This window comes from Uranotaenia lowii, chromosome 2 (genome assembly GCF_029784155.1).
Source record: "Uranotaenia lowii strain MFRU-FL chromosome 2, ASM2978415v1, whole genome shotgun sequence".
In the NCBI taxonomy this organism is placed as follows: Eukaryota; Metazoa; Arthropoda; class Insecta; order Diptera; family Culicidae; genus Uranotaenia; species Uranotaenia lowii.
Window position 1 is genome coordinate 72,303,211 of NC_073692.1, and position 72,089 is coordinate 72,375,299.

The window sequence follows — 72,089 nt, forward strand, 5'->3', positions numbered from 1 at the left end:
CACGGCTTCAATGATTGAATAACCATGACGCAATTTTAACAATTAAATATCTTTATATGAACGGACATTTACCTCCACAAAATTCTGTTACCAATCCAAAGAAGGGACTGAATACTTGTCCATTATAAGGAAAATACACTAATTTTGCGCTTGACGTAACAGATATAACTAATGTAATTTAGATCATATTCTTCTATGATTTCAAATCGGTTAATATTAACAGATAGCCAAAAGCAATGGGACCGTAAGCGATGCGTTTGCGATTAACATTTGAACACTTGGGAAGAGATTTTATTGAACGGAGTTACTAGGAGAGCAAAGAGATTAGATAAATGAAAAATCATATTCCAAATTGGTAAAACGAGAAAATATGGAAGAATACAGCTTGTGCAAATGCATTTACTACATATGCACTATTGGCATACCCTTCTCGAGAGAAAATACGTACAAAGGTTGATAGGAGAAAGATAAACTTTGATCTCTCGCCTAAAATTCTGTGGCAAAACGTGAAGAATATGGGATTGACTAAGAGTTCCAAGCACTCTGTGTCTTGCAATCATGATCCCGACGAAATCAACTCCTACTTCTGTTCTAACTTCACCCCGATTGACTCGGAACCTGTTCACTCTACGTTCAAAAATTCAGGGTTTTCATTCAAAACTATACACGCTTATGAAATAATCGAATCAGTGTTTTCTCTAAAATCAAATGCTATTGGACTTGACGATATTCCTATCAAGTTTATTAAAATTATTCTTCCTGAAATCCTTCCAATCGTGCAGCATCTCTTCAACAAAATTATTCTCACTTCTACATTTCCCACTCTTTGGAAAACTGCTAAAATAATACCCATACCTAAAAAAAGAAACAGTAGTGATTTGTCAAACTTGCGGCCAATAAGTTTGTTATGTTCACTTTCGAAGGTTTTCGAAAAATTGTTGAAACAACAAATTTCAAGTTTTGTTAACGAATATGACCTACTTCATAAATTCCAGTCTGGTTTTCGCGCACACCACAGTACAGAAACAGCATTAATTAAAGTTCACGACGATATTGCTAGATGCATCGATAAGAAAGGAGTGGCAACCATGTTACTTATAGATTTTTCGAAAGCGTTCGATCGAGTGTCTCACTCAAAACTGTACCTTAAATTATTATCTTACTATGACTTCAGTTCATCTGCCGCAAATCTTATAAAATCCTATCTTAATGAACGTAAACAAGCTGTTTTTCATGCTGATACATTATCGAAATTTTCAACAATCACATCTGGTGTTCCGCAAGGATCGGTTTTGGGACCCCTTTTATTTTCAATGTTTATCAACGATCTTCCACTGGTCTTAGATTTTTGTCAAGTCCACATGTTTGCTGATGATGTACAAATATATTTTTGCAATACTGGTGAATATGATCGTTTTTTGGTAGCTGACAAAGTGAACAATGATCTATCGAAACTTTCTGAGTGGTCCGCTAACAATCTTTTACCGATAAATTCATCAAAAACTAATGCCATCTTCTTTTCCAAAAGTAAGTTAGGTTTGAGGCCTCCCGTTCTATTCGTAAATAGTGAAGAAATTAAATTCACTGATAAAGTCAACAATCTAGGAGTCATATTCGAAAAAACTCTCTGTTGGAATTCACAGATTAAACAGCAAACTTCAAAAATCTATTCTACTTTAAAAAGACTGAACATAAGCACTAGACACTTAGATTCCACCACGAAACTCAAACTGTTCAAAACTTTCCTTCTACCTCACTTTACTTATAACTGTTTTACATTCTCCAACTCGGATGTATATCATTTGAATCGCATCAAAATAGCGTTAAACGCTTGTGTAAGATATGTCTACGGTCTCAATCGTTTTTCTAGTGTAACTTTTCTTCAAAAGCATCTCCTTGGTTGTAGTTATGCAAATTTTTACCACTTTCGCAATTGTATGATGATTTTTAAAATTATCAATAGTAAAAAACCTCCTTATTTGTATTCATTGCTAACACCCTTACGTAGTTCACGCTCTTCCAATTTTCTCATCCCACATCATTCATCATTGTACTATGGTAATTCTTTCATAATTAGGAGTATAAAAAATTGGAACCAGCTCCCGACGCGTATAAAGGTCAATTTTTCAAAAAAAGGATTCAAAGAGAATTTACTGGCTTTACTAAACGAAAGTGCATAAAACCTAGAATAGTATTGTTTCATGCTACATAACTTCAGGAATAGTTAAATCAGTTTGAATACGGTTGATCTTATAAAAACAAAATTGTAACGATTAAAAAGATCTTTGATCTTATGTTACATGGAAATAATAATAAATAAATAAATAAATAAATAAAGGTTAAAAAATACTAGCAAGAATTTAAAACTGATTCAAATTCAAAACATTTTCTTCCAATGTCTTGAACTTGAAAAACTTTTGAACTCTGCATGCAATAATTGACCTTGACCTATTTTCTCCCCCGCCCAGATACAGCCTCATAGATTTCCAATAGACAGAAATATGAGATAAACGTATCTGGGAAGTACTGGATAAGTCGCCTCGTACGACATGGACCAGTATCCCAGTGGCAGTATTCTTTAGGCCGCTGCCACACAGCCTACATTTAGACGATTCCAATTTGTCATGGTAATCGATTCTGAAGTTTCGATTCTATTAACAAAACAGTTAAGAGGGTCCCTATGACCTTAACCTGCTAATTTTGTAAAGTTTTTTTCAGGAACCTTTTGAAAATTTCTTGCTTTTCAGAAAAATATTTTGATAATGTTGATTTTAACCCAGTAGGAAAGTTGAAGACATCGCTTGTTTATTGGTCTTGTCTTAACAGTTAAAACTTGATCAATTATTCCATTAGTTTACAATAAGATTTTTAAGCCTTCCATCACCACCCGGAGGCAACATCTTTTTACTCCATTCGCTTCCAATCAGTTTCTCTCATTAATCATAATCGATGGTCAATTTCACGGTTCTCCCCAATTTCAGCGATTTGGACGGGTGGACTATACTGAAATTATGCTTTCTTCCGACTAACTACACTCATTCCCCACCATCCAATATGTTTTACATACATATGAATGTAGGTTCCTAATGCATGCAAACGCGAGAATTTGTAATCTTACTCTTCATGCTCTCTCTCAATCGAGCAGCCTGCGCGCGCCGCGGTTGGATTCATAAACCAGGAATGATTCAATTCGTCAATTGAGCAATGCTGATTGTAGGAAGGATCAAACCGGTGCTGCTTTTGACGAATGGCTGGGAGAATTATATGTATTTTTTGTAGGAACAGTGCGTGAAAACCTGCGAGCTAAAGAGAGAGGGAGATCAGGAAAAACAAACCCACGACGACGATGACGAGAGAATCTCGATCGTTTGAATGGTTAGCGCATATTATATGAACCTTCATATCCAACCTACAGTTGCAAGTAAATTATTCAAAGAAATGTTTCGCATTTAAATTTTTAATGATGATTAACCTCAACCTTTTAGTGGGATTTACAAAGATCGGTATAAAACCAAAGCCAATCATTATTTTTACCTTACTTTTTGCGCAAAATGTTTCATAATATGTTAGCCTAATAAAAACTGTTTGACAAGCAGTTGACAAAAGCTAAAGCTAAGAGAAACTTAAGAAATAAAAAAAAAAAAAAACTAGAGGTACTTTTTATATAAATCAAAATTTTTGTTTTGAAAAGTTTATATTTTTAGAATATTCATACATGTGCCATCTTGTTACTAGCATCTTCTCAAAAATATTTTTCCAATGTCATTTCCCTGTTTATTTTTTCCACGGATGTTAAAGCAAATATTCCGCGTCGTACTGTAGCGGGGCGCACTCGCGTTATGCGCGATCAACTAACCCTACTAACTTGATACAAACAACAGAACCGATTTGATTTGTTGTCTGGCGGTGGCGGCGCGAAGACGACGAAAAGTTCACAGCACATCAGCATCATCGAGGCCCGCATGAATAATGGAAACATAACGAGTCAGTCTCTGTGTCAGTCAGTAGACAATCGGACAGCCATCGGTAAATAACTATCAGTTAGGTCAGGCAGGAGTAGGAGACCCGAATATTCGATCGAAGTTTCCCCATTGAGTCGTTCGCGCGCGTAAGGATCAGGTCTGGCGTTGTGCGCGCGCCTCGCGGAAGATTTATTGCGACCCTCTTGGAGAGGCGTGGTGCGGTGCTTCCGATTCGATATCGTCGTGGTCATGTGAAGTGCAAGTTCGTGGAAGGACGAGAGTTGTTTGGGTTGTGGGTTGATGGATTGGATTGACGATTGGGTCACCTGTTGATGCTACTGTTTACGGCGCTCTATGGAAGTACATTCTGGTGGATGAAGGAAGATATCAAATCGTCAAGCTTGACGTAATGAACTTGTTATTGGTGCAGAGTGCCGACGGCAGTTGACCGTTTGGTTTAGCGTCGAATACAATCAAGTGGATTGTGATGTTTGATAGCTTAACAAGGATAATCAGTTGTGAAAGGAATATAAGGAAAATAAGGAATATATCTAGGCTGTCTTCAAAAAGAGGTAACGTTAATTTTAGTACGTATGTGATCTTGCGGTTTTATCTATTTTTTGAATCGATGTTCTTGGGAATTTGTGAAAGCAAGTACCGTCGGAAAAGGCATATTTACATCTGATGTATTCAAAACCCTGGAAAAGTGCTCTAATTCAACCTGTCGATAATTACCTGCAAAATAGGAGCATAATCGGGCTACGGAAAGTTATCATGCAACGATCCTTAAATTTGTATGAGATTCTGAAATATTTTATTCGGAGGAGCTGAAATACTCATAACATTATTTACTAACGGGTAATTTAACAAAAAATAAACTTGAATTTGCTGAATTACCTGTATGAAATAATAACATATTCATAACAAAATTATATATGACCCGAACTTTACTTTCTCGAAGCGATATCTCAGGAGCGGTACAAGAAATTTTCTGAATTTTCCTAAAATTAAGAGCTCTACAATTTCTCAGTTGGATTTTTTAATAGGGTCACCCGATCCACCCAACAAATAAACGGAAAATTATCCGGTTAGGGTCATATAAATCCGGATTGGTGTTTTGGTTATAAAATCAAAACTACTGAACCGATTTACATAAACTAGTACAAATGTCTACTATCGAATGCTTGAAAAATTTGGATTTTAATTTTCATGATCTCCTGAAAATCGATCTTAAAGCCATAATTCAATAAAAAAACAGGTGATTTGCATCAAAGGTAATTTGTTTTGTTGAAGCTGTATTGAAAAACCTTTGAATGATATGAATTCAGATAGATTGGGAGCTCATATTGAAATAATAAAAAAAAGTGCTTGATTTTACTGACCACAGCTGGTTATTTGAAATGTTCATAATTTATTTTTTCAAAAATGTTATAACTATATTTATATGAGGATCAATGAATTTTGTTAAAAAAAATTAACGAGTAATTGAACACATTCAATTCCAACCGATAGAGATGAATTAATAATGAAGAGACTGATAGGGTGACCAACTTCAGTATTTAGTCATACAATTTCAACATATTGAGAACCGAATCGGAGGTTTATCGGTTTGAGCTTTTTGTAACTCTGAACACAACAACTCTGAAATGTTAAATTTAATTTTGAAATAATACCTGTAATAAGAAATTAAATACGATACTCCGATTACCTCAAGAGTTTGAAATTTACACATTTAATCCATTTCATGATTTCATACGGCTCAGTGAATTTCTGAAATCTCTCGTTGTATATTTGTTGGGGTTCCTAATGTGATAAAAATATCACAAAAAAATTTAAATAGTTTCCATTGATTTTCATGTTTTTAAAGATTTAATAATTTATCAGCCCAGTTTTATAAATATAAGCTAACTATTCTGTGAAAAAAGCAATGGTTTCCAAGAAGAAAATCAATTATTTTTCATTTTTTCTTATATTTCAATTCTTGACATATGACATCGGAAACCAAAACTTAGCTGACCAAAGTTTAGCTGACATAATAAAATTTCATTATTTCAAACGGGATCGTCATGGTATTTCTACAAAAAACGCCTACTTTTTTTGACCAACTTTTCTTTCCGCTCAATTTTCAAACACCAACAAAATTATAAATTTTTTTCGTGAATAGATGCTGAATATGTAGATGGTATAAATGGTATAATTTATGAAAATCTGTTCAATAGTTTCCAAAATACAACCAGAATGTTACCCGGGTCTATTTGACCCATCCCGGCAAACTATCCTTTATTCTAAATCGTTAAGGAAGGTTCAACATAAAATTTAAAACTTATAAATTTTCATAAGCAATTTGATATTTTGAGTTTCTTATTTTTAGGTGAGGCATTTGATTCTTAAATTATTAAAATACAACATTGAAATGAACTCCATAAAAAACAATATCAGCAAGTTTTAATTATGTATGGAAAATTATACGAATAATCTTCCAGAAATTTCAGATAAACTTGATATAAAATTTCACTTTAATTTTTTATTTCGTCTATTCTTAACCATCCATTTTTATAAATATGAGTAGAAGCCGAGTATTTCTTGAAATATATTAACTTTTATGAACTTTTCATTTACCGTAGTTGAATTAAAAGGAATCTTTCGATTGCTTTGATTCAGTTGAATCATTCAACCAAGTAGGCTCACAACACAATAGAGTTCCTGAAGTAATTAAAAACCGATTCTGAATAAAAATTCTGAATCCTTTGCGAGGTTCTACACAGAAAAATTTTTTGACTATTACGTGTCACTGAAAACTGCAACCTTTAAAATAAATCATCTGTATTTAACAAAACCTGTTATTTTAAATTGTTTTCCTTGAAAGTTAACGAATATTCATTTATTATTACAGCAAATGTCCTGTAAAAAAGTTGTACACTAAAAATTAAATGTCACGTAACTATGTTTTCGACCTGTAAAATTACGAGAAATGTCCTGCTCCTTTTTGTTACAGGACATTTGCGTAATTTTACAGGAAATAATTTTTGCTGTGTAAGACTAAGCATAGAAGAAAATCGACATATTATTTTAATAACCGGTCTGTTTTAAAAGAAAGCTGTACTTCAAAATCTAGTATTAAACGCGTCGTTTTTTTTTACATCTTAGGGGCCGTTCAAATATTACGTAACGCAATTTTCGATTATTTTCAACCCCCTCTCTCCCCTACGAATGTGTTCGTTTCAGATTTTCTATCCAGAATCCACTGACCGTTACAAACTGCTTTACCCCCTCCCCTCCCCTAAACGCGTTACGTCATATTTCAATGGTCCGGAATGGTTAGTGATACTGAAAAACATCTTGAGAGCATAGCGGCTATTACAGTTTTTTAAATTTCCAATCTATATATATATATATATATATATATATATATATATATAAATGAATTTCGGTCTGCCTGTCTGTTCCCTATAGACTCAGAAACTACTGAACCGATTTGCGGAAAACTTGGCTGGTGGGGGTATTGTAGCACGGGGAAGGTTCCTCTTATGGTTCGAGACCCCTCCCTTTAATAGGAAGGGAAGAGGGGGGCTTCCAAACAAAAGAGAAATGTTTGCATAACTCGAGAACCGATCAAGCAAATGGTACCAAATTTGACGTTGGAGAGTATTTGGGTACGAGAAATATTTCTATGATTATTTGACTCCCGTCTCTCCTTACATCAGAGAGAAAGCAAGGTAGGAAGGGGCCTCTTTTACAATTCTTTACATAACTCAAAAACTAATCAAGCGAATGGAATCCAATTGGCATGGGAGGGTGTTCGGATACAAGAAATGTTTTTATGATTATTTGAAACCTTCCATTCTAAAGATAAAGGAAGGCAGCCCGATCAGGAGGGAAAAACTTTTTTATATCAAGATGAGATATTTTGATACTCAATTTTTTCCTATCTTAATGAGTTATTATTCAGTACTCGTAGGATGTTAAAATATCTCAAATTATATCAAAAAATCTATTCGATCATAGCTCATTTATATCAATTTTAGATATGCTCCTTTAAAGATTATATCTCATTCAGATAGCAAAGTTTGATATTGGGTAGAACGAAATCCATCAAAATTATAACTTATCAAGATATGAGTGCTATGAGAAAATTTTCTAATGGAAGGTCAATAAACCACATTATTTGCTAAAACCATGCCCCATTTTTGATTTCCCAAAAATTTGATTCAATTTTATGAATCTGTTGAGCAAAACTCGTTAATGCACGGTTTGGGCCGTTGACTTCGATGTCCGTGTTTCATAAAAAGTTGCTCGTATATCAAAATAATCATTTTATTTAAGGACAATCCGAAAAAATTCTTTATCATTGAAAATGAGCTCAGCCCCATTCAAGTCTGTCAATCAGAATAAGATATAATTCAGATTGGAGAAACTTGAAATCGAAAATTTGGAGTACTTAATCATAACTGAATCAGATATAAATATCTTGGTGAGATACGTTTGAGTTATTATTTTGATATGCTCTCCTGATCGGGAGGAGGGAGGCTCCTATACAATTTTTTGGACAGTTCAAAAACTTATCTTAGAAATGAAACCAAATTTCACATGGTAAGGTATTAGGCCGATTAGGGCACGAAAAATGATTCTGTTATTATTTGAGACGCCACTTTTCTCCAAATTGGTACACAGGAAAGGGCGAGGGGCTTTTATACAGTTTTGTTGGCATAACTTGAGAATTAATCAAGAATGTGACGTTATTCGAAAGCCCTTCTCACTTTGAAAGAGAAAGAGCGCGGAAAATCCATACCACTTAAATCCATACATTTTGGTATAATTAAGAAACTTATTAAGCTTAAAAAAACACTGTAAAAATTTCACATCCTGAAAAATCAAATTTCAAGATTCAGTTTCACTAAATAAAATGAAATCATCTTTATATTGCAATTTGAAATTGATAGAAAAATTATACCTACAGATTTTTTTAATATGGTTACAAATTTCATTTATATTAAGGAGGTGCAGCACACTGGGCAGCTAGTTTTACATAAAACAACAATTTACATCAGTTTTTCATTATTTGTAAGTTTAAATATACTCCATGTACAAACAACACAGTGCAGAAAATCTACGTAAATAGATTCACATGATACAGCATGGGTAGAAGGGAATGGTGTTAAAAGCAGTATCAATACTGTTCGCTATATGTAAATCTCTTATCATATTCATGCTCATTGTTTACAATAGATTTACATTTGAAATCTTGTCCCATGAATATTCGTACGCAATGAGTGTTGAAAAACCATATTAAAAACACCGGTTTATTTTAATGTAGAACATTTATTGACCTCTTTCACTAATTTAACACTTCGTTATTAACACTATTCAAACATTCACTCATTGCTGCTGATAGTTTGGCTTAGGAAACTTTGGAATAACTTAGTTAGTCGCCTAGCCAGCGCGTTTGGAATGATCATTAATTTTCAGATAAAATGTTAACATGAAAATGTTGCAGTAGACTGTTGGAAGAATTTAAGGGGGGGGGGGGGGGGAGTGGTGTCTAACGGGTAAAAAAATACACCATTTTCACGTTTTTTATTTCTAGAGCTATCGTTCAAACAAATGTATTCAATTTTTTTTGCATTATACAAAGCATTGTTAAAAGAACATTTAGTATTTTTTTCGTAGAAAAATATTTATTTATTATAATTGAATTCATCGAACATAAATGTTTTAATGAAAAGGTTTTGTTACAATCAAATTAGTAAAACAATTTGGACTAACGAATTCGACGAATAAATCGGCTGGATGATTCTTCGAACTGATGCAGGTGCTCAGCATCCTGAAACATACGCATCATTGCACTGAGTGGTTCATTGTAGCCATACGATGTTCGATGGATTTGATGTGACAGCAACGAATTATATCGCAGAGTTCTCGATGGGGCACTGAGGTTTATCATTCTTAGAAGATTTGGCGATTGAACTTCTCTATTTATAATCTTAACAACGAAAGAAGCCTGTTGAGTCTTTCGGCGACATTCGAGGGTTTCGAGACCCAAAAGCTGACACCGATCTGAATATGCTGGAAGATCTTCGGGATGACGCCAAGGCAGATGTCGCAAGGCGAATCTGACAAACCGCTTCTGTACACGTTCAATCCTCAAGATCCAACTTAGTTGATATGGAGCCCGAACTACAGCAGCATGCTCAGTTATAGATCTGACGAGGGTGCATTTCAAGCACAAAGGATCTTTGAATTCACGTGACACTTTGGTGATGAAGCCGAGCTGACGATTCGCTTTGTTGATAACTGAAGAGCGTTGACTGTTGAAAGTAAGCTGCGCATCGAGGATCACGCCAAGATCATTCACTTCAAAGACCCTTTTCAAAAATTGGCTGCCGATACTATATTGAAAAATGAACCGGTGACGAAGCACTTTAGAGGATGCCTTTTAGAAAACAGGATTTGCGGTGGACACTGTATCTCAGCACAGAATCATCTGAAATCAAAAAATCAGAGCAAATATTTTTAATAGATGTTTTTCTGGACCCCAACGTTTTTATTTAACTTAAAAAAAATTTTATGAAATTTTTGTGGCTGTTTGAAGTAAAAACTACGATTTTTCACGAAAAAATCCGCCATTTTTTATCTGTAAAATCTCCCCAAAGTAAAAAAAAAGAAAAATGTTGGGGTCTGGTATTTTATATGTCGTGACGATGTCCACGAACTTTAAAAATGTGCTTTCGAGAAAAACGCGTTTGAAGTTTCTGCTCTTGCTTTCTTGCAGTGTTAGATAGGAGGAGACAAAGGCCTATAATTTCTACAGTTTTGCTTCAATTGACTTGAAAATTTGACACAACATTCTTGAAATGTTTTACAATAAGAAAATAAAAAAACAAAAAAAAAACGATTTTTTGAAAGTGTTAGACCCTACCCCCCTTTTAATGTCTATGAATATAAAACGAATGAGATTTATCACTGAAACCAAAAAATAGAGAAAAAAAATTCAGGTACTATTGAATTAAGATTTTGATATCACTAGGGCTAGGGAATAGCATTTTTGGTGCCAATGTTTTAACAACTGTTTTCTGATGATTTTGGCGTGACGAATTCGATTCATTTGACAGCTTTTGTTTTAGTGATGTGGCATGTAGAAATTTTAAAATTTGTCGATTTTGCGTAAAATTGATCATTGACAACAGATGAACAGACATACCTACATTCAAAAATCAAAACTGATTTTGAACGTAATATAGATTTAGAGATGTTAAGCTTTAAAGAATTTAAATATTAGAGTTTTTAGAAAAATAACATTACTACTAATTCTGAAGCAACTGAAAAAAGTCTTCAAGTATTTGATCCCTCTGTTGTGTTGTGAGCCTACTTGGTTGAATGATTCAACTGAATCAAAGCAATCGAAAGATTCCTTTTAATTCAACCACGGTACCGTGGTTGAATTAAAAGGAATCTTTCGATTGCTTTGATTAAGTATTTGATATTAAAGATTTTAATTCATTCAAGAGTATTGTTGTAGACTGAAAAACGAGTGAACTTTTGGTTTAAGAAATATCTCAGATTCAATTTGGGTTTGATTTTTTTTAATTCGTCGTCTTAATCTTTTATAACTTTTTTCTTAGAAATCAAAATTACTTGCGATCTTCGCAAAAGTTGATAATTGAATAAAAACCTTAAATTTTTAAATCTTTGTAATTATCTCCAGTTTTGCAAAAATATGCGCATAAAGTGATTAAAGGAATTTCTACACATTTTCTAAAATTATTTCGAAATCAAAATATGCTAGAAAAAATCTATTGCATATTTGGAATCAGCGCCCTTAAATAGTCTAAGGCTATGATCATTTAGTATCCGGGCACTTTATTTTGGTGATAGCTGCGTTAATAATGCTTGGATATGCAAAAATTTAGTAGCGTTGTGTTGGTTATGAAAAGGACTATCTTGCCTATTTTTGATAGATTTTTAAGTTTACGCGTGTATGAGATATTTACTATGCAAAAAGACATGATAAAAATAATTTTGCACAAATTTGCTCCTTTTGCGCATTTTGTGCCTCGAAAATTCTTCTTTGTTGACCCGAAAGCTCATGAACTGTTGATTTTTTCTGATTCTTTTTCGTACCAAATGGTTATTAAGTATAAGGAGCCACTCTAGGATCCACACGAAGTTCAAATCAACTATCGGAGTGCAACTCTTGATCTTAAATATGGTGAAAAGTTTATGGTTATTATTTGGGATAACTGAATGAAGACTCCCTACATAATGCAAAAAATCCATTTCCGGCAGAGGCAAAAAGTTTTGCCTGACTAGTAGACACCAAGTAAATAACTAATAATGATCAAATCCAAAGATCGCAATCTGTGCATCCGGTTTTTACGCAATATGACAGATGTGTTCTGATGGACAAAAAAATTTATGTTAAAACCGGATTTAAGAGATCAATTTCTTCGAGATACCAACTCATGAAAAGATTCCAACCAGATTCCAATTGCTTTTTCCAGGTGAGTTTGTGTAAAATATCAGTATTTTGCAAAGGTTTTGGTTCTGTGGTAAAAAAAATAAATCAAAACATGACTGAAAAAAGTGTGCAAAGATAAAAAAGAGATTTTATGAAAAAGTAAGAGTATTTCTTGAAATCATTGATAAATATTTTTTTTTTATATTTTTAGTTTTAATGTCATATTAACACCTTCATTTTCTCCATAGAAAGTTTTTCGATCAAATGAATAGTTTTTAAAATACACACGTTTGTAACTGAACGGATACTAAATGATCATAGCCTTAAATCAGTTCTTAAAATCTTTGCACCCCGGAAAAATATGATTTTTTTTCCTTGCTTTGGCGAATATTTCAAATTTAAAATTGTTCAAGTATGAGTATCAACCCAGTAAACATTGTATGAAAATTAACTGAATCTAAAGTTATCAGAATTTTAAATTGAAATGAAAAAAAGAAATGAATAAAATATAATTACCTTATTTCTTATCTTTACTAGATCCCATGCTGATGATACCCAAAAAACTGAAGCGAGCACAAAGACCCACTTTAGATAATTTTTCGGACTAAACCATACGGTCGCTTGGCGCATTCTTCAAATTTTTGTCCCCGTCACAAACTGCTCAAAACATCGAAACCAAATAATTCCAAGTTACCGTAAGCGGAAGGAATTTTTCCTTCATCACTGTCGTCTTTGTCAGTTCTTGCGTTTCTGGAAGTGGCAATTGAAAAGGAGGATCTTGATTTTTGCTGAAAAACTTGCCAAATCAGAATCAGAATCGAGGCACATTTGCTGATTTGCCGATCATAAAGATGTCACTAGACAGCAGCATCGACGAGATGGACCGGATCGGTGTGCCACATGGCCACGGACGGCAGAATCTTCATCAGAATCATAAACAGAACCTAACGACGACTACCGACGAAGAGGCGGAGGACGATGGATACGATGGGGACGTGACGTCGGAATCGCCTGCTAAAAGGATCAAACTGGAAAATAGCGCAGATTTTAGTCTTACGATGGCCGACAATAGCATCGTAAACGGAAGTCTCGGCGAGCTGCTGCGAAGTATTAAAAGTAGCTTGGACATGCGCGGCAGAAGTGAAGAGTCATCTGTGGGAAGTGGCAGTGTTGTGGGTGGAAGCTCAGTGATGGGGGGTTCTTCAAGTTCAGGTGGGATTGGGGTTGGTGGAGTCTTCGGGGTTCCTAGCAACAGTTTGAATAATAACAACAACAGTGATACCTTTAACAATAACATCAGCAACGGGTACAATAACAATAACAACGTTGGCAAATCCACTGCGGCGTCCATTTCATCAGATGAGGTGAAATATGGCGAGTTTGGCAAATTTTTGGCAGATAGCGAAAAGGATGAAAGCATGGCCACCGTACTCGAGCTGCTGCACGGTAAGTCGAAAAATTGGCAACAAATATTCACCACTACCTATTGGATGCTAATTTTAGTTGTTTTCAGTGGGATTGATTTTATTTTTGATGTGATAACCGATCGATCGAGCAATGAATTCGATCGATCGAACAATTAACGTTGCACTTGAACTACGACGGACGGTTTGGTGGAATGCTTTTTTTTCTCGTGAATTCCTTGAATCTATATTTGCTTTCCTTACCGCCACGAGGAACAATTTATATTTAACAGCTTGTTTTCTTCCTCGATACGGGCAAAATTTACTTCCGAGTCGATGAAATAACAAAAAAATATAGACCGGGGAATAAATTGAGAGGAAAAACATCCTATTCATAAATTTTTTTAACGATATTATCATATTCAAGCTAAGCGATGTTAAAATTGTCGAGTTTTGTGAAAATGTTAATTGATTCTAAGAATCACATTATTTTTTGGAATCAATGGCTAGGTAAAGGAAAGATTCTTCATTACATTTTCCGGAGATGTGAAAATAAAACAGAGCGACGTAAAAGTCAACAGAGCAGTTCTTTAAGACTGTAAATAGGAACTTTGGAATCGAATTGAAAGGCCAATGACCGCAAAAAAGGCTTAAACTTCAAAATTCATAATCGAAAATATGGCATTGAGAATTGGGAATATAGAATTGAGAATTGAAAATTGAAAATCTGGAAATGCAAATTGAGAATTGAGAATTGATAGTCTAGAATTGAAAATTAAGAATTGAAAATTGAGGATTGAGGATTGAGAAATTAAAACTGAGAATTACAATGGAGAGTTGAGAATTGACAATTAAAAGTTGGGAAATAAGAATTGAAAATAGAGACTTGAGAATTGAGAATGGAGAATTGAGAATTGAGAATTGAGAATTGAGAATTGAGAATTGAGAATTGAGAATTGAGAATTGAGAATTGAGAATTGAGAATTGAGAATTGAGAATTGAGAATTGAGAATTGAGAATTGAGATTTGAGAATTAAGATTTGAGAATTGAGAATTGAGAATTGAGAATTGAGAATTGGGAGAGAATTGAGAATTTAGAATCGAGAATTGAGCATTGAGAATTGAGAATTGAGAATTGAGAATTGAGAATTGAGAATTAAGAATTGAGAATTGAGAATTGAGAATTGAGAATTGAGAATTGAGAATTGAGAATTGAGAATTGAGAATTGAGAATTGAGAATTGAGAATTGAGAATTGAGAATTGAGAATTGAGAATTGAGAATTGAGAATTGACAATTTAGAATTGAGGATTGAGGATTGAGAATTGAGAATTGAGAATTGAGAATTGAGAATTGAGAATTGAGAAATGAGAATTGAGAATTGAGAATTGAGAATTGAGAATTGAGAATTGAGAATTGAGCATTGAGGATTGAGAATTGAGAATTGAGAATTGAGAATAAAGAATAGAGAATTGAGAACTGAGAATTGAGAATTGAGAACTGAGAATTGAGAATTGAGAATTGAGAACTGAGAATTGAGAATTGAGAATTGAGAATTGAGAATTGAGAATAAAGATTAGAGAATTGAGAACTGAGAATTGAGAATTGAGAACTGAGAATTGAGAATTGAGAATCGAAAATCGAAAATAAAGAATTGTGATGATAATTTGAGAATCGAAAAATGAGAATTGAAAATTGAGAATTAAAATTTGATAAATAAGAAGTGAGTGTCAAAGTTGAAAATTGACTATCAGGAAAAGACAAAAAATTTAAGAGCTGAAAAGTCGAAAATTTTCAGAAGCAATTTGAACATCGAAAAGTTAAAAAAGAAAATAGTTGAAGCGATAAAAGTAAAACTTATATGATAATGAGTAAAACAATCATTAAGTTGAAAACTTGAATTGTTGAAAAGTTAATTTATCTAAAAGTAATAATATCTTTCAGTTCAAAAATCCCCAAGGATTAAGAAAAATTTAAAATTCAAAAGTTGAATAAATGAAAAGTTTTAAAATTCAAAAAGAAGTATAAAAGTCGAAGAATCGACCAGTTTAAGTGTCGAAAGTATGAATAGTCGAAAAGAAGGAAAGTAAAAAAATCGAAAAGTTGGAGAGTCGAAAACATGAAAAGACAAAAAGTAGAATAGTCAAAAAGTCGAATTTAGAAAATGTAAAAATGCCGAAAAGTAGTTGAAAAGTCTAATAGTCAAACTGTAGAAAAGTCTCGATAAATCTAAAAGTTTCAAAGTAGGAAATTCGAGACGTAGGATAGTTGAATAGTCGAATAGTAAGTATAAAAGTTGAAAAGTTGAAAAGTAGGAAAATCGAAAAGTCTTAAAATTGAAAGTCGAATATTTTAAGTCGAAAAGTATGTAAAAGTATATGAAAAAGATGAAGTATGAAAATAAAAAATGATTGAAAATTTTTAGAAAACATTCATTTGCCACGAAAACACGTGTTCTTTAGTAAAATTGTCCATGGATAACATTTCAAATTTGCGATTAACTAAGGTGTGCAATTTACTCACTTTCTTGTTTAGATTGAGGTTGCCAATTTTTTTTTTCAAAACGTACCCGGCCCGGACAAATCTGGGCTTTTTTTTTTCTAAAACCTGAAAAATCCGGGCATTTGATTTCAAAATTTTGGACTGAAAATCCGGGCAATATCCAGGCAAAGATTGTCAAAACCCCAAGAAATACTCAAAACAAAATCAAGAAAAAAAACCTTGGAGAATTTTTTTCGAAAAAACTTATAAGTAGATTTTTAATTGTATTTTGGGCTACCATTAAACGTCTTATGATTATTTTCATAAATCTTGCTAGAAAAAAAATCATTTGAGACAGATAAAAAAAAATATTTACATTACGATTTTTTTCCCTTTTTGTTCGATTTGGCAAATAAGATGAATAATCCGGGCAAATTCAGGACTTTTTTCAATGAAATCCAGGCAACCGGGCCGGACCAGACTTTCCCCAAATTTTGTTCCAAATATTTGGGCAAACCCGGAAAAAATTGAGCAATCTGGCAAGCTAACTTACTGCTTGTAAATCTAGTGTTGATTTAATCTTTGGATGTAGTTTACCTATTTGAAAATTTCTTAATCTCGTCTATGAAAACCACGTATTATAACAAACAAAACAATGTATTACCTCCCGGAAAAGTAAACTACAGTAGATATTCCCTTTCACTGAAGCCAACCATATTTGATCAATGGTAGAATTGCTTTGATACACGTTTTCCTCAATTGGTGGACTTCATTTTTTTATTGCCGGGCTTCCGATGCACTGATGGTGGAAATATGTCGTCGACTGACCGCCTTATGCATAAGCTGCTTTTAACAAAATTTCTTTTTTTACGCGCTGCACATCTTTTCCAACCTCCCTTTTCTCCTCACCTCGTTCAGTTGTTAGCTTTTTCGAATTTGGTTTTCTTCATTCACAATTGCTTCCATTCTTGATGTGCGCGCGTGAGGTTATTCACAAGATTCCGTCTTCGAACTGACTCAATGCACAAAGTCCGCCACTGGCTGTTGTTCTTCTGCGAAGGGAAAGCATCAAAAGGGAACGACAGAATTATTGAACAATTGCACAAACACGCACCACTTCCCGGACTTACCTACTCGGTTTCCCCTCAAGTTTTCTCAACTTCTCTGATTCTGACTTTTGGTCGGCTTGCACATTCCATATGCTGATATTGTCCCCATCACACATCATCTTTTGCCGCCCGGAGGAATAACTTATATGCCTTTTCCTCATATACACACACATCATGAGAGTTCATTCGACTTGGGCTGATTTGCTTGAAAGTGGCAGGGAAATTGTGCCTCGTTTTATGGGTGGTAGAGAAGGGGTGGAAGGGAGAAACTTTGGTTTTAAGTGGAAACTTCATTTTTTTTATTTAATTTATATTGGTTTTTATTAAGTCTAAATGCGATTGTTGAGCTGCAGAGCTGATTTGTGTTTGCCGATGGAGACAACAACCTAGAGGGGTTTGATTTGGTTCCTTCAAGTGGGACGTGGAAAAAAGTTGGGTTGAATTGGTTTCAGAAACTTTGCGGAGATACTTACAATTGGGTAAGTTACGTTGTTGTTTAAGGAGGTTTTGTTATTTGTACGGCAGAAAATGATCATCGTGCCACGATTAATGGTGTTTATACTGCCCCAAGGGAGTTCACTTTATGTCCCTACAGTAACTGATTTTAAGCTTCCGGAAAAATAATTCTAAATGCATTTTTAAGCGTTTTTATCTATTTTTTTAAGTTTCAGCCAGTTAGAAAATCGATTTTTTAGTGTCTGAACACAAAACAATGAAGAAACTCACATATTAAAGCTGTGTGGAAGAAAATACGTAGAAAAAATTACATAACTCATAGCTTTGTTTCTTCAGATTCCAAAATTCTAACAATTTTTTAAATTTGAATCAATCACAAACATCTTCCAGCACCTAATGATAGATGTTTAGAAAAATTCGCAAAACAGTTTTGGCTTAAATCGACAATTTCAAATTTTATTTTTTAACTTTAACACATATACCTATTCGGACCGTGACCAATCAAAATGACTGGTAAAGGGAAACTCTTTATATTTTGAACTTTTTTCTTCTGATATAAATTGGTGACATAATAAGGACTGTTTTTGTAATGAAATTGTTAAAGTTTGTCACCATGGGTGCACGGAATTATCTTATTTTTAGCAAGTTGACGATTGAGTATATTTCACATACTGAAAATCTCGAAAAATAATCAAAAAAAAATGATATTACCTTTACTTTATTCAAAAATCATTACAACATTGTTGTAGTAATTTTTTATTGGTGCACGCATACACTGCTTTTCCTGACGTTGGTTTTTGTGTGCATGCTTAAGATGAAATATTTAAAAAAAATTCTCATGAATCATACTGAATGTTATTATAGCATTATTCGTATATTAAAATACTGAAACATAGGTTTTACCATGGGTGCACGGATTTGCCGCAAGTGTTTATAATATTATACTTTTTTCATATTTTAAAACGATTTACTCAATACAACGACTTCAGAAGAAAGATTTCAAATTGAATTTGGTAATTTACTACTAATTTACCGATAACTTGCACAAATTCGATCAACTATCGATTGAGGTTCGTTGGAATAGTCAACAGTTTCCCAATGAATCTTTATGAATAGTATAAGAAAATCGATTCAATGAGGTTGATTATTCATATTATGTGCACGGAATCATCGAAATTGTACCAAAGTTTGTGCAATCTAAAAATCATTCTAGATTATGTGTATTAAAGTATATGTCACCTGTGGATACGGAGATTCAGGTGCAATATGTTTAGGTTCAAACCAAGCTCATATCAACGAATAAAATTTTGTATCCAATAATTAAAATTGAAAATTGAAGCATAACATTTTGTTGCGGACGGAATAATGAAAACGCCGATTTCTGATGGCAGTTGACACAGCTCCAAACTGTAAATATATTTTACATGGTATAATCTTAAATTTAGGGGTTTATTATTCTAATTATCAGTACTTACAATATCACTGTTCTGAATTGCTTCTGCCTGAACAATTAGTTTGCCTTCGACTGAGTGCGTGTTTGGTAGACTTTTCACTAGCTCTGTTTTTGTCCAACTGCCGTCTATTAGAGACCCTTTTACAGAGAGTCTTTAGAAGTTGGAAGCCCCTTTTTCAGAGAATCGACAGTTTCAAGGTCAACAAAAAATAAAAAAAACAATTTTGAATCATACAAGTCGGTATACAGCTCATCAAGCACATAATTATTGAGCACAATTCATGCAAATATAAATTTTGCTGTGGGTGCACATTCTCCATACATTTTTTTCCCTTTTTTTACAAATAGAGGTTAATTTGTTGTTCATTCCTGTTCAATTTGAGACCCTTTGCGGCAGTTAGGGATGATTTTTGAAATTGATGGTTCAACTGCATCTTGGGGTTGGTTTTTCGTTTTTTTAAACCAGATGCAAGCTCTTCAGAAAGTCCAAATAAAAAATCCTTCCTCGATATCTTTTCACCTGTTGTTTTCTTATAGAGTATCCCAGCATTAGTTCCTGCTAAATCCAACACGTTGAAAAAAACTAGCAATGATCATCTGCGAGATCCTGATTTAACACTTTATATTTGTGCCGTTTAGTCTGTTAAATCGACCCCAAATTTTATTTTGTAAAAGTTGATGGTTGAAGGTTCGGTTTACTTTTATAAACTGTGGGAAAACTATTTTTCAACTTGTAAAAGATTGTTGAAAATGGTGTTATATTATTAATATTAATTTATTGTTAATATTATTAATAAATTGTGTACATTTATCTCACACCGTTGAAACCATTCTAAATTTATCAGTTTTTATACGCTGATTTCTCTCGTTTCTATTATCAAAGCGAATGAATCTTATAATTTCTTTGAAAGTTTATCTGCTCCTAATATTGGAAAAAGTCTGCTCTCCATTTTTGGTTTCATAAGTATGTAAGATTTATATTTTTTTGCTTCATATGCACCTCGAGCGTATAGTATAGCATTGATAGCTTTCTATTTTTTTGTGAAAGAGTCCACTTTCTCCCCAAATCTCTACAAGCTAACTCAGAGCAAATTTTTATATGATCAAAAATACGATAATCTGAAAGTAAAAAAAATTGTTTTTGAGGTCGTTCTTCATAATATTTCTTCGAGCATGTCCTGAGGGCCCAGTCACTTTTTTGAAAATATTGTGAAACGGTGCACCATGGTCTTCCAGCACCATCACCAACTTCCACCTTTTCCCAGACGGTTCCATCTGAAGAAATTTCATTTTGTTGAGTTACACTGTAATCATTTCCAAATTCCTGATCAGAATATGAGCATATTTTCTTAAATGGTTCGTATTCATTTTCGGATATTTCATCGTGACTGTCATCACTTCCCCAAAGAACATCGTCACTTCCAATTGAATCATTTATTTCATCATCTTCAACTCCAAGCATTCTCATGGAATGTCGTTGATATGATTGAATCTCATGATTGAAGATTTCAATCGTTTAAACATTTTCGATTTTTGACGTATTTCTGAAAAAAAAAACAAACTTACCACCAAATGAAACTGTTGGGCACAGGTTCCTGTTAACCTTGGTTGGTTCGATAGTGTCGGCCAGATCCGACCTTTGCCAACATCGATTCCTCAATCGTTTAATCTCCAACAAAAGCATACCACAAGTCTATCTAGCAATCAACGAGGTCCCAAGTGAAACCTATAGGTCTCAAAATATTGGGGTTTCAACCAAAGTGCCGACTTGGCAGTTAAACAACTCGTGAATTACGTTTAACAAACTTATAATTACTTTCTTCTTAAACTAGGTTTCTATCAATAAGTGCAGGCAACAAAAAACCACAAGCGTCTCGAGTGTTCCGACGATGGCTTGATGTGAGCCGGGTGCGATTTGGAATTGGACTGACGTAGTTGACCAGCTCAAGTTGATGTCGAAGTTCCACACAGAACTCATTCTCGTGCGATGAGTTTGTACCAGATTACTCCCATCTCTCGCTTGTAGTTGTTTCTCTGGTTATCAGCTATTGTGTTCTGCTGGAAAACAAACAGCAACAATGCACAAGCCGGGTTCACAAAGGGTGATTTGTGGGTGATTTGTTATCATGGGGTTTTCACAATGCCTTTGAAGCTGGTGTTTTGACTGGATCGTACAAAGTTGATCCAAACAGGTTTTCGAAGGTTCATCGACTTTATTAGCATCTAAATTCCAGTGATGCTCAACTACCAAACAGAAACTATTTACAGCGAAAAAACATACCTTGATTACAATTTGCAAATTTGAACCACCAGACCACGATACACTACCGAGCACAGTTCATTATTTTGTACTTCTTTCAGACGCAACCAATATACAACTGCAATGATTTTTTGTACTGGATTCTCATCCTCTGAGATGATTCATACCTAATAAGGCTATGATCATTTAGTATCCGGGCAGTTACAAACGAATGTATTTTAAAAACTATTCATTTAATATAAAAACTTTCTATGGAGGAAATGAAGGTGTTAATATGACATTTAATATAAAAATATAAAAAAAATTATTAATCAATGATTTTAAGAAATAATCTTACTTTTTCATAAAATCTCTTTTTTATCTTTGCACACTTTTTTCAATCATGAATTGATCTATTATTTTTACCACAGAAGCAAAACCTTTGCAAAATCATGATATTTTACACAAACTCACCTGGAAAAAGGTATTGGAATCTGGTAGGAGCCTTTTTATGAGTAGGCATCTCGAAGAATTTGATCTCTTAAATTCGGTTTTAACATAAATTTCTTCGTCCTTCAGGACACATCTGTCACATTGCGTAAAAATCGGTTGCACAGTTTGCGATCTAAGCACTTTTAGTTTTTTACTTGGTGTCTCCTAGTCAGACAACACTTTTTGACTGCCGGAAATGAATTAATTGCATTATTTAAGGGGTCTGCATTCAGTTATTTCCAATAACCATAGACTTTTTACCATATTTAAGATCAAGGGTTCCATTCCTACGCTTGATTTGAACTTCGTGTGGATTCTAGAGTGGCTCCTTATACTTCTTAACTATTCGGTTAAAAAAAGAATCAGAAAAAAATCCACAGTTTATGAGTTTTCAAGTCGACAATGAAGAATTTTCGAGGCGAAAAATGCGCAAAAGGCGCAAATTTGTGCAAAATTTTTTTTACCATGTCTTTTTGCATCGTTAATATCTCAAACACACATTAACTTAAAAATCTGGCAAAAATAGGCAAGATAGCCCTTTTCATAACCAACACAACGCTACTAAAGTTTTGCATACCCGAGCTCTAATAACGTAGCTACCACCGAAATAAAGTGCCCGGATACTAAATGATCATAGCCTTAGCACTGAATATTTGATCGCATGATAGCTTGTGTACTGCAATCAGGGTTTTTTTTTTCGAAAATCAGAGAACTGGTGAAATAAAAATCAGGCAAAATCAGGCTACGTTAAAGTAACGGAAATTTCGCTCATAATGATGACCTTTTTTTGATCATTGCTACACATTTTCACTCTAATATATGTTGTGAGCCTACTTGTTTTAATTCTACTGAATCAAAGCAATTGAAAGATTGCCTTTCATTTCTTTTAAAATAAGAATTAAAGGGAGTTTTCGATTGCTTTGATTCAGCCACATTTTCACATTTTAACTTCAGCAATATCTTCAGCAGTATCTAATCCAATTCCTTACTACCCATTTGACATCACATTCGCAAAAATCAGGCAAAATCAGACATATTTTCAACAATCAGCCAACTCGTTTCTCCTCTCATAATCTGTTCTTTCTTTTTTCTCATTAGCTTCCATAAACAGTAAGGTTATCATTACCACTAAGAAGGTGGCCGCACGCGTCTGTTTCCCAGGTAAAGGGCGGCGTGCAACAACAACCGAGCGTCTGTTCTCCAGGTCAGAGGCGGCTCAAACAGCGTCTGTCTTGCAGCGAGCGGCTGAATTTATGAAATGCGGCTCCCGCCAGCTAACTCCAAGATGGCAGCTCCATCGCGGGATAGGGACTTTAGGCTAACAACCTACTGTTCTCGACTTGAAATTGTTACGGAATTCGAAAGAAATTGCCGACCTGGAATTTTGGCGACGACTTTTAGCATGAAAACACGGACACGAATTGGAACTGAGCGAAGTCCGTTGGCCTAATACTGGAGAACACAAGACACAATCCGGGCAAGTCCTGCTTTACTCTGGCATACGAGGAGAACATGCTACTCGGGAACGAGGAGTTGGTTTCCTGTTAAGACCGCAGGCCTAACCAATAAACGAAAGAATAATCGTAGCCAGATTTAGAACACGGGTTAGAAACCTTACAATGGTCCAATGTTATGCGCCAACTGACGTTGCCGATTTGCAGGAGAAAGAGCAGTTTTACAGTCAAATGAACAGCGTGGTGGAAAGAATTCCGAAGGGTGACATTCAAATCCATTTGGGCGACTTCAACGCAAAGATTGGCTCCGACAATCAGGACCTTGAGCGCATCATGGGGCGCCATGGCCTAGGACAGATTAGCGAAAACGGAGAGCTGTTTGTAGAATTTTGTGGCAACAACAACATGGTGATCGGTGGATCGCTCTTCCCCCATCGACCAGCACATAAGGTCACTTGGGTATCTCGAGATGGCCGAACAGAAAATCAAATTGACCACATTTGCATCAGCCGAAAATGGAGAAGGAGCCTTCTTGATGTCCGCAACAAACGAAGCGCAGATATTGCATCTGACCATCACATCGTCCTTGGCGAGATACGACTAAGAGTTGCGCGTGTCCAACGGCGCGAGGAGAAAGTCGGATGTCGATACGACGTCCACCGTTTGGAGAATCCAGAGGTGAAAAGGGCATACGTTGAACAGCTAGAATCCCGAGCCTCGGAACTGCCGACAGACGGAACAGTCGAAGAACAGTGGCGTGGAATCAAGAATGCTTTTATCAAGACGAGCCATGGTACTCGCTCGGTAAAGTGTGTGGAAGAAGAAGTGAATGGATGTCGGATGAAACTTGGAGGATGGTCGATGATCGGAGGAAGGCGAAAGTCGGAATTGAGCAGGCATGTGCCGGGTCAGCCAAAGCAGCCGCCCGCTTACGATATGCGGAGCTGGAAAAAGCAGTTAAACAAGCTTGTAGACGAGACAAGAGAGCCTGGACAAACTCCCTAGCCGAAGAGAGAGAAAGAGCCGCCGCAAATGGAGATATCCGATTACTTTATGACATTTATCGCCGCCTCAGTGGTGCAAGGACTAATGCAAGAATGCCGCTGAAAGACCGAGCAGGTCAGTTATTGACCGATCGAACAGATCAGCTCAAACGATGGACTGAGCACTTCGAACAACTCTTCCGAGTCACGAATTGCGATGGCCAACATAACCCACAGCTCGAAGCTCCAACAGTAAGTCGCATAAATGGCGTCTACTCGGAAGCACCCTCGTTGGCTGAAATAGAAGCGGCAATCAAAAACCTGAAATCCAACAAAGCACCTGGGATCGATTGCATCCCTGCTGGAATGCTGAAAGCCGACCCAGGAAATCCCTCCAGTTTCATGGTAGCTGGGCAACAAGTTAAGAAAGTGGAGTGCTTCCAGTATCTTGGTAGCCAGATAACGCCTGATGGTGGTACCAGGAAAGACATCGAAACCCGGATCAGAAAGGCCCGATTTGCATTTGCGAGTCTCCGAAACATCTGGTGGTCACGCCAGATCTCTCTACGAACAAAAAGCCGAATCTTCAACTCAAACGTCAAATCCGTATTGCTGTACGGGTGCAAAACTTGGTGCACATATGCGGCAACTGGATCTCAAATGAGGAACTACATCGCCGGTGTCATCAAATAGATTGGGCACACGCTGCTGAGGAAAGATAAAAACGAGATTTGCAGAGAGGCGCTAGTTTGGAATCCAGAAGGAAGAAGAGGCAGACCCAGAAACTCGTGGCGGCGAAGTCTAGCCGCTGAAATCCGAACTGTCGACGAGAATCTTGACTGGGACCAGGTGAAGACGCTGGCTCCGGATCGTCAACAGTGGAGGTCTTTTACCACGGGATCATTAAGTCAGTAGTAAGGTTATCATTATACTTACACTAACAATACATAAGTTTGATGGACTTTTTCATCGATCAATTTACCGTGTTCTGGACAAAATTTATTTCGCTTGTTTAAAGAGATAATATAACAAAAAATACACAAACATGTTGAGCTTGAAAATTAATGAAAAATCAAGTTTTTTTTGCTCATTTTTAGGATGTAGCATGCGTAGGTTATCCGACATAAAAAGTGTCCAACCAGTCATTTTTCAATTCATTTAGTTCTTTCAAGTGTTAATGAGCCATACCCTTTATTAGACTAAAAATAACAACTTCAGTTGTGTTACTAGAATTAAATTATTTTCTTTTACTGAATCAAAAGTTGCTTACTCCTTTAAAGAAAATCCTTGCATTAAAGGGTCAATTTTTATAAAACTTCCTCATCATGTTAGATTTTTTTTCCCAAAAAATTTCGTTTTGGGTGAAGTAACCGAACACAATAGATTCCGGGTTCCTATGTTATTTCAGATCTGTCAACCTATGGCTTCGATTTGTTTTTTTTTTGGGATCAAGTATCCACAAATCCTTAATTTCTGTTTTTAGCATACTCCGCAAAAGACAAGTGCTGAAAATAGTTATTTATTCAATAAGTACCTCCACCCTACTCATTGTTTTGCAACCAGCCAGTGTCTTTTCTCCTTTCTGCTGGTTGTTTATCAGGAAGGCGGTGGCAAAGCGATGGGACACACGCAAGATTCATTCAAAGCTGACTCCTATAGTAAGTCAGTAAGCCCAAGTAAGCAAGCCGGTAAAAGTCTCAACCCGAAACCGTGTGCAGTATGGGGGGATGACTGGATTCCCGGGGAATAAAGATTGAATGGAACTAAATATATAATGTGTCATTGGAATCGCTTGGGTTTGTGATTTTGGGTGGTAAAGTTGTGTTTTTTTCTCGGCCTCTCGGAATTGGATTTGATTTGCTTGATTGTGTGTCATTGGCCGCCGGGGCCAGTTGAAACACTTGACGATGCGTCCGTGTCGTCACCCAAAACGGAGGAACTGTTGCTGCTTGGGATTTTTATGGGGACGTAATTTCGGGAACCAAATTTCTGATAGAGATAGAATATCGTGTCATCCATTCATAACCATTAACTTTAAAGTGTTTTCACTCTAATATTTGGAATAGAAAAAAGGGAGGAGGCCTTCAGCTTACACTAATTTATTTGTAAAATATGCTATGAATTTTTACAGTTTAATGAAGCCAAAAAGCAAAACATCAATTAACCACCATCTAAATCAACGTTGAGAGAAAAATAATTTATGCGGATGCCACAATCAGCGCAGATTTAGATTGACCGGGTATGACAATGTTTGATGATGGTGTGTTTTTGTGTATGTGTGCCCAGCCCATAGAGGGAAGCCGTCAATATTTTCATCCCACCACCATCATCAACCCGAGTGGACCCTTTCGCTAAACCGTTTCGGTCGTTTTTTGTGCACATTTCATTTTTGCTGATTCGGGCAATTTATTTACTTTTTGCCTGGGAAGAGAACAAAATTTTATAAGCGCGGTACCCGATAACGGGCACTGGGAAATATAACAAATTTATATTTTTTACACGCCCGCCGCTCTTTCCGGTACACCACAACCGATCGGGAGAAAGCGAGCGCAGAATGAAGCACCATCAGCCACTGACTCAATGGGTGGTTGTTTGGCCATCAAGCGGCGATTCAACGTACCCTGTGAGCTTGAGAACCCGTATTACTGTGTCCATCAATTTATTAGAATAAATTATTTTGCATGTGGCTAAGGTTTCTAGGGAGATGAATCATTCTATCATAAACAGTGATTTTGAGGAAAATTGTTCATAAAAAGTAATCACGTTGAAAGTTTTACAAATTTATCTTATATTTGTAATCTTAAATATGTATAATTTAATGTTATACGAAGCCATAAACAATACAGAATTTTGGATAAACAAGATTTTTACATTGAAAATCCTAAATGCTTCTCTTAGCAACAGTCCAATTCATGTTTCCCCAAAAAGGTTGGCATTTTGCTCCTGAAGCTAAGCCGAATATGTTTCTTTGAAGAACGGGTGTTGGACGTTGCTCAAATGTCAATATTTCTTGACTTTTTTAAAGTTTACTCTTAAAATGCCTTCATCGAACAATAGGGGCTGTGTCCATCAACTTCGCGTACTTTTCCACTTTTGCGGATTTTATTTTTCTTTCCGAGCACTCGATATTCGAACCAAGACATGAGTGGTACATTTCTCTTCATTTACCGATTATGCATTGGTTATTAATCATATTGGAAAAGGTACAGACTGAATTAAGTAAGCTCTTTTTTAGATTATGAGTCTTTATATTTGCAATATTTGCTCAAATTAACGAAAATCAATTCTCAGTTTGAAAAATAGAGACTTGGTTGGGTTACACATTTTTTTCAATAATTGTACTAGAAAAAAAACCACCCTACAAATATGATATGAAACCAAAACCAAACACATCATTTCGAAGAATCACTTTCGCCTAACTGAAGAGTAATCCTTCTAGAGATATCAGTCACTTCAAGAGATCTTCAACTGAAATGAAACTTAAGTAGTCACGAATCTTTTGGTGGTCTGGCCATTCATGGAGCGTTTTCAATCTAATGGATTCGATCGAAATGCACTTGAAGTGACCAAAATTGATTGTCGTCAAAAGTGGAGAGTGAATGTTTTGAGCCCTGATATTTTTTTTGGTGATCAAAGATCGGTTTTGATTTTGTTGCATTTGAAATTTAAAAAAATGATCTTTGAGGATATTTTAAATAAAACTTTGTGGTTGTTGACTTTGGCATCCATACCCTTTTCTTTCAAAGCTAAAATATTTCATTGAACATAATTAATCTAAGCATGTTATCCGCTCCGCAATTGATTCGAAAGTACGATTCAGCTGGCTTCGCTTTTTTGTCATGTTGCTCACATCATTACCCGAAAACCGTTTCTGTATTGTCTTGTTTTTGTCCGTGTTTTTTTTCTCGTGTTACTCCTTTTCCCCGGACGCGCTAACCCATTCAGCATAGAAGAAAAGAAATCAACCGAATACATCTAATTCAATTCAAGTCATCCTCCCAAATAAATCCGCGCGCCCGAGAAATAACGAGCCATCATTGGACTTTTTTACCGGAGGACCACTTTAGTGCGAAAGGAATCGGACGAAGGCGGGAGAGACATAGAAAAAAAAAATAGAAGAGACCAAAAGGCACATTCCCGGCTTTTTCTCACCCATTCCGACCCATTTTGCTATGCTTTCGGAGCTTTTCGACCAAAAAAATGGAAAGGAAAAAAATACAAACGAAGTATGGAGAAATGTACATTATCATCATTTATAAAAATCTGAAAAATATTAATCTCCTGATGGGCACCGATTTGTTTTGTAGATGAACGGAGAGTGATGGACCGGTGAGGACGTGTCGATGTGTAACCATTTGAATACCTATCTAAATTTTTACTTCATTAATTTTGAGCAGTAAGTGGATAAAATAAAAAAAGTCTCAAAATCCCATACACGGCATCATCTCTGATCTAGCTTGAAATTTAAATTGTAATCAATTTCGGGTTTCCAATGATCATAATTGATCAAGATGAATAGTAGGCCTGGAATGAGTTTGAAATCTCAAAAGAAAAAAAAACTGTTGTGGAAATTGTTTTGATAATTGATTGCAGTGAACCGAACCGAATGTTGTGAAAAGATTTTGTCGGTGTCAATTTTATGTCTGAACGAGATTTCGATTGTGAAAAATGATTAACAGTGTCGAAAAGCACAATTCCGCCGACATAATAAAAGTGAAACGATATTTTTGGAGAGGCGTTCCTGTAGAATCGAAGAAAAAACCAACTTCATACAGTTTCATTTCAAACGAATACCATTTCTCGCATTTGCTGAGCTGCAATGGGAAATTTGTCGAAAATTATTTTGAGGAATCGTGTGGACCAGTCTAACCAGTCAAATAATTCAGCTAAGTTTTTTTTCAATTACCTACTGTTTTTAATTACACATGCTCATTCAATGTTTTAAAGATTTCAAAATGGTAAAATTTATTTCGGTGAAAACAATTTTCTCTTACAATCAAGTTTTTCAAGAGCAAGTAATGGCGCTATTACCAATGTCCATATTGATCCATATTTTTACTATTCAACGAGATGATGACAAGATCTGGCTATGTACGTATCATAAGCATAAGCAAGAATAAGCATAAACATAATCAATTTTAGGTAGGAAAACGAACAAACATTGGTTGTCAAATTTGAATTTTGAATTTTTAGGCTTAAAGTAAGGATCGATCTTGTCTCATTAATAGGGTTATTAGAGCAAGTTCACTGGTGTTGGAAAAAAGTGGTAGAAATTCTGACACTTACGGCAATTTTCCCATGCAAAAACATTTTCAAGATCTGTGGACTTCTAGTTTTTTTACAACACGTGTTGTATTTTCGCATGCTGTGATGCAAAAATAGTAATATTTCTATCACATACGGCTGAAATTGAAACAGTGTTGTAAAAAAATACAACACCCCAAGATCTTGAAAACATTTAAGCATGGTAAAATTTTAAAAATGTCAAAATTTCTACCACTTTTTCCCAACACCAGTGAACTTGCTCTTAGGGCACCTGTACCCGTGGTCTATTCTTGAGTCTAATTTATACAAGAATTGAACCAAAAAAATTAGATCCGATCCTATGAAAAAACTGGCAACTGCACTCGTGTTCCATTAACTGTCAAACGGTTTAGAACTGCGTCAAATTGGATCCAAATCTCACCAGTTTTGGATCAATCCTTATACCAGCTCTAAAAAAAGTTGATTTGAAACTGGTATAATGGATCACCAGTGCGGTTGCTTGGGTCGTAATTTGGGTCTAAACCGGCTGTTTGGACCACGGATACAGGTGCTCTTATGCATGCAGAAAAAATCCAAAATATGAACGCTAGCAACCAAAGCAGCTTTGCCTACTAGCGACACGTCGCGACGTTGAAATTAATAACGACGCATCGCGAATTTCCTAGGAAACTTGAAACATGCGATTGATGGCTCAGGGAAAATGGTAAATAACGTAAACAATGTTCGAGTACTACGTTGAAATCGCCTACTGGACTGAAAAAAAGAATAACAAACCTGTGAATGACAGAAATCTCGCTAGTAAAAAAGCGTCGCAAGTGCTACTGTCGCTATTCGGTTTGGTGCTATATACATAATATCATATCTTGCGGAGGAACAAATGCACATTTGAAAAATTAAGGAAAAAATGCAAAAAAGTTATTTGAAACGGCTCATACCTTGAGGCTGAAATGCAAAAATTAGAATTAAATAATATTAATCGGTATAATTTAAACAAAAATTCGTCCAAAATGGTACACTAACTTAAAAATTATTAATATCACTATCTTTCTGACTACCAGAGTCTTCAATTTCGTGACAAATTTCTACTCTCGGAAATCTGAAAATTTGGCAGTCAAATTTCTGTGGATTCCCAAGAATACTTGCTAAGAATGAAGTTAGTTTTTGAAAAAAAAATCAAATTTTTATAGGTTGTCCAATTAAATACGTCTAAGCACGATTTTTATACAACTCTGCTTATTCCGGATGATGTTTAAACAGCTGATTTCCGTTGGGTGTTGTAGACTTAGTGTATCGTGAGCATCAGTTTTAATAAGTTTCTTGAAAATATATCGTGCTCAAATCGTGTAGGTACTATCCTCAACATTTCGCTGAGACAGTTGACGAAAATGGAAGAAGTAAGAATGCGATTTATTAGTATTTAGAGGAAATCAGTTTGGTGAAAAAGAAAAAATCTGGGCAGAAACCGGGTCCTGTGGACAAGACTTTAGACTGAAAAGACATGCGTTTTTACGCCAGTAAGAAGACTGCCTCAGTTCGGGATGGGGGCAAAAAAGTGGGATCTCCTCGTAGCACTGTTCATCGTGCCAAGGTAAAATTGGGTCTATAGTAAGGTTGCCAGATTGCCCGGTTTTATCCGTGTTTGCCCGGATATTTGCTACAAAATTTTAGAATAGTCCGGTCCGGCCCGGTAGCCCGGATTTTACTGAAAAATGCCCGGATTTTTTCACTTTGTTTGGCAAATAATATAAAAAAATTTTTAATTGTGTTAAATATACATGGTTTTTACAGGAATTTGGAATTCCTAGGATCGAGAACTCCCGAAATATTTAAATATTCCAAAACTCCCAGAAAGGACGCTTTATTCATGACCATCTAACGTGAGAGACGTGATAGTAATCAGCTTGATTATGTCATTCACGGTCATTCGAAATATGGAACACATAGTTAAGTTGAGATAGAAAATGAACGAATTTCAGGTTTTTTTTACTTTTGGGGGAATTGATAGATTAGATCCTAACGAGTCTAACACGCAAAATAAACCGCACGTCGTGGCTTCGTGAAAAACTTCATAATTTTTATCCAATTGATTATCACGTAGCTTGTAGGAGTAAACCATGTGAACGCACCTCAATAAGAATTTGCACGCTATAATCTTCAGCTACAATTCACGTGAATTTTAATTATGTTCAACACGATGCGATTATGAAAAATGCATGAAATAATTTTGGTTTCGAAATTAAATTTGGGTCGTTTTTCTCGTTGTTTTTTCTTTTTTGTAATAAAACACATTGAAACTAAATTGAATCAAATTTATTTTCAAAACTTTTTAACACAACACACAACCACTATCACTTATCACTATCACAATTATTAGGAAATTTATGGATGAAGTACACGAAACTGGCCTTGATTTAAAAAACGAACACACACACATACAGGATCTCAGTGAAACTTCATGTTTCTTTGAAAAGATCTAAATTATACTTAAAACTAAAGCGTGCATCATTCAAGGATATAATGGCTATCATCTTTCTAATGCTAACTCCACCAGGCAACAGAAAGAGTACTATGTATGCCGTGACCGAGACTCGATCTCATGACCTCTGACTTAGAAGACTTATACGCTATCCTCTATGCCACGGTCGGCGGCCTTTCTTTTAGTTTTGTTTCCAGTTTAGATCACAGGTGACTTGCCTGAATAATATTGAGAAATCAGATACCGAAACAGATTTCAAAAGATATTTTTAATCGAACTCATCAAAATGTAAACGCTTTTTTGAAGCTATTAAGCGGTGGTCTACCGAATATGAGATCCTTCTCGATGTGCCGGAACTTCTCAATCTGAAAAACCACCTTACGCCCTGTGGCAGAATTTATCCTTCTATTAAGCGAAACTTTGAGAACCAGAAATCACGGCTACGGTCCCAGGTATCCGGAAATACACGAAATTACCAAAAAGCAAACAAAAAACGTTCAACACGATTTTCAAAGTAGTAAATAAAAGCTGCTGACTGATGGCAGCTTCTATTCAAATTAGAATTTATTAAGAAAAAGCTCGAGAAAAAGTACTGCAAGCGATCCACTTAGACTTTACGTCAAATTCATGAGTCAGTTATGTGGAAGTAAAGTAGTTACTACCAACGCTTCCATTATACACTGTGTTTACTACAAGACACACGTAGAATTGATATTATGCAGCAAAATCTTTGTTTACGTGAAAAATCCCCTATAAATAATTTCTTTATTATTTTGGGTGTATCGATCCGAAGTTCCTAAATTTTCTGGGAATCTAAAAAAAAAATCAAACCAGAACTGATTGACAGTCTACTTTTCTGAAATGAAAAATATTTTGAGGAAATTGTTCTATATTTTTCTGAATTTATTTTATGATTTAACTTGAATAATTCCTAGACAAAGTTGTTCAGCAGGAAATTCCCTTTTAATAATTTGTAAATAAACACACAAATTTAGGTGGCTTAGTTATTTTGAAAATCTTGCAAAAACCGGACATTTGATTTAAAATTTAATCCAATAACCGGACAAATTTGTTCAATATTCAGGCGTTCTTCGAACAAAATCAATTAAAAGATGAAAAAATCATTTTAAAACTCACCGCTCTATAAAATTCGTTTATGGATCTAAAATAAAGATTCACAGATATTTTTTTTTGCATTATTTTCCAAATGAAGGGGAAATTGGAGCAATTTTTAATAAAATCCGGACTCTTATCGAATTTTCCTTGAAAATCTCGGTATAGTTTGAAAACTAATCACTTAATACAAATGGGTTTTGGTACCATGAATAGTTTTTCTGATCTCTGTTCAAAATGACTCCAAAAAAAATTAATTTTCGTGTGTGCTATAGACTTACTCTAACAATTTAAAAAAAATTGTTTTCAAACTTTGTGAACTCCCTGTGAAACATAAATATTTGAATAAGAGCAGTAAGTTACTTAAACAGGAGTTAAATTGAATTGAATTTAACGCTTGTAAGTGCGATGTCTAACAATGTCGCTAAAATGCTAATATTTTTCTTAAGGAAAACGTCTTACCATAGATGAAATCCTGTGCAGCGAATATTTTCGCATTGAACGCATGATTAACTCAAAATCGACACGCCTCCCAAAAAGGTCATCCGGGTTACATATATTTCCAGTGCACGGGCATAGAGGACACGAGACTGTGAACTTATACATGAAATTAAACGAAAAAAGCTTCAGAGGCGCGCAAAATGTAGATGAATATCATCGTGATCGGAATTGGGGAAGAGTCTTGGTTTCTGCTCTTTGCCATCATGACTTTATTTTTTCTTCAAAAAAAAACTCTTGTCTTTTCTCTGCCCCTCGGTTTAAGACCTAAGCTTCTAATCTTGTATTTCGATGGCAAAGCATAGCATTAGCATTCACAAACTTCCAGCTCCAGTCATCATCGTCTCCCGATTGAGAGCCTTCGAGGGCGCGGGGCTCAAAACTGGATTGGGTCAACCGGGGCTTTCGCAGCATCTGAATGTGAACAATGTTTTTTTTCCTATCGCCCCTAGCATGGATTCTGGGGGAGGGGAATTGATGCCCAATTTTTTTCTATCCAAACTAACCATTCGCATTCCAAATTTCGAAGCGCCTAAAATAGAGCCAAAAGTGTGTGCAATGTTAACATTTATGTATGGTTTATTTTTTGTCCACTTAGGTCATGTTGGGTATGAGTAAAGGAAAGGAACAAAAAATCCGAGGTAATCCCCCCGTAATCAGATTTAAGTAGTTGGAACTTTTGGAATTGGAACTTTTTTATTTGGGCCGTTGTTAGTCTCTTCTTTTTATATCTGGGTTAAAAATTAAAAGCTTAACGAGAAGCTGTGTTTGCTTGGAAAAATAAGGGGATTTTAAACAAATTTCGTTTTAAATCCCGGGAAAAAGAAAAAAAAAACAAATTTCAATTCCAACTAGAATAAAGCCACCAAGCATGAGCATAAAAACATTTCATTTATCTGAGCGAAGAATTTCTGAACTTATCGTTACCAATAAGAAACTTGATAATTTTTTTTTATTTGTAAAGCAAAGTACTCGAAATAAATAGGAATAAATAAGAAATTTAATGAAAAACATTGTCTTCAGAAGTTCTGATTCAAAACACATACATAATGAGTGGATTTGAGAAATCAATCGAAAATCAGGAAAGTAGAAATAGAAAACTTATTGGCGCTATTTATACTCATAGTTCAAAACAAGTAACAGTATTAAAGATTCCTTTTTAAGACTTCTAAGCTCGAAGCTTGATATAATTTTATTTTTGAAAGTTCATATTAGACATTCAGAATCGAAAATCAGTGTTAAAAAGATTTTTACAATATATAATTCAAATTTTGGAAAAATAGAATAGAAAAATCGACACTTTTATGATAATGCATAAACGAAACTCAAAGATTAGATTTTCCGACTTAGGATTTACAGAGTGGCTCAAATCAGCCGACTTTGAAAATATTACACGAGGCACGCTTAATTTGATCTTAGAACTAGCACCAGCATGAGCCTGAAATATTTATGGAATGTTGAGAAATTTTGTTGGAGAGGATCATGAAAACCAAATATTTCACTAATAACTTTGGTCTTCATCGGCTGATTCCTGTTGAATATGACTTTTCCTAAAGCTTAAATTGTGAAAAAATTCCTTCCGACGATCACATTTCGATGAGAATTAAGATTAAAAAGTTGTTAGGCTTCAAAATTGAACCTTATAAGGGTCACATTTAAGTATTCTTTTTGGTTGAAAATGATTCAAACATTTTATTAAAACTCCCATGTATTACCGAACGAGAAAAAAAAACAAAAAGTTTACTTTTGCAACATATTTCCAGATGTCAAAATTATTAGCATTCTTGAAGAAAGTTGATGGTTGATTTGTTTCATTAAAATTGAGAAGGTTAAAATATTTGTTGACGGATTAATTGATAGAGAACGAAGCTATTTGTTGAAAATTTTATTTTTCAACATTTATACGGTGTTCAAAATTTATTTTGAGTTAACAATTCAAGCACTCAGCTTCAACATTAGTTTTGAAAATGCGCTTCTGAGTTGCTAGCTTGCACAAATTTTTATATATTTCTCGAGTAGCTGTAGGTGCTTGAAGATATAAAAAACAATCTTCATTTTTCATCAGCTATAGAAAAAAATATTGTGGAGATCCCGATCAGGAGGGAAAAACAAAATTATATCAAAACGAGATATTTTGATACTTATTTTTTTCTATCTAAATGAGTTATAATTCAGTACTCGTAGGATGTTAAAATATCTCAAATTATATCAAACAATCTATACAATCATAGCTAAATTCTATCAGTTTTTGATATGCTCCTATCAAGATTATATCTGGTTCAGATAGCATAGTTTGATATTGGACAGAACAAATTATATCAAAATTATAACTTATCAAGATATGAATGCTTCGAGAAAATTTTCTAGTGGAATGTCAATAAACCACATTATTTGATAAAACCATGAACCATTTATGGTTTCCCAAAAATTTGATTCAATTTTATGAATCTGTTGAGCGAAACTCGTTAATATAAGGTTTGAGCCGTTGACTTCGATGTCCGTATTTTAGAAAAAGTTGTACGTATATCAAAATAAGATATAATCATTTTATTCTAGGACAATCCGAAAAAAATCTTGATCATTGAAAATGAGCTCAACCCCATTCAAGTTTGTCAATCAGAATAAGATATAATTCAGATTGGGGAAACTTAAAATCGAAAATTTGGAGTACTTAATTATAACTTAATCAGATGTAAATATCTTGGTAAGATACGTTTGAGTTATTATTTTGATATGCTCTCCTGATCGGGATGAGATCAAGAATATACAGAAAAAATAGAAGTTAAAAATAAAGTTATTCGGCAGTTCAGTCAAAAAATTTCGAAAACGATTTTTCGATTATTCCGACGTTTCTTTGCTTATGTGAAGCTTATTGTCCACTTTTTTTCCCTATTTTCCTATTGTTTTTGTGTTGCAGTTTCAATTTTTAAAAATTCTTACGATCAACAAGGTCTGATCGAAGCGGTATAATTTTAAAAATTATACCGCTTCGATCAGACCTTGTTGATCGTAAGAATTTTTAAAAATTGAAACTGCAACACAAAAACAATAGGGAAATAGGGCAAAAAAGTGGGCAATAAGCTTCACATAAGCAATCAATTTTTACGTGATACGATCTGATTAATTCCCTGAAGATGATGCTAAACAGCATCGAAACGTCGGAATAATCGAAAAATCGTTTTCGAAATTTTTTGACTGAACTGCCGAATAACAAACGCGTTAAAAATAAATATAACAAATATGTGGCAACACAGGCACACAAGCATAAAAAGAATAAAATATAATGGGAAATTCTGAATTATGATTCACATTAATCCTCAGTCCACAGCAATGGCATAGTTGGTACGATAAGCGCAGATTTGAAATGCTGCTGCATTTTTGTTGTTGTTTTTAAATGATGCCAGTTCTGGCGAATAAGACGGACTGAAGGAGCGCAGATTTGAATGGCTCCTTGATTGTCTTGAAATGATGCCAGTTACGGTAGATAAGACGAACTGAAGAAGCGCAGATTGGAAGGCTGCTGCTTCATTTGTTGGGAACTGACGCCAGTTCCGATTAATAAGACGGTCTGAAGAAGCGCAAATCTAAAAGGATGCTGCTTCATTTGTTTTGAAATGATGCCAATTCCGGTAAATAAGACGGTCTGAAGAAGCGCAAATTTAAAAGGATGCTGCCTTGTTTGGTTTGCAATGATGCCAGTTCCAGTAAATAAGACGGACTAAAGAAGCGCAAATTTGAACGCCTACTGCTTTGTTCGTTTTTAAATGGTGCCAGTTCCAGTAAAAAAGACGAACTGAAGAAGCGCAAGTTCCAAAGGCTGCTGTTTTTTTGTTGTTGTTTTGAGATGATGCCAGTTCCGGTAAATAAGACGAACTGAAGAAGCGCAGATTGGAAGGATGCTGTTTCATTTGTTGTGAAATGACGCCAGTTCTGGTAAATAAGATGGTCTGGAGAAGCGCAAGTTTGAAAGGCCTCTGCTTTGATTGTTTTTAAAAAGATGCCAGTTCCTGTAGAAGCGCAGATTGAAGAAGCGCAGTTTGAAAAGGTTGCTGCTTTGTTTGTCTTGAAACGATGTCAATTTCGGTGAATAAGACGGACTGAAGAAGCGCAAATTTGAAAGGCTGCTGCTTTGTTTGTTTTGAAATGATGCCAATTTCGGTAAATAAGACTAGCTGAAGAAGCGCAGAAGATTGAAAGCCTGCTGCTTTGTTTGTTTTGAAATGTTTCCAGCCTATATTGGAAAGGCTTCTGCTTTGTTTGTTTTGAAATGATGCCAGTTTCGGTAAATAAGACGGACTGAAGAAGCGCATATTGGTAAGGCTTCTGCTTTGTTTGTTTCGAAATGATGTCAGTTTTGGAAAATAAGACGGGCTGAAGAAGCGCAGATTGAGAGGCTGCTGCTGTATTTGTTTTTAATTGATGCTAGTTCCGGTATATAAGACGGACTAAAAAAGTGCTGATTGTTTGTTTTGAAATGTTTTTCGCCTAGATTGGAAAAGCAGCTGCTTCATTTTTTTTTTTAAATGATGCCAGGTCCGGTAAATAAGACGGTCTGAAGAAGCGCAAATTTGAAAGGCAGTTGTTTTGTTCGTTTTGAAATGATGCCAGATCCGGTAAATAAGACGGGCTGAAGAAGCGCAGATTAGAAAGCCTGCTGCTTTGTTTGTTTTGAAATGTTTCCAGCCTTGATTGGAAAGGCTGCTGCTTTGTTTGTATTGAAATGATACCAGTTTCGATAAATAAGGCGGGCTGAAGAAGCGCAGATTAGAAAGGCTGCTGCTTTGTTTATCTTGAAATGATGTCAATTTCGGTGAATAAGACGAACTGAAGAAGCGCTAAGTTGACAGCCTGCTGTTCTTTGTTTGTTTTGAAATGATGCCTATTCCGGTGAATAAGACGGACTGAAGATGCGCAGATTTGAAAAACTGCAGCTTTGTTTGGTTACGAAAATTACTTATCGAAATTTTAAAACTAAGATTTTAGATAAGAGGTGAGATGGAATGTGGAGATAAGATGGAAAATGTATAGTACAAAAATAACAGTAAAAATTAATAAGAGATATGTGACAACACTGACAAGAATCTTTAAAAAGTGATCAAAAACACACATCAGTTTCTGGTCTAATCTTGTGAGAGAGGGACATGTTAAATCGAGATTCTGAATTATGATTCAGATTAATCCTCAGTTAACGATAAATATAAAGATTTTTTTTGGCATACTTTACTCAATCGTTATCTTTGATGACATTGTCTGAGGTTCAGAAGTTTACCTTTTCATATTCTTATTTAAATCTTTAAGATACATACTTAATGATGCATTCTGAGATGGGAAATATGAAACAGGAAGTTCATAACGGATAGTAAAAAAGAAGAGATGTGGGTGGTAGTCTCTAAACAGATTTCACGTTACCAAAACATCTTCCAAAGATTGTTTCAAAATAACGCTCTTAACTCAGATTCCAGCTGTTCTTTCCTAGAACTTCCCGGAAAGCGTCGGATTTGCGGAATTCTTCGGTACATCCTCTCCGCAAAAGATGGTTGTAGGATGAAGTCGAGATCTCGTCTCGAGTATCAGAGCACACGCTTCCCGCTTATGACACTTTGTATTTTCCGCACACGAGCAGCAAATGTCACATGAGACATTAGCCGGAGATTGATTTGTCATTTTTCTTTTGTGGTTCATTCTGAAGGTGCTTTTTTTCTTTCTCAATATGAAGTTTATTTCAGCTCGACGGCATCGCAAATCCATCAAATTAACTATTCATCATCGAAAAAATTGATTTGAGCCAGTGGGACATAGGTTGATGTTTCGATTTTTCAGAATCCTTTTCTAGACTTTTGAACAGATTTCTAACCGATGGATGGAAGACCAAAAAAAATGGTTTGGAATGTCGGCTAAATGGAACAAAAAATAATACTTCCAGTTTGGCGTATCAAGTCGCACAAAAAAAAACTGCTTCAAAGAATGATTTTTTCTCTCAAATTTTTGACGTGCCATTAACATAACATTGATTTCCATCACATATTCACAGTGTGAGTATTTATCAAATTCAGGTTTTTATTCCTGAATCTGTTGCCTATTTATTTTTCGTTCCCCTCAACCGTTCTCTGAAGAGGTTTCTTGGCCGACGTCTCGTAGATCTGTTGTGGGTCATTTTTCTCCCTCGGACTCCTTCAGCCTCCCGAAAGTGGTCCTAAGTAGGTATGTTGAGAACAAATAAAGCCGGGTAAAAAGTCATGATATTGAATAAGATCAGCGCAGCGCAGTCAACGAACGGCTTGAGAAGGCCGAATAAATGATCGAAAATGTACCCAAGAAGTGAGGTTTTTTCTCCAATATTATTCCACCCGCCCTCATCTCCCCAACCATGGGTTTTAATCCGAAAAGTAGCAAAAAAAGCTTGATCGGTGTCTCTAATTTGAGCACGTTCCTCGAGAGGTTCGTACAAGCGCATATTTTAGTTGTTCTACCATGGAAACACTTATTGGGGGCTCTAGTTTAGTTTTTATTCCCGCCAAACAAATCTTGAAAAAGTAGGTTTTTTTCGTCGGGTCCAAGTGTCTGTCGATATTATTTGATTGGATTTTGGACCCACAGCAGTACTTTTTGTGGTCCCGTCCTATCATCTGTCTTCCATCTCCTTCCATGTCGATCGATTCATCCAGCTCCTAGAGTTGGTTGATGTTGATTAGGTTGTGGAGATTCATAAATCTATAGCACTTTTCGATTGGCATGGGAGCTTTTTTGTCTGTTTTGTTGGCGTCTCTCGTTGACCGCTACGCGATGATTAGTGAAAATTTTGGCCTTTAGCACAATATTTCGGGCGATTATTAATTTTGTTTTTTTTTGTGGTCGATAAACTGTGAAAGTACCACGTTTGAGACGATCACTTACTGTAGCAAGTTCAAATTCTTGTAAAAAATTATAAGTAGGTACATATTTATATGGAAATTTCATGTTCTTTATTAAATTTGAACTATTTGAAAATTGTTTATTCAGACTTGTTTGATCGAATGAAAATTTCATTTTTTTTAAAGGTATTTATATGAAAAAAAAGCACCTCAACGAAAGTTTTTTGAGTATTCGAATAGGGTGATTCTTATAGCAATATAGCAACACTTTATAAGAATATATTAACAGTTTGGCTTGGCACGAACACTACCTCAGCAAAAGGCCTTAGCCCTAACCTTAAACCATGAATAATTATGATCAATTTTTGAAAAGGGCGCTCATGAAATGTAATTTCCTCATGCTGATATTTTGAAATGCGTCCCTTCTAAAATGAACACTGAGATGTTGTTGTTTTTTATTATGAATGACGTAAAGTGGTGCAAAATATTTTCATTTTAAAATATTATCATCAGGTGATTGATCCTATCCAGATGTTTTGAACTTCGAAAAAAAACGCTTTATTTTGTTTCTTCAAGAATGACATCGTACTTCTCTACCCAATATTTTAGTTTAGATTAATTATGAAACTTTTGGGAACAGCCATACATTTTCTCCAAGCTACAAAACGTCAAATATTTATCTGATACCCCCCCCCCCCCCCCCCCGAGATCCAAAAAAGCAAGCAAGGTATTCTACTCTAGACTCAAAATTTTAAATTCATAATCAAATTATGATAATAGAGCAAAGATATTCAAGAGTAACTATCTGGGCAAAAAACCTAATGCAAAAACCTCAAAAATCCATCCCAAGCTTAAAACTCTGCTTCAGTTTTCAAAATTTTCCCACTGCTTCATAGAATAAGGTTGTCAGATTTTTTTCAGCACGTATCCGGGCCGGACAAATCCATGCTGGTTTATATTAAAACCTGGCAAAAGCCGGGTGTTTGATTTCAAAATTGTCTATCAAAATCCAGGCAATACCGAGAAATTTTGATTAAAACCTAGGAATTGCTCATCAAAAATCTATGAAAAAAACTTTAAAAAACTTTTCATGATTATTTTTTTGAAACTTGCTGCAAAAATTTGGACGCATAATTAAAAAAAAATTACTACACAATTTGTTTTTTTTTTAGTTTAATTTAAGAATGAGAATGAAAACAAACCCGGGCAAAATCCGGGCTTTTCCAATGAAATCCGGGAAACTGGGCAGACTGGACTTTTCCCAAATTTTATATTAAATATCCGGGCCAATCCGATTAAAACCAGGCAATCTGGCAAACTTATTATAGAAATTCATTTCTGAATATTAAATTTTAAATCAAACCCATTTTGAAGGTTCTGGTTCCATATTGCAATAACAAAAATTATATTTCGACGTATTTTCGTATTTTTGATTCTGTATCAAGTTTAGGATTCTTGATTTTCAGTTCGAGTAATCATAAGAAATTAGGAATGAAAAGCTGCTTTGAAATCCTGGCTCAAATTCGGTTTTGCATTTTATATAAAACTAGCTGACCCGGTGTGCTTTGCTACACCTTTCAAAATCAAATAATATTTTCAAAAATTAGTCAATTTTTTATGGTTTTATTGGCATTATTTTAAATCACATTATAACATAATTTATAAGCCATTGCTATAAAATGAGAGCAGCAGCTGGAGTTTCGAATTGCAACACAAAGATAACATACAATAATATTCTTAATCTTGTTTTCTGAATTTGTTTTAAAGATCTGATAATTTTAATCTGTCTGGAGGGTCTCAAATTAATCGTGCGCAAACAATCTAACAAATAAAATATGGCTGTTTTTGCTTGATTTGTTCTGGATTTATGCTAAAAAACTGATAAGAGAGCCCCTTCCCCTGTCCTTCCCTTCACCCCCTGCTGAATGGAGGTCGTGGTCTTTAATAACCATACCCATTTTAAATATAATTCCATTCTTTGATAAGCTTTTAAGCTTTTCAAATAAATGTTTATGGAGCCTCCTCCTTCCTTCTTCACTGCGAAGCATAAGGGTCTAGAACAATCGTAGAAACATATCTCGTAATCAAGTACCTTTCTATGCCATATTTGTTTCCATTTGTTGGCTTTGTTAGCATAAATTGAGAACTTATGCTAACAAAATTGTATTGGGCTCACCTCCCTCCTCCTACGTACCTACTCACTGAAAGGAGGATGGTGTGTCAGATAATCATAAAATCATACCAAAATGATTTTCCATGTTAAGTTTTGTCCATTTCTCGGGGTTTGTAGAAAAAAAAAGTTAAATGTAAGCCTCCTCTTCCTTTCCTATATTCCCTATTCTATCATCCTACTGCAATAAAGGAATTGTTTCGCATAGAAAAATTATTTTTCGTACTCAAATACTTCTTGGTTCCAAATTTGGTTTCTTTTGCTCGATTAATTCTCGAGTCATGCAAAAAAAATGTATGGAAGCCCTTGTTTCCCCCTTTATATCTTTCCGCTGAAAAAAGGTGGGGTTTCAATTTATAATAGAAACATTTCTCGTATCCAAATACCCTCACATGCCAAATAAGGTTCAATTTCCTCGATCAACTCTCCAGTTATACTGAAAATTGTAAAGGAGACCTCTCCTCTCCCTTTTCATCCACCTCTATGAAGGAGTGAGGGATATCAAATATTCATAGAAGCATTTCTCGTACCCAAATATCGTTCCTACTCTAAAGCAGGAATGAGTAACCCGCGACCCGCGAGCCTTATTTTTATAGCACTCAAATACTGGAACGGAATGAAAATAAAACCATAAACAAGTATTTTTGACGTAGAATTACGTCTTACGGCAACACTATAGGGGGGCGAATTGAAATTTGCGAATGGATCTCGCGTCACGAAAAACGCCTCTTTCAAAGACATCACATCTAAAGGATAATGACGTCATCACCATGCCAAAAGAAAAAGAGATAAAGAAAGAAAACACGGATGCCCCGCCTCTTGATGGGTTCTCTGTCTACTTAAAGTATAAAAACAACGGTTCGCCAGCGGCTCTGTTTCATTGATTGTTTGCACGTCAAGCCGAACACTTCTCCTGCACTTCAATCTGCGTTTGGACCCCACCAGTGGTAATCCAACGCAGATATCGTTTTGCAGTTGGTTCAAAGGCAACCAATGTAGAAGGAGGACCAGGAGCAGTGAGCAGAAGCGATGATGACGACAGCGGTGGAGGAACTAGCAGAGGAGGGTACAAGCGGTGAAGGTAATATCAGGTAGTGAAAATAATGAGAATGAGTACTAATTAAAATTTGGCATGACATTACATGTTGACACGGCATGTCGACATGGCATGCCATGTCAATATAACTACACACCACACCAAATATCCAACACATCTCACAGAGGCTGCACTTACCTCCCACTCAATAGCATACCCTACACACACTGTACGCTACCTACACATCACACAACACCTTTCACGCTACACATTACATAGCACACACCAACCAAGCGTCACACTGCACGCACCTCATACACATTACTCACGCACACCACGCACGCCTCACGCCTCACGCATCACACACCATCCACACATCACGCATCACACTAACCACGCCTCAACCATGCCTCACACACAGTGGTGGGAGACACACGCCTCCCAAACCACTCACCACCCTCCAACCACGCCTCACACTCCTCCCACCACACACGCCTCAAACACCTCCCGCCTCACACACCTCCCGCCTCACAAACCTCCCACCACACACGCCTCACAAACCAATCACCACCCTCCAACCACGCTTCAAACACCAACCATTTTTACCTCCTTTTAATGATCAAGACTCTACTCTTTAATAGATTTTGTGAGCCCTGAAAAGGGCTGATTAGTTAAAGATGAATTGATCAACTTGATAGTGTGGGAAATTTTCTTCGATTCCGACATTCGAGCAAGTTGTTCCGCTAGTGATTGCTATAGGTACTTGAAAAATAAAGCGAACTGGATAAAATGGAAAACTAAAGAGGGGAGGTAGGACTAAATGCACTACCATCAGTTTTATGAATTTGAATAAACATTTTTAATCTTTCATAATTTAATGTTAAGCTTTGAAGATGGTATGACATTTATTATGGAAATACAAAATCGAAAAAAAGTTTTTTAATTATATGATTTTTTTTCCCGATTTTTGAAAATTTTGGCAGCTGTTTCATTCCATACAATCAGTTATAAGTTTATAACTCATGTATGGTAAAATAGCCGTTTTCACATTTTTCTATGAAATTATACCATAAGATGGCCATAGAAAATTCAAAACACTCCGATAAGTGCATCTATCCCTCACGATTCAATTTCACAATTTTGACAGCTTTAATAAATAAGTAGAATTTGATTTATTGATAAAAGCTGTCAAAATTTTGAAATTCAAATCGTGGGACTTTCAGAGTTCTTAATTCCTTCAATAAGAAAAAAAAACAGATATTTATAATTGTATTCGACGAAATTTATATTCTTCTTAACAGGCGCAAATAGTTCGCCTTTCCCCTACTGATTCGAACCAAACGCATGATATAAGCTCCGTTCAATCGTAGGTAGCAATTGAAATCTACTGGTTGCTGTTGCTGTCAACAGGGATGCCAGGTGTTGAGGATAAAAAATCTGGACAATGGGGGGGGGGGTGTTTGTGCCATGGTGTTCGGGTTATTTTGGAGTTGATAACTATATAACAAACACTGTTTCCTACCACGTACCAAGCCGATCTTATTTAAAAAAAAATTTTAATGATTGATTGGTCATACCAAAGAACACAAGCCAGATTTTAGTCTAATCTACCACTTACATATCAAATGTGATACATTAATATTGATTTTATCTGTCAATTTTGAAAATCTGTAAAATCTGGGCACTCTCAGCAAAAATCTGGGCAAAATCTGTATCTGACCAATATCTGGACGAAGGGTCAAAAGTCTTGGTTTTACAGACAAATCTGGGCACCTGGCAACCCAGGCTGTCAAGTCAATGTTTTAGTCGAAACAGGTCTGGTCGTTGTTCAATGGATCAAGTTGAAATCGATCGAAACTAGTCAAAACAGATCCAGCTCGGCAGCAGAATTCGTTAAGACCTGGAAGAAATCGATCGAAGTCAATTGGAAAGAGACAGGTGATCAACTATCAATCCATTTCTACTTATTTAGACCAGACTTCATTGAACAGACTTATAGTTGATGATGCGTTTGGTTTGAATATTTAAGATTTCGTTGCCTATCTGTAGGCGATTTTTTATGCTAAGGATAATTTGCATGCAAATGAGCATTCAGCGACCAAAATATGTTGATTAAAGTTATTATTATGTCACATGAAAAATCTTTGCTATGATACATGTATGACTGATTGTATCTTTGTACGTAGAAACATTGTACCTACAAATGTTAGTTATCAGTAGTGAGATTTACTTTTTAAAAAGTAATTGCAAACAAAATAAAAAGCATTTAGCTATATGCAAATCATCAGTGAATGCATTGCTTTGAAATTTTACTACAGAATTCGTTACTACAAATAATCACTATTAAAATAAATATCAATATGAACCATACCAGCTGACATAATATAAGCACAAATTAAAAATTTCTAGTTTCAAAAAATTTAATTCAATGATCAGTGAGCTTTTCACGTTTGGTACAAAGCTTGCATATTGCATAAGTGCCGGGCGCATCTTAACGACGTGAAATTGGCATTTGACACCGCTAATAATATTTGCCTTCAGTTATACCACATACCTACCACATATTGACTATTTTAAAGCAGTGGAACAATTTTATTTAAGTATGCATAAATTATTCGGAATTATTATGCATTGGCTTTACACAAATAGTATATATTTTTGTCATAATCAACCATTCATTTCATGATTTTTTATTTTTCCCTAAAATTCATTTTTAATAGTTGGAAATGATGAGTACATCAAGAAAAAAAATTAAAATAAAATACGATTTTTCACTTTTTTTATACATTAATTGTTGCAAATTTGTTACTTTACGAAACAAATTGTTAATTCATTTTTATTAGCTTTATACTATTTATACTGTATTTATATTATTATTTCCAAAAATTTATACAAATTTCTAAAAAATATATTTTGAGACAACACAAGCTGCCGTAATTCTACGTTAACTTTGCGGTCGTGTCATATATACAAATTCTTCAACTTTTTTTTTTCATGGAAACACAGATTTTAGATTTCTTATCAACATGACTAAGCATCAAAGTCTCCGAAAAAAAAATTCTGAATTCTCGTCAAAAACAAAATTTACAATTCTGTGATTCGATTCAAAAGTTTTGTGACGATTATCTGTAATGCTAAGTATTTCCGTAAATCTCATAGAAAAGTCATGCTGAACATCGATAAATTGAGTCTTATATTTGAAACTAGGCAATCGACATTTTGAAAAATTTGAATTGTGAACAAACTTTTCAAAAATGGGCACAGAAGAAGGATTTTAAGTCAACAAATTTAATAATGATTCAACGTCTAAAACTGGGAAGACAGTGATTTACTATAAATACATTTTCTCACTAAAAGTATTCGCTGTACTTAAGCTCCATACATCCAGTTTAAACTGAAGTGATGACGAACAGTAGCATCAGTTCGAACAAAAAAGAGTTTCTCCTAGACGAACCACAGAAAGTTGAAGGTCTTTCTGTGGTTCGAAAAAGGAAAAAATTGTCGTTTCTTATAAAAAAGGAAAAAAACGATGTTTTTTTTTGGAAGATCGATTCAAACCTATTAAAAAATAAAAATTATTTAAAATGATTTAGATTTAGTTATGCAGGTACTGGTTAAATTTTGGTTGATATTATTCACCTTGTACTTGAACAACGGTGTTAAATTTCTGTATTCTGTAAAAACATGAATTCGTTATATTTTCTCCATTTGTCGTCAAAAATTTGTCGTTATAAAAAAAGCTCTGCGTAAAAATATTTCAAATTCAATTTGGCCCGTTGCTGAAAAAAGGTTGCTCACCCCTGCTCTAAAGCTTAACCAAATATAACCTTCACTTTTAATTATTTCAGATTTTTAAGAGCAAATTAAGTACATAAAGTGGGTTTCGGTATGAAGGAAGACCAGTTAAATTACAGTAAATTCATGGTATCTAAAGTTCTGATAAAGCTGCAGAAGATGATTCAATATAGTGTTTCAATATTTGAATAAAACTTTATCACCATCCTTTAAGATTTTAGCTTTGAAAGTTTCTGCGCAACATTCCGAACGACTTCAATATCAATCAATTGATTTTTTCATAAGGTGATTTTCTTGATCACATCTCACACGAGGTGAAAGATTGATCTGTTTTCTTCTATTGTTTCACTTTTCTCAACTCAGCTCCTCTTTTCAAGTTGTAGACGGGTAATCCTTTCTACTTTAAAATTTTTTTTTGTCTGGATCTGTTAATAGAACGGTGACTGTCGACCGATGAGTTGATAGTTTTTTATTTCATCTCCGAACTACCGCTCTACTATACTCTACTCTACTGGTCCAACCGAGGTCAGCAAAAATGTAGCCCCAATGAAAGCATGAAAACATATTATTGGTGATTTTTTGGGGCTGGCTCTTGTGGCCTCCTGGATGATGCTTCTGTTGGTCGCAAAAGGCAGCACGCGGGATGATTGCTACACATTTGCCAGGGTGGTGGTTCTCAAATCTTACTCAAGGTAAGATCATCACAGTTTTCGACTCTTTCTTCCTAAAATATTCTTTAATTGAATATTTAATCAAAATATCATCCGAAACATTTTAACATTATGTGCTATATGATGGCCTTCTTAATTTGTTGAAATTCAATGGAACCAATTTTATAACATTATTTATTACTGTCCGTTCCAATTAACGCCTAAAAGTATGTGATAATTTGGGAACAACTTGATGTTTAACATCAATAAAGATATGCAGAAGACCTAAACAACTTAGAAAACACGTACTAATTATAGATTATTTAGAGAAATCTACGTTCGATGTGGTTTTGTTTTAAATCGATTTTTATAATTTCATCCGAACATATTTTTTTTCTATTCTGTTTACCAGTTTTGGAGAATTTCAAAACAAATCTCCAAATTTGAGCACCACTTTCGCGAAGCGGACTGAAACCTCATCATTTTGTCTTCTGCCATACGGTGGCTCCCGGCGCAAGATCTATCGTTTAAGGTGTATATTATTTGGCGTCTTAGATAGTCCAGGGCAATCTTTTTCCCATTTTTTTTTTCGGAGCTTTTGCGCTCCTCCACTTCACGTCACGGCTAGACAGACGGCAAGAAAGCCAAATATGAAGGAATCTACGGTGAGCTGCCGAAAACTAGCATTGTACGTTCGATTAGTGAATGATTTAGATGTTTTTCGGATCAGCGTGTGCTTTTTTATGATTTAATGATTTGATAAAAAGGTGGGTTAGTTGCTCCGGTTTTTTTGTGCTTTAAGGGGCTTTTTTATGTGCCGTTTTCAATTGAACGAGCGAGGGGGACAAATTGCTCGACTTAAGGAAAAAACCAGCTCCAGCTTTAGTTTGTAGAACTGAAACTCCGGCTGGCCCGGTGAAGGACGGACCGATTTTAATCATGAACTTGAAATATAGCAATAAGTGCGAATAGAAGAAATACTCACCACAAAGAAACTGGAGTGTGGGTCAAGTTTTTCCTGATCGATTCGAGTTATTTTTTTTGGTTGTTTGTGGTTCAATTTTAAGCCGTTTGATCGGATTATGATCAATTTTTGTGCATTGGTGCTAGAAGCGAGCCGTTTATTTCCTACTTCGTCGCCGAAATCATTCTGAGTAAAAATTCCTGGTTGACTGAATATTGTTTAAATTAAAACATATGAAAAACATAAACATATCAAAAATATTCATTTTTTGAATCAACCTTAGATAGAGAGCTTATATAAGCAGACAAAACACCCCTGGAAAATAATTACTACACCCATTTTAATAACTTTTTTGTAAATGTAAATAAAATTCAAACACCTATAAGAAACAAGTATCTATGTATCTAGATTAGATCCAAATTTGAATGCAATCGATCCGAAATACAAGTACAGATAGAGGTCATCTTGAAATCCATTTGATTAAATTATAAATTTTTATGACCGAGAATTAGTTGTTTCGTGTCAATTAGTTTAGTATGAGATTAACTCTCAGATTGGGAATACGAAACTGATGTCATCAATTAATATGCGAGCTTAATTAAGACGGAATTTCTATCTAGATTAGTAACAAAATTAAAATTTGGTTCAGACTTCAATTTAGACAGAATTGGGATAAAATAACAAATCGTAAGTAAATTATGAAGAACTACCTCTTAGATTGATTGCTTAGGTTTTCCCTCAAAAGTTTGCAAATTCCATATTCCAAAATCTGCTATTTTCATAGAAAAAAAATCAATTCATTTTATCATAAACTTATATTAACTTTCAGTTTGAGGATTCATTTATCAAATGGTTAATTTAATCTTATGTAATTAAATTATCATTTTATGATTTAAAAATGATTATGACATAATTTATCACGTTTTAAGTTAGTTTTATTGAACTTTCACTTTGCGGTTTTCATTTATTTTGAAATCTTTTTCTCGTGAACCCAAATAACCAAAAATTTAATACATACCTATTACCAAAATGTGTCTGTCAAATGTTTGTGGGATTTTTAATTGTACTGGAGTTTTAATTTTAAAACATATTATGAACCTCTTCATATTTTTAATTGAGCTAAACCGCTCAAAGTCAACGGAAATCTTTCTATCGAAAACATGCTATGGAACCGATGAAACCGGTTCAGTTTTGTTACAGCGTACCAGTCGGGAAATTTTTGCTTACAGCGGCAGCGGAGTGCCTACTCTCTGCATACTTTTAGGCGTTTTCTTTACCGTGCCTGCGTTAGTGGAAATCGTTCCGTGCCATGAATTTTGCAAAGTTCTTCGTTGGATTTTCGTTCGACCGCTAGGCCACAATTAAGTTCGGATTTTGGTAATTATGGTTCCAAAATAGAATTTAGGAAGTTTTTATTTTAAATAGCAATTACATTTTACCACTTTGATGGGGGAAATGAAATATGGTGATGGTGATTTCATAAGGGGTTTTTTGTCTTTATTTAAGAGGTTTATCAGCCCCAGGCTGTTTCACCTCTGGAGGAAGCTTGTCGAATTTGAGAACCCCTATTTTTTTTTCTTTTTCCAAAATGCACATCCTGAAAAAAATGTTTGGTTTGTGATATAGCTCAGTTAGCAAGTCAGTTGCCTCCTGAGCCGATGTCAAGCCCAAGAGTAAACATCGAACACAGTTGTACCGGATAAGTTTTTCATTAGGTAACTGTCTGCCAACTGTAACGTTGATGTAAAGTCACGAACGAATGTCATTAAGATGGTAAAACGACTAGACTCGAAACAAAAAAAAATTGAAAACATTTGTGAAGCTCAGTTTTTCAGCAAGATTTTTTTTTTAAATTTTAAAACTGAAAAATTGAGATGCACCAATAAGGGTTAAAAACAAAATAAAATTATATTTTTTTACACCTGATTTGTAGTCCTACATTTAGCCTATAGAGTATGGTGGGGTAAAAGTACGACCTTAGTGCTTTCCTATTTTTAGAAAATTTTGCCGGTTGTTTTCCAAAAAACCAAGAACAGCATTTGATTTTTTGGACTTTTATCTCTCTTCTACAAAATTACGAAGATAATCGATTGGTGCATTAATAGCAGTAGTAGCACCTCTGGGGCAAAAGTTCGAATGATGTGGGGTAAAAGTACGACGATTCAAAATTCCACATTTCTGCATTAAGTCAAGAGGAAAATAATTTTATATCAATCTTTACTTACAAAAGCACAGGAGCTGTTCGCTTCTTATACAAATTCTATACATGGGTGAATAACCTGCGCAAATTTTCAGCTCTTCACCAATTTTCAATATTCAACAGGTTCACAGAATCCAGTTCTCATCGAATTTGAGCAATTTTTCGCGCGAGCAAGTCTTGTAGAGACAAAAATATGCGCTGATGTTTCCAGAGCATTTAAAAAATTAGTTTAAATTTTCCGTTCAGATTTACTTCAGTAGACCCTTCGTACTTTTGCCCCATTTGCAGTTCGTACTTTTGCCCCTTCATGGTTTCTCATGATTCACAGTAAATTGTGCAGAGACATAGTAGTTAAATTCTTTCTTCGGCATTCGATAGTGATTAAAACCAACTAAAAAGACACATTAAAACTTCAATTGAAAGCCAGACTTTTGATTGCACAAACATGTTTGCCATTATTTGAAATATTACATCATTCAAGCAAAAAAGCTACTTTACCTCATTTTTCGGAGTATTTTCTTTTTCTACGAAAAAAAAATTATGGCTGGTTGTTGGCAGTTCAAATCACTATCAATCCACGCCAGAGTTTTGAATTTTACTGTTCTCGGTTTGTGATAACCCCAAAACGTACTTTTACCCGACTCGTACTTTTACCCCACCTTACTCTACGTAAAAAGTATGATGAAATGAAATTCACGATTATTACCGTACAATTTACCGTTAAAGTTTTTTAAATAGAAATCGCTCAAACACAGTATTTCATATTCAATATTCATATTTCAAACCATTCAATCACTAATTAGTAATCATAAAGAAACTTTTTGTATCGCATTTATACCATCAGCTGAATAAAACTTTTAAGGATTTTCAAAAGTGTTTTTTTGCCTAATACTTTAAGAACTTTCAAAGGTGATTTTTATGTTTTTTTTTCTTAAGACTGTTTTTTGTTCAAATTATATTAAACAAAGTAATGTCTTTTTATTTTTTTATCAAACCTTTTCCATGAAATCAATGTTCAAAAACAACATCGTTCCTTACTTTAATTTCTTCAGGACTTATATAAAATAATAAATGTATTCTGACCAAAGCCCATTGAAAATATATATATATATTTCAAAGTACTTTGAATCCTGACTTCAAAATTGGCACAGACATTTATTGATCGTCCAACTGACACAATGGCGTAGCAAGTGATTAAGGATGGTAATAAATTTCAAATATTTTTTTAATAAACAATTTTTTTCAACTTTTTCCCTCTTCCTCCAGAAAACTACGGCCTCATCCAGCGGTACGCTTCCGGGTACGACTGCCAGCAGGAGAAGTGCCAGTACGAGAACCTGCACGAGCACTTCCACTGCTACGACACCTTCTGCCGGGGCAAGGTGCTGTACAAGAAGTACGAAATCATCCGGCACCTGAAGTGGCACAAAAAGCGGAAAGAATCGCTCAAGTACGGGTTCTACCGGTTTTCGTCGTCGGACGATTGCAGCGTCCAATATGGGCACTGTCAGCACAACCACAAGCACACCCACTATCACTGTGTGCACGAAAAGTGTGACAAGGTGTACATCAGCACCAGCGACGTGCAAATGCACGCCAACTATCACCGGAAGCACGAGGCCATCGTTAAGAATGGGTAGGGATAGGTTTCGTCTGTTTTGATATTTGACTTTTTTGTTCATGGAAAATGTACTTTTTATACGCAGATTCCAAAGATTCCGAGCAACGGAGGATTGCAGCACGGATCATTGTGCTTTCAAAGGCCAAAAGACCACCCATTTTCACTGTAGGAGGGAAAATTGCAAATATACCTTTAAAAATAAAGCGGATATGGGTAAGTTATTCTAAGTATCAATTGGTTTTAAAGGGAAACGAAAAAAAGGAAGTTAAATTATCCTTGATAATGATTTTTCTGAATAAATGAGCTACGATTAGTTTTAAAATAATCTCGACACTTTATTTTTCAAGACTGATTTTATAGAACACTCCCTCGAAGAGTATATTTTTTGGTGCATACTCTTAGGCGTTTTCCTAACTACGTTCTTGCTGTGTCGATACTCAATAAAAATCATAATTTTCCAAGAAAGATTGAAATAAACCATTTTATTTTCTCTTTTCCCAAAATTTAACAGAAAAACACAAAACTTACCACATGAAGGACGAGATGCTGCTCCGGGATGGGTACAAAAAGTTCCTTAAAACTGAAGAGTGCACCTATCAGAACTGTCGCTTTTCACGGGTTTGCAATCACATTCACTGTATGCACGAGAACTGTCACTACGTGCTGCACTCGAGTGGGCAGCTGCTCAGCCACAAACGAAAACACGAACGCATGGACACGGAAGTGGACTACCGCAGGTTGCAGATGGCCCGCAGTCTGTTGAGCAAATTTGGAATGTTCCGCTCCGGGGAAGATGCTTTGGCAATGGGTAAGGACGATTCCACTGGGGAGGATTTACCGACATCACCTAGTTCGCTGAATTCTCCTTTAAAAGACCAGACACATTCGAGAAGTTCCGTCCTAGATTTGTTGAGCATAATGTCGGAGTTGACCTTCCGGATGCTTCCACTTCAGATGCTTCTCCACATGAGGATGCAAATGCTGCAAAACATGAGCTACGAGCAGCTACTGGCTCCGGATAACATCGAAAAATTGAACCGACTTTCCGAGAGTGGATTGAGCGAAGAATACGTCAAACAGCTGTACAACTTCAACGAAACGACGAACCTGGATTTGGGAGTGACAAATTTAACTAAAAAGCAAACCAGCCCGCTCTTCTCAATGGGAAAAACCTTCGATTTCTCGCCGCTAAAACGAAAACCGGAAGATGATTTGGCTGGACCATCAACTCTTCCGCAAAATATGTCCCATACCCAAACGAAAGACACCTCCACATCACCAATGAACAAATCGAAACTTCTTTTTCACCCCAGCATTGACTACCGATTGCTCAAAAAAGACGATTCCGCCGTTGGTGAATCCACATCCGAGGTTGGAATGTCGCTTTCGGATCGACAGAAAGCCCTACTGGATAGTGCCAACTTTTTGCAGTTCTCCTCCAGCAAGACCCTCTTCAATCGGAAACGTGGACGGCCGCGAAAGAACCACGTCATGGAGGTTTATAATAGTGTGAGTATTGTGTTTTGTAACTAACCTTTATTTGAATCATATTTGAATGATTGGCCAATCCTGTATCATGGTTGAAATATTAAATTTGAAACTCGGCAAGATTCATGACTCGGGCTGAAAAAATCATCTTTTTGCAACTGAGCATTCAGCAAACCTGATCAATAATGTCATCCGATAATTCCTTGCGAATAATGCAGGCGGTAAAACCACAAAGCATGCTCAAATGCTCAAACATAAGACATAAGACATAAGACATAAGACATAAGACATAAGACATAAGACAAAAGACATAAGACATAAGACATAAGACATAAGACATAAGACATAAGACATAAGACATAAGACATAAGACATAAGACATAAGACATAAGACATAAGACATAAGACATAAGACATAAGACATAAGACATAAGACATAAGACATAAGACATAAGACAAAAGACAAAACACATAACACATAGATAAAAATAAGAACTCTTGAACCAGATTTTATTTTTTAATACTAGGTATTACAATCAAATTTATATTTATGCTTTTGTATACAAATCCGAAGGTTGGTCAGTTTCAAATGAGATTTATATAGTTTAAATAATCAATTCCTTCAGCTCTCATATGTCAATGTGTCTGTATTAACAATCGTTTTCCTTTTCTCAGGATAGAAGACCTATCCTTTCTCTGAACTAACTCCTTCCATGCTCCTCTAAGAACATCCTCTATCTCGCTCGGAACACCATCCTATCAGCATGTAGTCAATCAGTCATCGGACAGCTGGATCCGATCGATGAATCGTTGATTGATAAGTCTAATTCCGAAATTTGCAAACAACACCGCAGGTCCAGGATTCTCCCCAGGCGATCTTTACCAGTTTCAAGCTGGAGAAGAACGACTTCAAACGGGAAGCAGATCATCCCTCTCAAAATCATCAACAGCAGCAGCATCAGCAACAGTCACAGGTTTATTCACAGTCGCATCCACCTTCAATTGCGGGGGAGATGTCCGATTTTAAGTTGAGAAATCCAGACGGTTCCGGGGAAGGTCCCATTCGGCTGGACAGAGTTCAGTTGGCAAGTCCTCCTCAAGCTACCCCGATGACACTATTCGGAACTCCAGATTTTGGTGGGTTTTCTCAACTGCTGGAGAAACACATGAGAGAAATCAAAACGGAACCATGTGCCACGGTCACTCATGAACTGGAGTTGTCCCCGGTAGAAAAGGTAATTTTCTCTTAACTTTTTCCCAAGTTTTAGCATTTTTTTAAAGTTTTTTTTTTCTTCCAGCTCCGGAATCAACTTAAATGTGTGGTTTGCAGCAATTCGTTTGAGACGTTTGCCGAAATTAAGGAACACGAATGTCTCGGCAAGAGTCAACTGGAGAAACCATTGCTAGCTTTTCCTCCCGGGACGATTCCCCTAACGGAGGCACAGATTTCCGCCTTTCGAAATCCCTTCCCAGCAATGGAGCTCGCTGATCCTGGCGGGAGGTTACCATATCCTGCTCCGATAATGCCACTAGCTTTGACTTCGCCGATGTCGGCAAAAGAGTCCGTTGCCCTGGTCAAAACCACCGGAACGTTCTTTCCCGATGTGAATGCGAACAAGCTGAAGTTTTACTGAAAGTAAGCTCAAGTGAAAAGATTAGGAGTTTATCTTATCTGATCTTTAGCTAAATCTCTACATTAGAAAAAAAAAATCTACTACCTCTGAAGGATTTGCTGGATATCCTCGAGAAATTAGAAAAAAAATTGTAAAAAAATGTTTTATCGTACTTTAAATCGGATATAATTTAAAAAGTATCTCCAGAAGCATTGTACATTGAAAGTAATAACCCATGTTCTATCTGACGCCATAAGTTTTGTACAAAGTTTTAGATAATTCTAGTTTTATCAGAGATTTTACTCAGACATTAAAATTTCCACTAAAAACTATTGTTAAACCATTTGCTTTGATTATAGATTACATCAAGGATCCATACGATATCTCGAAAAATAATGTACAAAACTTGCAAACATATAATAATTGAGGCTGATATAAAAATACAAACATTATTTAATTGTATAAATTTTGCTTCACTGGCACAAACTGAAAACGAGTTGTAAAAAATGTTTTTCAAGTAAAACGATTTCAGAATTTGAACCCAATTATTTCGATAGCTGCCATATTCGATATTTGAACAGATGTTTCGTACTCTACAAAATATATTTATATTGGTACAATAAAAGTACTTTAGTTCATTATGTACTGATGAATATTTTCATAGAAGAATGTACAAAATGATGAATGCATATCTGTACTGTAAATAGTCGTATAATTCAATTTGATGTAATGCTAAAGTGTATGAATATAGAAATATATTTCCATTGAAAATAAAATATTCTGTCTTCTGATTATGATTTTCCTAACAGCTCCATTCTAGCTCGTCGGTTGCCTCGAAAATTTATCACACAGCATAGCATACTTAGAGCAAGTTCACTCGTGTTGGGAAAAAGTGTTAGAAATCTAGACACTTGTAGCACATTTTGAAAATTTTACCATGCAAAAGAATTTTACCATGTTTTCAAGATCTATGGGCGTTGTAAATTTTTACAGCACTGTTTCTATTTCAGCCGTATGTGATAGAAATATTGCTATTTTTTTCATCCCAGCATGCGAAAATAGAACACGTGTTGAAAAAAAACTTGAAGGTCACAGATCTTGAAAATGTTTATGCGTGGCAAAATTTAAAAAATGTGCTAAAAGTGTCAAAATTTCTACCACTTTTTTCCAACACCAGTGAACTTGCTATTAGAGCATGTTCACTCGTGTTGGGAATAAGTTGTAGAAATTTTGACACTTGCAGCACATTTTGAAAAAACAAAAACATTTTCAAGATCAGCGTCGTTCAAGTTTTTTACAACACGTGTTCTATTTTCGCATGCTGTGATGCAAAAATAGCTCGATTTATATCATATACGATTGAAATAGAAACAGTGTTGTAAAAAAAAACAACAACCAGAGATCTAGAAAACATTTTTTCAGTGTAAAATTTTCAAAATGTGCAACAAGTGTAAAAATTTCTATAACTTTTTCCCAACACAAGGGAATTTGCTCTTAGATCACGAAAAATAGACTCCGGTAGTATAGTTGTATCGCGTTGTCTTAGAACATCGAGGATTGCGGGTTAATATCTAACACAGTGCAGTCGATATTTTTTCCCTTTAATTTAATGCTATGACAATCTAGGCCAGTGATTATCAAAGTGGTCTCTACCACCCCTGGGGTGCGTTAAGAGCCTCCAGGCTCCAGGGGCTTACCATTTCAAAGATTTAAGGATGTTTTAATTGTTCACCAAGACCTCTCCCTCTAGAGTCGGTTCTTCCTACGGCCCTGTTATGAAGTATGGATCTTTTTCTTAAATTATATTTGATAGATATCATTTGATTAACTTTTTTTTTCTCAAAAAACCGACAATTGGAAGGTTCAGTGCGCACCAGCTGACCAACAAAAATGGCCTCAGACTTATTGATTTCGCCGCCTCCAAACGAATGGCCGTACGTAGTACCTTTTTCCAGCACCGCCTCCCACACAAGTACAGCTAGAGATCACCGTACCAAACGCAATCACAGATCGACCACGTTTTGATTGACAGCCGGCACTTCTCGGACATCATCGACGTCAGATCCTGTCGAGGCACCAACATCGAATCAGATCACTATCTGGTGATGGTGAAGATGCGCCCAAAACTCTCCGTATTGAACAACACACGAAACCGGCGCCCGCCTCGGTTAAATATCGCACGACTGAAGCAACCTGAGGTCGCGGCAGACTACGCGCAATCGGTCGAAGCAGCGCTGCCGGCAGAGGGCGAACTTGTCGAATCCCCTCTAGAGGAATGTTGGAATACCATCAAGACAACCATCAACAGTGCTGCGGAGAACGTTATCGGTTATGTGGAGCGAACTCGATGGAACGACGGGTTTGACGAGGAGTGTAGGAGGGTGATGGACGAAGAAAATGCCGCGCAGGCGGCAGTAGTGCAAAGAGGCACCCGTCGAAATGTGGAAAATCACCGACAGCGGAAGAGGCAGCGAGTCCGCATTTTCCAGGAGAAAAAGCGCCGCCTGGAGGAGGAGGAGCTCGAGGAGCTGGAGCAGCTGCATCGTTCCCAAGTAACACGAAAGTTCTACCAGAAACTCAAGGCATCCCGCAAAGGCTTCGTGCCGCAAGCCGAAATGTGCCGGGATAAGGACGGGGGCATCCTGACGGACAGTAAGGTGGAAGCAGCACTTCGATGAACACCTGAACGGCGCATATGCAGGAGATCAAGACGGTGGGGGAAGGTACATCACCAGCGTAGCCAACGACGTAGAGGAGCCACTCCCAACGATGAGTGAAGTTAAGGGAGCTATTCGGGGGGGGTTAAGTGAGTTAAGTTAGAGGAGCCTGAATAGAAACAAGTCGGCTGGGAAGGATGGCATCGCAACTGAACTCATCAAAATGGACCCCCGCCGATGTTTGCCGATTGCCTACACTGGTTGATGGTCCGGATCTGGAACACAGAACAGCTATCGGAGGAGTGGAAGGAGGGGGTAATATGCCCCATCTACAAGAAGGGCGACAAATTGGACTGTGAGAACTACCGAGCGATCACTGTCCTCAATGCCGCCTACAAAGTGTTGTCCCGAATCCTACTCCGCCGCCTAACGCCACAAGCAAACAGATTCGTGGGAAGTCATCAGGCAGGCTTCATGGAGGGACGGTCAACGACGGACCAGATATTCACATTACGGCAAATCCTCCAAAAATGCCGGGAACACCAAGTCCCCACGCACCATCTATTCATCGACTTCAAAGCCGCATACGACACGATCGACAGTGACGTACTATGGAAAATCATGGACGCTTTTCCGGGAGCTGATCAGACTGATCAAGGCGCGACGATGGATGGAACGCTGTGCTGTGAGTGGATTTCGGATGAATTGTCGAGTTCATTCGAATCGCACAGGGGGCTTCGACAAGGTGATGGTCTATCCTGCATGATGTTCAACGTGGCGCTAGAAGGTGTTATTCGACGAGCAGTGGGCGAAATGTGGTCACTGGTGACCGCAGACAATGACACCAGCCGTGAGATCCGGAGGCGAATTATCAGCGGCAGTCGTGCCTACTATGGACTCCACAAGTAACTGCGGTCGAGAAGACTTAGCCCTCGCACGAAGTGTAACCTGTATATGACGCTCATTAGACCGGTTGTTCTCTACGGGCACGAGACATGGATATTGCTCGAGGAGGACCTGCGTACACTCGGAGTATTCGAGCGACGTGTGTTAAGAACCATCTTTGGCGGCGTACAGGAGAACGGAGTTTGGAGGCGAAGGATGAACCACGAGCTCGCGCGACTCTACGGCGAACCCAGTATCCAGAAGGTGGTGAAGGCTGGCCGGATACGCTGGGCGGGACATGTTGCGAGAATGCCGGACGACTGTCCTGCAAAACAGGTGTTCGCTACGAATCCGGTAGGAACAAGACGAGTGGGGGCGCAACGAGCGAGGTGATTAGACCAATTGGAGCGTGATCTGGCGAACGTGGGGTGCCCGAAATATTGTAGAACGGTTGCCATGGACCGAATGAATTTTAGGAATAATGTTCGTCAAGTTATGTCGTGAGACGAAATACTATGTAAATAAATAAATTTCTCAAAAAACGGAAATTTTCCAAGATTATTTTTTTCTTTTGAAACCATTGTCTTTTCAAAGTTGGAAGTTGATACTTTGTTGATTAAAAAATAAAAATTGCATAGGCACTGATTTATTGTTTCGTTTCTTCTCTTCTCACTTCTGATTCGTAACAATATTTTAATCAAAAAACGTTTTAAGGAAATATCAATATTCAACATTTTTATGCGGTATAAGAAATAATTTTATGAAATCTTTCAGTCAATACCAAAAGTGTTGTCTATGGTCGGTTACAACAAATTACTTAATCAAAGTTTGCATCAATGCTCATTGGGGTAAAAGATGTAAAAACATTGATCAACCTCGTTTATCCAATACCACAGAGAACAGACTTACAAGCTCGAACAAAAAATATTCAAAAGAGTGTGTAAAATTTCAAATGCTGCTGCATCCAAAAAAACGTTGAAAATTGACTTGAAACAGTGCCATCTATTGCGCCGTTCAAAAGTTACAAACAAATTTTCAAGTGACGGGTTCAATTTATTGCTAGATAAAGCTATGATCATTTAGTATCCGGACCCCTTTTTTCGGTGATAGCTTCGTTACTTCGGATATGCAAAACTTTAGTAGCGTTGTGTTGGTTATGAAAAGAACTATCTTGCCTATTTTCTGAAGATTTTTAAGTTAACGTGTGTTTGAGATATTTACGATGCAAAAAGACGTGATAAAAATAATTTCGCACAATCGCCTCGGAAATACTTCATTGTCGACTTGAAAACTCATGAGCTGTTGATTTTTCTGAATTTTTTTTTTGGCTCAAATGTTTAAGAAGTGTAAGGAGCCATTCTAGGATGCTCACGAAGTTCAATTCAAGCATCGGAGTGGGACCCTGGATCTCAAATATGGCTTAAAAGACTATGGTTATTGCCTATTACTGAATGTAGACCTCTTAACTATGCAGTAAATCCGTTTCCGGCAGACAAAAAGTGTTGCCTGACTAGAAGACACCAAGATAATAACTAATAATGAGCAGTTCCATAGATCGCAATTGTGCAACCGGTTTTTACGCAATGAGACAGATGTTGACAGATGTGTTCTGATGGACAAAGAAATTTATGTTAAAACCGAATTTAAGAAGTCAAATTCTTCGAGATGCTTATAAATGAAATAGAGAAACGAACACACACATATAGAATCTCAGTGAAACTTCATGTTTCTTTGAAGAGATCTAAATTCTACTTAAGACTAAAGCGTACATCTTTCAAGGATATAATGGCTAGCATTTTACTAATGCCACCAGCCCACAGAAAGAGTACTATGTATGCCGTGACCGAGACTCGATCTCATGACCTCTGGCTTAGAAGACTGAAACGCTATCCTCTAGGCCACGGTTGGCGACGCTGCTCATGAAACGGTTCCAACCAGAATTCAATTGGTTTTTCCAGATGAATTTGTGTAAAATATCATGATTTTGCAAAGGTTTTGCTTCTGTGGTAAAAATAATAGGTCAATACATGACTGAAAAAAGTGTGCAATGAAAAAAAAAGAGATTTTAAAATAAAGTAAAAGTATTTCTAGTAATCAACGATAAATTATTATTTTTATATTTTTACATTAAATGTCATATTATCACCCTTGTTTCTTCCATAGAAATTTTTTCGATCAAATGAATAGTTTTTAAAATACACACGTTTGTAACTGCCTGGATTCTAAATTATCAAAGCCTTAAATGCAATATGAGTTACTTTTGATTGAACAGAATTTCACTTCCTTTATTCAGTACGGTTTATACTTATAGACTTTTTTCGGTGAGAGAAACAACTTTTTTTTTTAAATGTACGTAACGTTCCAGGTTATTTTTCTTCACCCATCATCAGATGTCCCCCAGAGTAACCCGAAACGTTACATAAATTAAAAAAAAAAAATTGTTTAACTAACCGAAAAAAGTCAATAAGTAAAAACAACATAAAAAGTACCGCTGATAAACTTTCATTCAATCCTTTATTTTCGCACTTTTAAGGCATGCGGTTTAACTAACAGATTTACAATAAATGTTTGCACTTCTTGAACGGTTATCGTCAGAGAACGAATCGGCTACATCCAGTCAATTAGGAACATTTTTGACAATCAGTCTTACCCATCAAAACTGATTCGAGACATCTCAAAGCGGGTACTTTCTAGTATCACTTTTGCAAACCATTGTGCAAAATTTAGCAAAACAGCGATTAACTTGTAAGATTTTTTCAACTATGCAACCGATTGAAAGTGTTACGAAACTTTAACAGCAATTTTCTTGAAACATGCCAAACAGGTCATACGACCTTTTCAAACTGACCAAAATTTTGTTTTATTTCTCAGTTTGTCTTTGACAGTTCTCTTTGGTGTGTTTGAAGACATCTGGTGGCCCAGCCAAAAAACAAAAATTGGATCAAAACGATTGTTGGAAAATTTACACAAGTTTCGTGGGCTAGCTTGTCCGTCTGTTCTCTGTGCCAATACCAAGTATTATGGACCCATAGAGTCTTGGGGACATTTTTTTCTACAAACAAGGACTTCCTAATGGGTATTGTGTTAAACTGACTTGAACATTTAAATGAAAGTAAAAAAAAAATATTTTTTTGGTTTTTATTTTAGACCAATGTTTACATTAGCAAGTTCTGGCTCGTGGAATATTAAAAATAAAGTTTTTTTTTCTAAGGCGTCAACATTCTAGAGGCTGAACAAGAATAGATATAACAGTTTAAAAAATAATATTATTTAGTTCCTTCCTTTTTAAGACATAACTTAGAGTCAACTTTAAGATGCCATGTACGTTCAAAAGAGAAATGAATAATTGAAAAAGAAACATTTTTGTACAACAAGCTTTTGATAAATAATGAGTCTGAAATGGGCAATGTTAAAAAAAATCGTAAAAAAGGTATTAGCTGTATTATTCTAGTTAGAATGAGTGTTTGGACTTTTTAGCATTGTAAAATACAAATCAGCAATTGAAAATAATACAGTTTGAAGAGGCCAACTACTTTCTTCATATCAAATATTTGATTTTATAATATAGAATTTAAATAATTTTTTACAAAAATGAGTCTTTTAAACTTATTCAAAACTCTTCAGAACATACATACAAAGCATGTTTAAGTTATCTGAAGAAAAATGTTTAAAATTTAAAATAAGGAAGATAATAATTTTATGTTTTATGGATCTAAAATATGATTTTATTTTATTTACTAAAAAATCTAACCGAAACTATCTCAAAAAATAAAAATTTTCAAAATGTAAAAAAATAGATGTTTTTAAGTCGTAAAATTGAACCAACTTTGAAATTTTGGGGAAGATCAGAAGACCTTCGGCGCAAATTGTCAGATAAAAAAATCCCCACTTATCAAAACACCCTAAGCAAGTTTAAGTCACCTCGACGCCACCCGCCTTACGATTGTATCGTGTCATCGCGACATCACGTCATCAGTAGGCAAGGAACCTATAGAAGAGTCGTCGTCACTCTATCGAGTAGACGGAACCTCACTTAGGTAATTGAATGCGCACGAGGCGATAGGAAACCTGGGTGAGAAGTGTTGAGGCCGCCGCCGCCGCCCGGCAGAATTCTCTAGCGCAAGTTCAGTATGCGTCCGGTGCTCGAACGAAAAGTGCCCCAACCACGTCGCGGCGTCTTCGAAAATCCCAAAAATTGGTTCCCAAGCAAAAGCAGCGTGGAGGCGTCGTCGCGATTCGTCTATTGCAGCGTTTGTGGGTAAACATCGCGAGTTTAGGTTGGAATATGCGCGGCACATTCCTAAAGGCGGTGTCCCTCAGTGTTTTCTTACCTGATAATGTGATAACGTGGGCCTAGAAAAAATATCAACAAGCCCAGCACACACCAGAAAACTAAGATGGGTGGTAGCTGTTTGTCCGCGGAATGAGAAAATGTTAACATTATTTGCGCTGAGTTGTTGCAAGAGTTATCGCGCATCGGAATCCTCAGGCTCAAAGCGTTGTGGCGCTTTGTGTGGCTTGACAACTTGTGGGCTCTCGCTTGGCTGAACTCAGCAAAAGCAAAGGCAAAAGCGTGCGTAATATGATCGCGACCGTTTATCATGAATTGCAATGTTATCTGCTGAGTATGTTTGCCAGTAGCGAAATTTCGATACAGTCAATCATCTTCTCCTTTTTCCTTGAAGTGTGTGTGTGTGTTTCTAACCGATAAGTTAAGTTCAATAATAATCACAGAATCGTGAGTAGCTGTGTTCCCACCGGCTAATCGAATGAACGATCAGCTGGTAGCCCAGGAAAAAAAATCCTATTGAATGTAAATTCTATATCTACCGGTGAAGTGCTTCTGTGAAAGCTGAATCAGCATATGTGGTAACAAATATTGTTATTGAAGAAAACATACTCGATGACAAAGTGAAGAAATTAAGTTTATCCGCGTTCAACAAACAAGATGATTATACGATTCATGTAAGTCTATATGATATTTATTCTTAATAATATGAATCAAAATTGAATTATGAAAAAAAAAACAAGAAATAAGAAGTAAATGTGTTTTGATGTTTTGATTTGTTAAAGGTTTCAATCGCCGTTATACATAATTATTGATTATATTAGTAGCTTAAATACTCTAGACTGACTGTGAAGAGGAGCTGCGATTTCTTCGCCACCTCTACATAGTCAGTCAGTGAGCCTAGAAAAAGTTTATCCGACCATTTTTAAGCTTTCTACACTAATTGCCCTACGCTTACATTCTTCACCACCCTTTCACATCTTTTTCGAAGCGCACTCGCTTCATTTATCCAGCTAAATTCTTCACAATGTCCTCAAAATTTCTACCTTAGAATTTCATCTCGCCGCAATGCCATTAAACTGTTATAATCAATGTTTTGAATTGTAAACCTTGCTATATTGAATCTACACGCTCGAAATTCTTTAACCAATTATCGTTAAAAAGTAACCATTTTCACACCTTTCCGCGTTAAGTGATTTTTTGGTTTCTTCCATAGAAGTCATTTTTTGACTTCTCTTTGAGAAGTGGAAATATGGTTACTTTTTAACCGCAAGAAATGATTGCGCAGAAGTTGAAAAACGGTTAATTTTGAACCGTAATTCGGAAAGCAGTTTGTAAATTCGTGAAATTTTCAAAATTGTAAATAAAATTTAAAAAAAACGAGATATCAATTATTTATTTTCTATGCGTGGTTAAAGTGTACGTACGGCTCTTTTTAATGTTAAAAACATGTTCAAGATAAAAAATCATGATATAAAAATATATGAACATTTAAAGTATAATCGAAAACTTTTTCCGTCTCTTCTCCTATTTTTCGCCTTGAACAGTCCGTACTTGCTGTCCCGCTCCCGAACCGTGGCACTATTCGGTTAGCACCAGATGAACTTTTCACGCTCGGCTTTCCGGTAATCGGCAATGTAGAACTGTGTTCCGACGCTCGAGCAGCGGCTAACGTTTGCATCCCGATTGATGCTGACCTTCTGCTGGTAATGACCTCCTCCAACGCGAGCTTTTATATAGGTTTTTTTTTTTCATTTTCATCTGGTTTTCACTGGCGGATGTGGCCAAAATTTTTGACACAAATATTCCGAAAGGCTAAAAAAACAAAAATTATATAAACAAAATACTTAAAATCGAATACAAGAAAAAATACCAGGTCCTTTTTCCTGCTTCTTGTTGCCAAATACCCCTGGAGGTTCATATATAGGCAGCTGCAGCACAAACTTTAAGTTGACCGCAATTCCAGCACGGTCTGTGGGTGGAGCTTTCCGGGCAGTCCGACCCGCCTTGCTCCATCCAAATGTTACGAATGTTATTCGACGGAATGATTGAGATAGCCAGTTTCTGTAGCACTATAGATGCGCTTATTCCAGATGTAAGTGCTCCCGTGCTAGCCGTTGCCATTTTTTCTCTGGAACTGATTCCGGACTGTACCTGAGCCATCCAATTGGTGCGCTGCAAATTTAGTTAATTTTATTTTGAGATTGTGATTTTATTGGACTAATTTTTTGACCAAATAATTACCTTTTAGATCATCTCCACGGTCACCCGAATAACAGTAAAAGATTTATTCTTTTGTCTTTTCAAAAAAAATATCCTTGCTTGCTCCTCAGGCAAATTTTCAAAATGGCGAAGAAAAAGGCCAAGTTTTTCAACCGTTTTGTGGTTAATACGCGAGAACTACCAAATGGTTAAATTTCTTCATAGAAAAATTCTTAAAAAATAACCATAAAGAAAGTTTGTCATCACAAACCATAAAATGGTTATTTTATAACCATAAATGGTTAAATAAAAACGAGCGTGTAGGAGGTACATATGTACCGTAAACTGTGGGAAATTCGATCACTTTTTTCATTCATTTTTGAATATTTTAGGGTTGGAGCTACGTTTGCGTAACACTTCAAATTTTTATTACACTTACTGAGAAAAGGAGTACAAAGCATGATCTGATCTTCAGGGTAACTTTGATCAGCATGGTTTTATCGTATCCAACATCTTCAAAACTATTGTTTTGGTGCACTTTAGCAAAGACGTCAGAAAAACAACAATTATAGTATTTTTTATTAAAGCAAAACTGCTTTTTACGTTTAATTTGGAAAGTTATAATCGAAAGATGGACAACGATGCTGCATAAATTTAGGGACAACAATGATGATCATTACTAAAAAAAAATCAGCTACAAAACAATGGAGTTTTGACTTCATACTTCATAGGGAATAGGGAACTTCCCTACTACTATTTTCATTTTCTTTTTTCTTCAAACTTTACGATTTGATAAGGTTACAAGCCATTTATCACAGATAGAGTTACTCTCAACAAATTTCAAATTTTTTAATTAAAAAAAATATCATTAACTGATTGTCCAACTAAAGCCAGAATGATTTTTGCCCAGAATGACAAATACCCAAAATCAAACCTCAGAATGAACCGTTACCCATATTTTTTTCCCATAATGCACCCTTTTCTTACTTACTTAATGGTCCCGCGTCGATTTTCCGGCGCATAGGGCCGTGGTGAAAGACCTCCACTGTTGACGATCCGGAGCCAGCGTCTTCACTTGGTCTCAGTCAAGATTTTTGTCGACAGTTCGGATTTCGGCGATTAGGCTCCGCCGCCACGAGTTTCTGGGTCTGGCTCTCCTTTGATGTCCTTCTGGATTCCATTCAAGCGCCTCTCTGCAAATTTCATTCTCATCTCTTCGCAGCGTGTACATGTCCATCTCCACTTACGTTCCAGAATCTCGATTTCTAGCGCCCTTTGATGACACCGGCGATGTAGTTCCTTATTTGAGATCCAGTTGCTAGGCCACCAAGCGCGGGTGATACTCCGCAGGCAGCGACCTACTTGCAGTTTTTGCGTCGTCACCGCTTACCTTTGTGCACCAAGTTTCAAACCCGTACAACTGTACTAATACACTTAAAATAAAGAAAAAAAATACAATAATACGGATTTGACGTTTGAGTTGAAGATTCGGATTTTAGTTCGTAGAGAGATCTGGCGTGAGCGCCAGATGATTCGAAGACTTACAAACGCAAATCGGGCTTCTCTGATCCGGGGTTCGATGCCTTTCCTGGTACCCCACCATCAAGTATAATCTGGCAACCAAGATACTGGAAGCACTTCACTTCACGAAATTGGAAGAATTCACTGTGTTGATTTCCATCGACTTGGTCTTTCCGACATTGATTTAGAGACCTACTGCCTTGGAGCTTTCGGTGAGGTCGTCGAGTTGGCTCTGTATATCTGGTTGTCTTTGGGCGAGCAAACCAATTTCGTAAGCCAGGTCAAGGTCGGTCAGCTGCTCCATTAATGAATGATGGACTAGTTTCTCTGGAACTCCTGGTCACCTTAGAGCCGCCCAGATGTTTTCGTGGTTCAGTCGGTCAAATGCTTTTTAGAAATCAACGAGCACAAGCAGAATAGAGTCCTTGAATTCGGTGATTTGTTCCAGTATTATGTAATCGTAGCGTTGTGATGTGGTCCACACATGATCGTCCGGATCGGAATCTAGCTTGTTGCCGTCGGAGTGTAGCGTCGATTTTCTCCTGGATCCTGTTCAGGATCACTCGGCAGGGTACTTTGAAGGTTGTACAGATCAAAGTTATGCCTCTCCAGTTACCGAACTCAGTCAGGTCTCCTTTCTTCGGGACCTTTACGAGGATTCCCTGCATCCTGGAAATGTTGCAGTATTCCACATGTCAGGGAAAAGACGGTGCAACATTTGTGCTGACAAGGCAGGGTCGGCTTTGAGCATCTCAGCAGGAATGAATTCGATTCCAGGCACTTTGTTGGACTTCATGTCCTTGATTGCTGCTTCTATTTCAGCCAGCGATGGCGCTTCCGAGTTGACGACATTTATGCGACTTACTGTTGGCGCTTCAAGCTGCGGGTTCCGTTGGCCATCGCTATTCGTGACTCGGAAGAGTTGTTCGAATTGCTCAGTCCATCGTTTGAGCTGATCTGTTCGATCGGTCAATAACTGACCTGCTCGGTCTTTTAGCGGCATTCTTGCATTAGTCCTTGCACCACTAAGGCGCGAGAAATATCATAAAGTAATCGGATATCTCCATTGGCAGCGGCTCTTTCTCCCTCTTCGGCTAGGGAGTTTGTCCAGGCTCTCTTGTCTCGTCTACAAGCTCGTTTAACTGCCTTTTCCAACTCCGCATATCGTAAGCGGACGGCTGCTTTGGCTGACCCGGTACATGCCTGCTCAATTCCAATTTTCGCCATTTTCCGATCATCGACCATCCTCCAAGTTTCATCAGACATCCATACACTTCTTCTTCCACAAACTTTACCGAGAGTACCATGGCTCGTCGTGACAAAGGCATTCTTGATTCCACACCGCTGTTCACGACTGTGCCGTCTCACGGCAATTCCGAGGCTCGGGATTCTAGCTGATCAACGTATGCCCTTTTTATCTCTGGATTCTCCGACCGGCGGACGTCGTATCGACACCGTTGGACACGCGCAACTCTCAGTCGTATCTTGCCAAGAACGAGGTGATGGTCAGATGCAATGTCTGCGCTTCGTTTGTTGCGGACATCAAGAAGGCTCCTTCTCCATTTTCGGCTGATGCAAATGTGGTCAATTTGATTTTCTGTTCGGCCATCTCGGGATACCCAAGTGACCTTATGTGCTGGTCTATGGGGGAAGAGCGATCCACCGATCACCATGTTGTTGTTCCCTTAAATTCTTTAACAAGCTCTCCGTTTCCTCTCATCTGTCCTAGACCATGGCGCCCCATGCTTTCAAGTCCTGATTGTCGGAGACAATTTTTGCGTTGAAGTCACCTAAGTGGATTTGAATGTTACCTTTCGGAATTTTCTCAACCACGCTGTTCAGTTGACTGTAAAGCTGCTCTTTCTTCTGCAAATTGGCAACGTTAGTTGGCGCATAGCACTGGACTATTGTAAGGTTTCTAACCCGTTTTCTAAATCTGGCTACGATTATTCTTTCGTTTATCGGTTGCCATCTAATGAGGGCGGCATGGGCCTGCGGGCTTAACAGGAAACCAAAGGACTTAGCTGGCGAGAATCGCATTTCATAAATTCAGCCACTCGCTGCGAGACAGACACTGTTTAGACATTTTTTATGCTCAAATTAATCACGATCTAGCTAAACTGATCAAATGCTCCATGCTATGTGAAGAACGAAATCCAGATTGGAGTTCGTGTAATATATTGTTTTATTAAATAGAGACGAGACGAAATGACCCTGTAGCAACATGGCGATGCTGTGCGCATTAACGGCTGAGATGCGTGCCAAAATCATCGGTTTTTCCACGGCCACGAAGAGAGTTTTCCGAAGTCACATATTTACTTGAATGAAGGCTTAGAAAGTTACATATTGGCTGAAAAAGAGAATCAGCTGTCCAATTCCCTGAAGTGAACTATATGTACTCATTAATGAACTTGAAAGCTGCAAAAGTGCTTAATGTAGGCTTGCCAGATACTTTTAGAAAAATGCGGGACATTTCACGAAAAAAAGCGGGACATTGAAAAACTCTTGAAAGAAAACCTTGATTGTTTAGCCAAACTTATACATTTACCATCAGCCTAAGTTGTTCATAGAGAGCACCGTAAGGATTTATGTTCAACGTGGATTGATTTTGCTCAGTGTTTCTTATACAACTTCTATTTGCACGTTTTTTTTTTGCAATAAGCACGGTTATTTTCCACGGTTCTCGCGAATTTACACGTTATTTGAGAGAAAATATTTTATGTCTTACTTGTAAACGGAGGATTTGATACAGCGTAAAAATTTTAAAACTCAAGAAAACTTACCTATTTATATACTTTGAACAATTGAGTCAAAAATTGCGGTGTATAAGGCAATTTAATTGAGATTTAGGCGAAAAATTTAGATCTATAATTATTTGGAAGCATTTTAAACAATATTTTCTTCATACCAAAGTTCTTCACAAATCATTGCACATTGGCAAAATTTGTATTTCAAATATCAAAAAAATTAGAAATCGCAGGTTTAATAGCCTGAAACAATACCTATTTTATGTGAAATGTCCTTAATTACTCAGCGAGAAAACAACAATAACTTCGTGAAAATGAATTTGAGCAAAATTTTGTTAAGGAAAACTGTGAAAGTTTCATGAAGGTTTTTGAAGTGATATATGAATTATAAGCCTTTTAAATGAGCTCTTTTTCATGAAAAATTGCTATTTTGATCAATAATTTTTTTAAAATGATAAATTCTCATACAAAAGTGAATATGATTGATCAACATTCAAATGAGATATAAAGCAATTATTTTATAAAATAACAAAATCTCCATAGGGATAAAAGTAGGAATAAAGATCGCTTCTTAAGATCTTCTTATTTGAAAATGTTCAAGTTATTTTAAGTAAAAACCTTTCAGCTCGTTTAATGAAGTTGCAATGACTGAAAGACATATTTGAAGGATTTTCTATGTCTAACCAATAAATTCAAATTGAGATCAAAGTTTGATTTTTTTCAGTTTAAGTCAGTAAACTTTGTAAAAATTTTCCAAAAAAAAAGCGGGACATTTCGAGGAAAAAGCGGGACGGCGGGACATTCAACATAAAAGCGGGACATGTCCCGCTTTTGCGGGACGGATGGCAACCCTAGCTTAATGTGTAAGAGACTTAAGTCACATAAAGGACACAAAAGTGCTCAACACGGGATTTATTGAGGCACAAAAAGGGCATTGAGGTGCTTTCTTCCTGGCTGGCTGGCTTTCTGGTAGGGCGGGTGCTACAAAATCATATCACCACCTCGAGTTTTAGTTTCAGTTAGAACAACATCTAGGCGTGGTCTTGTGGTAGCGTGTTCGATTCTCACCACGAAGGTTGGGGTTCGATCCCCAAGCCGGGCGAGATTTTTTTCAATTAGTAATTTGATACATGAGTGACCATCCTGTGGCGATATATGTAAAGAAATGTAGGAAAGAAGCAATTGAGCAGAAAATTGAACAAATGTCAGCAAACTTTGAAATCCGGTGCGTGTGGCATCATGGTGGCACCATGCATTGAACATAGTAAATAATCAAGAGAAGGTGATATGAACCTATGCCGAGGGTGCAATTGAGATAGAAAGAATTTTTTTGCGCATTACACGATTTTTTTTAAGCTGAATAAAAAAGCCACTGGAAGCTGAATAGAAGGCCATGATAACTTGTTTTGAAACTTGAAAGTATCAATAAGAACTTAAATTTTGAGCTGCATAGAACGTACTTCATATCCATGATGGGGCTGAGTAAGCTTTTTTGAACTTGTTTAATGGGACTTTTGGTTGCTTGGGATCACGGTAACAAGTCGGAGGCCCAGATCAGCCAGT

General features: G+C 36.3%; 2 protein-coding genes across 3 annotated transcripts in view; both read left to right on the top strand.

Moving 5' to 3' along the window:
- Positions 1-3,911: 3,911 nt before the first annotated feature.
- LOC129745683 (uncharacterized) lies at positions 3,912-56,833 on the top strand. Its single transcript, XM_055738958.1, has 7 exons — positions 3,912-4,534; positions 12,955-13,863; positions 52,771-53,140; positions 53,211-53,338; positions 53,637-54,634; positions 55,468-55,848; positions 55,912-56,833. The coding sequence occupies exons 2-7, from the start codon at positions 13,269-13,271 to the stop codon at positions 56,245-56,247; spliced, it is 2,808 nt and encodes a 935-aa protein (XP_055594933.1). The 5' UTR covers positions 3,912-4,534; positions 12,955-13,268; the 3' UTR covers positions 56,248-56,833.
- A 7,088-nt stretch (positions 56,834-63,921) lies between these two features.
- Positions 63,922-72,089, top strand: part of LOC129748909 (breast cancer anti-estrogen resistance protein 3 homolog) — a 353,061-nt gene continuing 344,893 nt past the window's right edge. For both annotated transcript variants that reach the window (XM_055743704.1, XM_055743705.1), the window contains exon 1: positions 63,922-64,733. The gene's annotated coding sequence lies outside the window, so the exon portion shown is untranslated. The remainder of the gene's footprint in view (positions 64,734-72,089) is intronic.

Excerpts from the sequence above, each read along its gene's own strand:
- LOC129745683 (XM_055738958.1), top strand. The coding sequence starts at position 13,269 with ATGTCACTAGACAGCAGCATCGACGAGATGGACCGGATCGGTGTGCCA. Across the intron at positions 13,864-52,770 it reads CGTACTCGAGCTGCTGCACG|AAAACTACGGCCTCATCCAG; the intron begins GTAAGTCGAAAA and ends CTCTTCCTCCAG. Across the intron at positions 54,635-55,467 it reads TCATGGAGGTTTATAATAGT|GTCCAGGATTCTCCCCAGGC; the intron begins GTGAGTATTGTG and ends ACAACACCGCAG.